The sequence below is a fragment of the Camelus ferus genome, chromosome 3 (genome assembly GCF_009834535.1).
Source record: "Camelus ferus isolate YT-003-E chromosome 3, BCGSAC_Cfer_1.0, whole genome shotgun sequence".
Taxonomy (NCBI): Eukaryota; Metazoa; Chordata; class Mammalia; order Artiodactyla; family Camelidae; genus Camelus; species Camelus ferus.
In genome coordinates this window covers 1,036,860-1,105,480 of record NC_045698.1, presented here as the reverse complement: position 1 = coordinate 1,105,480, position 68,621 = coordinate 1,036,860, and the positions used below count along the sequence as shown (strand labels likewise).

At 59.7% G+C, this 68,621-nt stretch overlaps 2 protein-coding genes and 2 long non-coding RNA genes across 6 annotated transcripts; 1 reads left to right on the top strand and 3 right to left on the bottom strand.

The window, feature by feature from the left end:
* Positions 1 to 10,506: 10,506 nt before the first annotated feature.
* Positions 10,507 to 42,247, bottom strand: LOC116660356. 3 transcript variants are annotated; one of them, XR_004315793.1, is made up of 3 exons: positions 41,831 to 42,247; positions 36,376 to 41,327; positions 10,507 to 12,331 (listed from the first exon to the last, which is right to left on the bottom strand). It is a non-coding gene; the product is annotated as an uncharacterized LOC116660356 (long non-coding RNA). The 3 variants fall into 3 exon arrangements; XR_004315792.1 differs by lacking the exon at positions 41,831 to 42,247 and having other exon boundaries at positions 10,507 to 10,643; positions 10,830 to 12,331; positions 36,376 to 41,819; XR_004315795.1 differs by lacking the exon at positions 41,831 to 42,247 and having other exon boundaries at positions 36,376 to 36,577; positions 36,925 to 41,819.
* Positions 42,248 to 46,154: 3,907 nt separating this feature from the next.
* Positions 46,155 to 53,029, bottom strand: NDUFS6 (NADH:ubiquinone oxidoreductase subunit S6). Its single transcript, XM_032469576.1, has 4 exons — positions 52,861 to 53,029; positions 51,987 to 52,040; positions 47,371 to 47,493; positions 46,155 to 46,620 (listed from the first exon to the last, which is right to left on the bottom strand). Exons 1-4 carry the CDS (start codon positions 52,990 to 52,992, stop codon positions 46,555 to 46,557), a joined length of 375 nt encoding a protein of 124 aa, XP_032325467.1. The 5' UTR covers positions 52,993 to 53,029; the 3' UTR covers positions 46,155 to 46,554.
* A 124-nt stretch (positions 53,030 to 53,153) lies between these two features.
* On the top strand, positions 53,154 to 55,741 carry MRPL36 (mitochondrial ribosomal protein L36). Its single transcript, XM_032469560.1, has 3 exons — positions 53,154 to 53,170; positions 53,478 to 54,011; positions 55,004 to 55,741. Exons 2-3 carry the CDS (start codon positions 53,755 to 53,757, stop codon positions 55,290 to 55,292), a joined length of 546 nt encoding a protein of 181 aa, XP_032325451.1. The 5' UTR covers positions 53,154 to 53,170; positions 53,478 to 53,754; the 3' UTR covers positions 55,293 to 55,741.
* A 3,988-nt stretch (positions 55,742 to 59,729) lies between these two features.
* On the bottom strand, positions 59,730 to 62,579 carry LOC116660355. The gene is made up of 4 exons (XR_004315791.1): positions 61,864 to 62,579; positions 60,787 to 60,892; positions 60,327 to 60,454; positions 59,730 to 59,973 (listed from the first exon to the last, which is right to left on the bottom strand). It is a non-coding gene; the product is annotated as an uncharacterized LOC116660355 (long non-coding RNA).
* Between the last annotated feature and the right edge of the window lie 6,042 nt (positions 62,580 to 68,621).

Genomic DNA, 68,621 nt, shown 5'->3' with positions numbered 1-68,621 from the left:
CGTCCCTGAGGGAGAGCACGGGACCTCGGTGACTGTGCCACACAAGCTGCCTGTGGGCGAGGCCACTGGGCCACAAGTGCAGGTGCGCAGAGCTGCAGCCTGCCACCAGGCAGCCGTGGTGCGGGGGCCAGAGGCAGGGCAGGTCTGCGGGTATGGGCAGGTGTGCGGGTGCGGGCAGGCCAGGAAGTTTTGGGCACGAGGACTGCATAGGAGGCTGGGTGACCCGGTGGACACCTCCCACTGCACACTGCTCCCCACATCTGGATGTCACCCCAAAACCTTACCCAACAACCTACTATCTCCTTCTCTTTCCATGAAGTGACCAGGCCGACAGCCCCCATGCACAGGTACTGGGACGGGTCTCCCAGATGTGGGACCCTCCATGGGGACCCTCCATGGGGACAGGTTTCTCCGCAGGTGACCAGGAAAAAGCCACCACACTCCTCGGCGTTTGACGCTCTCAGCATTGGTGACGCCCACAGTCAGACCCACTGCTTCCCGATGCTCGGCCCTTTCCTGACGCAGGTAATCGGTCTGAACTTGAGGGTTTAGCAGGAAGCAGCACCACCGGGTGCATTTCACTCTCCACATTGACATTCATGTAAATGGGAGGACGGCTAAACGGAGAAGAGGAGGAGGGAAGTGCAGGCAGACAGACAGCGCCTCTCTGGCGATCCAGAAGCCCCATAGGGGAAGAGGGGGCCGCTTCCTCCCAGGCGGGTCCCCAGGCAGGTCCCCCCCACAGGCCAGACTCCTCCCAGGCCGTCTGGGTCACCCCTGCCTCCAGCCGCCCGCCCTGGAGATGCCCGGGCGGTTGGGGAGGTGATGGGGTCAGTGGGCTCCCGTCAGTCCGGCCACCCCCTCTTCCTCACTCGTCGCACCCCCACCCGCACTGACAGCTCGACGGATGGCTCCGGGTCATCCTGCAAACGTCACTGTCCTTTGACCTTGCCCGCCTGACCTCGTCACTACTCTCTGTGCCTGAAAGGGCGAGCATGTAAGTCCCACCCCCACCCGCCCCTGCCGCCCAGGTCCCTCCCGGTTTCTGCGCGGCTCCACCGGTGACAGATGTCCCACCGTAAACGCGTCCTGGGGTGACGGCAACTCCGTCTCTCCTTTCAGATTATTCCCAATTGTTACTACAGACACTTCTGCTGAAAACTGGGGAAGCGCGAAGGAGGCCAAGGAAAACGGAAGTCACGCGTGAGGGCCTCACTCGGCGCAGAGCCTTGACCAGGGTTTCCAATTGTTTCTTTACACACATCTTCGCAATTAGTTCTCCTTGACGCTGACAAACCTTGTCAAGAAAACTGGCTCCAGGAAGGCAGTGGCGATGGACGCTTTCTAGGAACTCGAGGTCAGAACTCGGCAGACACCAGAGCGTGTCCTTGAGGGTGCAGGTCAGTCCTGGCCTCTTCCCACCCGCTCCCCGGGGTCCCAGTGAGCCCACTTCGCAGGCCCTTCTGCATGTCTTCAGGGTCCAGGCCGTGCCAGGCCCGCGTCTACGTGGGACCGTGAGGCCCGGGTACTCGGCGAGGAGAGCAGGGAGCAGGCTCCGCCTGGCAGACCCCGCGTCCCGTGTAGACCGTGGGGTAAAACCAGCTCCCAAATCGTTGGGACCAAGCCAGGCGTGGGCTTCAAAGGGGCTGACCACCGACCCTGCAGAGTTTCCCAGCGACCAGGTCCAGGGCTCACCACCGCCAGTACCGTCTCCCAGGTCCCTGCCTCCACCCAGCCCTCTCGCCTGTCCCGTCCCATCCCCTCCGGGCCACATTGCTCATTCTGGTCCCCGTGGTAAGACTCCAGTGGCCGACAGCCCCCTGCTACACTCTCATCCATACAGAGTCGAACAGCCAGCTGTCTCGGGGCTGCACCCAGAACAGGCAGTAAGACGGACGCTGGCGTTGGGTCAGGGGCCGGCCGGCAGGCACTCAGACCCTGTCCAGGGCGGGGTCCCTGGCCCCAGGCCACAGGGCAGCTGTCACATGCTACTGGCCATGAGCTCAGCGGAAACTGACCTGCAGAGTGGAGACCTACAGGGGCCACGGTGCGTGGTGACACCTCCCGGAGGGCGGGGTCGGACAGGACATCCAGAGCACCGCATTCTCAGCAGGTGCAGTGACTTCACAGAAAGCGTGAGACCCGACTACCCTCCCAGTGGGTCAGAACAGAGTCAGTAGATCAGGGCCGGGCTGCCGCGAGAGGCCAGCCCTCAGAGACCTCTGGGCCGGACTGCAGCCGGGGTTTGAAGTTCCCTCGGCTGCCCCCTGAGGGATCTGGACTCCTCCCTCCAGGGGGGCCAGGGGCCTCAGCCCTGCCCGTCCCGGGGCCCCAGGCACTGCTCAGCCCCCAGCACAGACACAGTGGCAGCCTCAGCCCCGAGGACAAGGTCACCGGGCGGCAGTGCGGGGAGTCCCTGGGCTGTGCTGTGAGCCCACGAGGACTGGGTGGGCGACCTCCTGCAGGACAACACCCCCGGGGCCATGGGAAGAGCCGAGGTGCCCCCAGCTGCTGTGGTCCCACCACCTTCCTGTGTCTGGGGTCCGCAGAGGCCCCACCGGGGCCGCGCGGGGCCCCTTTAAAGGGTGCTGCACGTGGTAACACCTCTGAGCCCCTCTGCGCAGGAGGGTCACGTGTGAGCCAGACCTCCGGGGTTTAGCATTCATTTTGTGGATTGTTGTCAGAATTCCAGCTGAACGCTGCACCGTCAGAGTAAACACGGAGGCACAGAGAATCATCTGTCTTTTTTTTTCACTTTCTGAGTAAGCAGCCTTCCTTTCCAAGAGCTGTTTCACAGGATTCATGTTTACGTGAGAAGAAAGTGAATTCATCTTCCTCGACGCCCAGCTTCTCATCTCTCCTTGGCACCCTGACCTGACCCCCTCCCTTCCTCTCGGTGCAGGCCAGTCCTTCCAGGTGGTTCCAGTCCAAGAACCACCCCAGCTGTCCGTGGGCGCCCCGCCTCAGAACTGTGTTCTCCCAAGACTCCAGCCGAGACCTGAGAAGCTGGCTTTGCCGTCCAGCATTCCTGGTGGGCCCAGAGGAAGTTCATGGGCCAAGCAATATTTCTAGCGCAAACTTCGTTATGTAATTACAGTGTGAAACATATTATTTTCCCTTTATTTTTCCTCTCTTGGTTATGGTCAATTTTACTGCGTAAATAAGCTTCACGCCCGCACTGCACGCCTCGCAGCCTGCGCACCAGCAGAGCTGAGGCTGACGCAGGCCGGGCACGACTGCACGTGATCTGCAGGCTGACGTGGCCGTCGCTTCCTCTGCAGGAACAGCTGCTGCCGTCTGGCCACGAGGGCTGTGAGTCGGGGCGGCGGGCCCCGCAGGCGTTTACGGGCTCCGTGCAGAAGGGCTGGTGGCACATGGCCTCACCTGACAGTGGGCGCGCCACAAACGTGACCTCACAGACCGACCTGACATAGCCGCCCTGAGGGTCCCCTCTGAAGAGCTTTGTGGGGTGGGGAGTAAGTATGCAAGGCAGGGGCAGCCAGCCTCGGTTTCCCCGAAGGAGGGTGACCCGACCCACAGGCTCTGCGGAGAGGGCCCCTTTCACTGGAGCAGCTCATCAGGGTGGTTGCCAGCACGTCCCAGGGAGGGCAGGGGGGCTGCCTGTCCCTCCATCCCCCTTGGCCCCTCTTGAGTGCATCTCCTGGGGGCAGAGAATGTCCACATCCTCCCAGCGCCAACCAGCCCCGGACTCCTTCACCTCCCGGGCACGCCCTGGACCAGCTCACAGGACAGATGAGCAGAGGTTGGGGAAACAGGCAGAGAAACCGTGGAAATAGGAGAAGCAGTGACCAGGGACGACGTTCTGACCAGGTGAACCCACGAGCCTCCCGCAGACGCAACTCTAAGTAAATAACAAGGAAAACTGCTCCAGGGGCAGAGAAGTCAGACCCACAGCTTTACAGGCAGCGCAGGAACGGTCTGTCCATCTGTCCACAGGGCAATGATCAATTGCATCCCGTCGGACACTCCGAGGGCAGTTTCTGAGAAGAAGTCTGCATGTGGCTGCTTGTCCCCCTCAGGCCAAACCCGGTCTCCGCAGTCTCGCGGGACCCCAGGCTCTCAGAGGCCCCGCCCGCTGGGCAGATCAGCACTGCAGGCCCCACATCCCTCGGCAGGACGTCAGTCCTCTCCATGGCCCGTTCCTGAGCCCCGGGCCTCCACTTCCATAGGAAAAAGGCAGACTGCTAAGCATTTCTGGGAGGAGATTACGTGGAGCTGTGGCAAGTGTGTCCAGGTCGCACTGAGGCTGCCCATCCATCTGGGAAATGTTCTCTGCACCCTGGAGGGTGACCAGGTCACCCTTGCCACCACAAAGCTTCACTTTCCTCCAATTGTTCTTCGAAAAAGAGATTCCTGATCATTCCCCTCCTCGGTGTAATCAAAATGCATCCAACAAGTTTGGGGCAGACCCAGGTGGGCAGGGTCCGAGCAGCGCCTGCCTCTGGGCAGACCACCATGGACAGGTCAGCTCTGGGTCCAGGCCAGCAGGAGGCCGGGTGGCCCAGGTTCAGACCCGCCTGAGACGCTGCCCGCCCACCAGCCGCTGCAGGAGCACATCCAGCCTCCGTTCCTCACTGCCCTCTCTCTGCAGGCAGGAAGGCCCCAGGGGTGACCACCGGCCTTCCCACTAAACGGCTGCGGGAACCACCTTTGGTCCCATGGCTCCACTGGCTGAGTTCTGAAATCCAATTTCAGTCAATAATTCAACTTAAAATGTTTGGCTCAGTTGAACATACACCAGTTGCTTCTATAAATCAATCCATTTAACCTTGCCTTGATATTCACGTGCAGGTGCCTGTAAACAAAGGTTCAGTGTCAGTCCTGGCGACAAGCACCATGTCTAGGCCACATAAATCTCCTTGCTTATGAAGAGAACGTGATGTAAGTGGTCCTCACCCCCCACAAAATGCTGCCTTCACGTGGCCACCTGTCCTACGCTGCCCCATGGCTGGCGTGAGAGCCGCACTGCTGGCCCTGCCCTCTGAGCGACTCGTGGAGGCCCACACTTGCCCTCAGGGAGCCCTGTGATGACGTGACAGGAGAGCCACCCACCACACCATCCACCTCCTGGAAGAAGCCCGCTCCCCATGACCCACCACATCAGCAGCAGGGACATGAGCCCCCACCTCCCAGATGGGCTCTGCCACATCCTGCCACAGCCCTGGTCTCTGTTGTCCACCACCAGGAGGGCATGTCCCAGACATGGCCCATGATGAGAAGAAATGCAGTGGCCAGCCTGCTGCCCAGATGGAAGATGAGAATTGCTCTTTGAGATTTGGGGGTGTTTGTTATGCAGCAAAGCTGACTGATACACAGTCAGCTCTGAGCCCAGGTTGGTGCCTGTGCTTCTGTATCACTGGAGCCCCCGGGTCAGTGTCAGGCCTAGAAGGAGCCTTCTTGGTTTTTCTTCCTGGACTCTCAGCCTCCAGCTGCAGCCCCATCCTGGATGGGCAGGCTTCCCCCGTGGGCTCCCCTGCAGGCCCCGCAGGCCCCCAGACCAGAGAACACAGTGCTTCTCTTTCCGCCTCTGCCCAGTAGGCACAGGGGTCTGCACGCTGGGATCAGTGCTGAGAGTGTAAACTTCCCCCACTGGCCACAATGAGGCTGGAGAACAGGCTCTGTTTGCAGGCAGGGCTGGAGGACAAGCTGTTCCCCCTCAAGCCCTGCACACTCCCCCTTCTGAGAGCCGTCCTGATCCTCTGTCCAGCCCAGCCCCATCCCAGCCCTCTGAGCTGCAAGCACGCCCACCCCAGCCCAGGCAGCCACTCTGAATGGGCTCTCCTGACCTGCATCTCCATCTCCCTGGGGAAGGAGCCCCAGCCATCGAGAATCCGGGAGTCGAAGCCATCCAGAGTTAAGTCTTACCTTCTGGCCAGGCTGTGAGTTCAGACTTGAAGCCGGCCATGCTGTGGGACACGCAAGCCACTACCACATGGGAGCCAAGGCCTGGGGGTGGGGACTGGCTGCCCAGCTCCCACCAAGAGCGAGAGAGAAGGGTCATCCCCACGGGTCAGTTCACCCAGGTCCCCAGCTGGTGGCAGCCAAACACACGTGATGCCTGCTTACCTGGGAGGCAGGGGAGGTGGACCATCCTGGAAGGTGCTGGGCGTGGACCCCAGGCCAAGGTCCTGCCACTGAGCCTCCCACCTGGGGCGGTGTGGGGATGGTGGGGAGACGAGGAAACAGACCTGGGCCCACACTGGCTCTGGGTCCCAACCCGACACCGGTTTTCCCAGCCCCCAGGAGAGAGGGACCCCGCCCAGGACAGGGACCCCGGGAAAGAAGAAGATGCCCCTCGGCCTCATGTGAGGGGTCAGGGAGACAGGACAGTGCACACAGTCCCCTCACTGCTCCGACAGCACTCATCTTCCAGACCGACCCCGGCCAGGCTCCCGGGGCGAGGCCCGCCCCCGCCTCCGGAGGTGTCAGCGTGTGTCCCTGTGTGCAGGTGCAGGGCGGGGCCCCCACTCAGCCTGAGTCTCCGAGTCAGCTTCTTCTTGATTGAATTAAAGAGAGAATAAGTGAGCCGCACCCCGTGCCATGAGCCAGAGCTCGACGTGGGAACGCGGGGAACGGAGTTCACGTCCGAGGAACACCTGCAGCCGACACGGCGGAAGGAGACCCGGAGCCACCGGCACCAAGCGGAGGACGGGTGGCCGCTGTCCTGGCCGTGGACGCCGCCCCGGGAAGAGCACGGGGCCCCGTGGGCAGCCAGGGACCCGAGTCAGCCTTGGGCAGCCCTAGAGGCAGGGGATACAGACCAAAGCCATGGAGGAGCTTCCGTGCCCTTCCAGAGCGCACGAGGCCAGCCCTGCCATGCCCAGCAAGGGCGGGACGTGGGAGGCGGCCAAGCTGGGGTCGTCGGGGTTGTGAAGGGCGAGGGCTGATGGGTGGAGCAGGGGGCTTCAGGGCGGGGACAGAACTCTAGATAATCCTGTGGTGGGGACACGTGTCGTTCAGTGTCCAAGCCATAGAATGCGCAGCATGGAAAGTGAACCCTGACGTCAACTCTGGACTCCGGTCACTCGTCACGTCCACTCCCAGGCCACCAGTGGTGACAGGCGTGGCCCGCGGGTGCAGGAGGACCGAGCACGAGAGACGGGGCCTGGCTGGACGCGGGGGCTCGCCCTGCTTCCTGCTCATTTTTCTGTAAGCCTGAAACAGCCCTAAAAAATAGCCCATTCATTTTTGAAAAATAGAAAGAAACCAGGAAATGAGAGTCGGCCCGACAGGATCCAATATCTCGCTCTTCCTAAAGTGAAGCCACCTGAGAGTCATCTTCACCGTCCTTTAGAACGGTTGTTGTTCTGGTAACATCAGGAGGAAACACAGGACTCAGACCACGAGAGCCAGGACGTCCTCAGCCTCCCGCTGACGGACGTCACCCCCCACAGCCCCTTCCCTGGGGGGCGGACGTCAGGGCCCAGCCCCGGCAGGCCGTGAAGAGGTAAGTTCTGGGCTGTTCCAGGGCCTCTGGGCTGGTGGAGACACCTGGACCAGGTGCAGGGGAGGGGAGAGGCCAGCAGGCCCTGACAGGCCGCCTGCCACCGCCGCGGGGGACCTGCATTCCTGTCCCCCGTCGTTGTGGAGAGCCTTGGGCTGCTCCACATTCCACCACCCAGCTGGCTGGTGGGTGAATATTCCGGCCTCAGTCTGGCTCTCCGGGCTCCTGGAGGGGGCAGGGCTGGCGCCTGTCACCTCCAGGTCACCAGAGCCTCTGGAATGCACCAGATGGCTGCTGAGGGCCGCCTCCCGCTCACGGACTACCCCCAGCGCGTGCCTCCTGGGTCAGGCTCCCTCTGGCCGCTGACGTGTGTCACCTGGCAGCCGCCAGCTCACATCCTGCAGCAGGGCTGGTGGCAGCCGGGAGGGCTTCCAAATGCCACAGTGGCAGGGGTCAGACGCGACAGGGAAAGGTGAGGAAAGGTTACTTCGCCAACACTTCCCCAGCCTTCCAGCTGTCACTGCAGGCACGTCGGTGGCGGGGGGTGACCGAGCAAAGAAATGCAGGTCCAGACAGAAGGAGCCTCCTGGGGGCGTCACCTCAGCTCTGCACGGAGCTCGAAAGTCCAGCGGTGCCGAGGAGCTGAAGACCAGGCTCACAGACGACGGGGTGGCGTGCATGTGTGCGTGTGCACCCACACACCTGTGTACGTGTGTGCGTGTGTGCAAGCGTGTGCACACGTGCACCGTGGGAGGCCCCCCTCTAAGGAACCATATGGCAAGTCTCTCTATAAATACTCGAGCAGTCTGGGGCTGGGGCTGGCCGGCCCTGCACACCACTTGATAAACTCGGCATGTGAGGGGCCCGGTGTGGCTGCCCGATTCCCATAGGCAAGAAAGTGCACACACCCCATGTGGACGCCCAGCACACACCTCTGCAAAGAGGACCTCCGGTGCCACATGCAGAGGAGACACGCCCTAAACACGCCAATGGGTACCACCAGTCTGTCAATGGCTCAAGGCCTCCCTACCTCTAGGGACCCGAGGGGGCCATGGTGATGCTGCCCACATCTGACCCCGCTGTCCACTGCCGCTCAGGACGTGTGTGGTCTGCACCTGCGGCCAGTGTGGCCGCTTTACTTTGAGCCTTGTCTGTTTCACTGCTAGGATGGGGCTCCCGGAAAGATCAGGGGAGGGGAGGGGCCTGGCGTCCTGGTGGCCCCTCTGCCACACGCTTCTTGCTGCGGCAGCTCTGACCTGGGTGTGGCTGGAGGTGTCCCCCGGGGCTGATGAGGGCATATCCCCTGTAAGCCCCTCAGCACCGGGCCGCCCTCGAGGTGGACCGGCGGCTCAGGAGGAGTCTGGCGGCCAGGCTGCCCTGGAATCCCAGCTGGGGAAGCAAGGCCTGGGAGCTGTGGCCACAGAGCAGCAGTGGGCGAGGGGGACAGATGTACACAGCATCACCGTGGCCCCCATGTTGCCCAGGAGTTAGGGAGGCCTTGAGACATTGACTGACCAGCCTAAGAGTGGAAATGGTTCACCAGAAGGCCACCGGAACACAGCGATTATTCAGGAAAAATAAACAGTAAAGACGTGCTGTGTCCAGATGCCGTAGGCCAGCAGATGCATGTCAAGTGCTGCCCCCCCCACGCCTGTGCCCACCCCAAAGCCGTTCGTGGAAAACACTCACCTCTGTTCCTGTTTGCTCATGAACCTTCCCAGACCTGCTCCTTTTGCTCTCCAGCACCTTCTTCTAGAACAGACTTGACACCTGCCCTCTGATCCCGCTCCCAGGCCACGAGGGCAGAACACTCAGCTCTGCAGACAGGGCTCGGCCAGGTCCCGCTGAGATGGGGCAGCCCTGGGAGTGCGTGTGCGAGTGAGCACACGTGAGCATGCGTGAGTGTGTGTGCACGCACAGACACTTGGACTGTGGGGCCTGAACACAGGGGACTGTTCCCTGTCCCTTCAGTGCCTGGAGCTCCCTCACAGCCAGCGAGGGAGAAGCCTCCTCACAGGACAGCACCGCAGCCGCGTGCCATGTGACCAGACACGTGATCGCACGTGCGCAGTCGTGTGTGGATAACCGTGCAATGTAAACGTGCGTGTACTTACATACATGCAATCTGTGCAGACACTAACGTGACCCCGTGAGGCGACAGTGTGCTGTAATTACACACGTGATCGTGTGTATGCAGTCATGCTTGTGACATCACACCTGGTGGGATCACAGGTGTCACCACATGCATGTAATTGTGTGCAGATCATCATGCAATGCAATTGCATGTGTGGTCGTGCACATGTAATCACACACATGTGATTGCACACAGTCGTGATCGTGTGGCCTGGTGCATGTAATCACACACTCCACCATTGCCGTGTTCTACAGGTCACGTGTGAGTCCGGATTTCCCCACGCTGAGCAGAGGGGACACCCTCTGGGAGGCGGGCGAGGCAGACCACCCGGGAAGGTGCTGGGCGTGGACCCCCGGCCAAAGTCCTGCTGCTGAGCCTCCTTCCTGGGGTGGGGAATTGGGGGGAGACGAGGGCCAGGGGGCTGCCTTAGCATCCCCCTGCTGCGGGCTCCAGGTCAGCGCAGCACGAGAAGCGGCTCCACGGCCAGGAAACCGACACCCGCCCTGAGCGGAGGAGGAGCCCCAGACCCCCAAGGCCTCTTCCCGGAAGCCACTCCCAGGCCCCCGCGGCCGCACACAGGGCCTCTCCGCAGACTGCCTCTCGGACCCCCGCCCCCTGAGCTGGACAGGCGACCCTAGGCCCAGAGCCCACGACAGAGCCCGCCCTGCCCTCCATCCAGCCCGTAGCCAGCCCTCCAATTGCTAGCCCTCTGCCCCAGCACCCAGACCTCAGCTCAGGGCATTTAAACAGACCCCCCCCATGGGACCAAAAGCCAGAGAAACAGCCCACGGCGTGGCCACAGCCCCGGAACGGGGAACTCGTCACATCAGCTGTAGCACCAAGTCTTATCACGAGGAACTGAACAGACGCAGGTTAAATCCATCAACAGTTTATTCAAAGAGCAAAGGTGGCACAGGGCGGGGTCAGGCAGCCGGGGGCAGGAGAGGGGTGGGGGGGCCTTCCCGGCCAAGCCTGTGGCTCTGCCCTCCGGCTCCCACATCCGACCTCGAATTATCCAGCTGAGTCATTTCTTATTCTGAGTCACTGAGAAAAACAAGACTCTGAATCACGCCATCCAATCCACAGATCCCGAAGTGGACCCTCCAACCCAGAAGCTCCATGGACCCCGTGACAGCTCCTCACTCTCCCCACGCAGCGTGTCCAACCCATGGGACCCAGGTCACAGACAGCATCCCACATCGGGCTGGGCCAAGCCGAAAAGGGCCTTACCGGGGGCACCGGGGAGCCTGGTGTGGTCACTGCGGGCCAGACTGGCCCCGACTCCGCCCTCCAGGACCAGGGACACCCAGGAAAACATCGGAGGGTCTGACGGTCCATCTTCCTGGACACAACGCATTTCGCAAGCGGACTCAGAAGAGAAAGCGGTGCTCTGTGTGAGGGGGTGGCCTTCAGCTGCAATGCGAGCGCAGCCGCTGGGCCCACCCCCTGCCCCTCCTCAGAGCACAGCCACCAGAGTCAGCCCCTCGGACACCGTGGAGGGAGCCCCAGCGTCAGAGGCTGGACCAGTCCAGGCTTAACTCTTAACGCAGCTTCCCGGGGGGCCGGTTTCCACTGCGACCTCACCCTCAAAGCCGGGATGCTCAGGGCACGTGGCTCTGACTGTCCCATGCCGCCTTCGGAGAAGAGAGGCCCAGGGTTCCAGGGTGCTGCGCCCCGGGCTCGGCCGCCGTCCAGTTTGCTTTCACTTGCGGGCGCTTCTGGACCTTCCCTCGCCGGCTTTCGCCGCCGCCTCCCCCCACGCACGTCCTAACAGAAACCACAGGTTTATTTTCAATCTCTCCTGCTCCTCTGACGAAGGGCTCACTTGGAGGCTTCTGTGCAGTCGCGGGGGTTGGTGGGCTCCGCGTTCTCGCACATGCGGCAGACACATTTCTCAGCTCTCTGGAATTCATTTCCTTGAGCAGACTTTACAGAACGTAATTCATGGGTTTATGTTGGTTAAGAATACATTTCCCCTCGCTTGCCTATCTAGATATCAGGGTTTTTATTATTTTGATAAGTTTTTAAGCTAGAATGGAATTTATAATCCAGCAAACCCTCCTTAAAAGATTGTAAATCACACCTCTTCCACCCTGAAAAATTGTTTCACTTTGGCAACACATGTATAAGGCGTGAATAATCAAATGTGCCTTATAAAATCTCGGCAAGGTGCCTTCATAATGATATAAAAACCAGCCATAGTTCCAGGGGGCAGCATTAAGTCACTTTTATTGTTAAGGGGTTTCAAGGATTCGTTGCGCCACACAAGTGCAGGCTGCTTGCTAAAACAGCGCGTTTCAGGTGCTCCAGAGCTGCCTTGGCTGCTAGACAGCAGACACCTCCCCACCCCACGGCGGTCCCTCCGTGCGTCGCTAAGTGTGGACAGCAGTGTGTGGACGTCTCCGCCCACTGGGAAGGGCGCTGCTTAGCGCGGTACACTTGTCCTGAAGCTTCCTCTCAGCTAGTAAACCGACCACAGGGAGCTGGACAGCAGTGACCACTGGGGAACGCCTGCTCTCCGCTCCTTCTCTGCCCCTCACACGACGCCCTCACGTGATGGTTCTGGGATGAGGTGGGGCTGTGTTGCTGTGGGTAAATGGAGAAGCTTTTAAAGTCTTTCATATGCAGGAGGCTGTTTATACACAAATGAGCGCAGAACCTCGGTCCAGTGCCATGCCGTTTTTTTCTAACAAAGAAGCTGCCTTCTGCCTTTCCAGTGTTCTTACTGTTTCCTGGAAAACAGAAGAACACGGATTTAAGCCCAAGGAGGAGCCATCCCTGGGTGGCCTGCAGTGCGGCTTGCCGTCACCACCTTTATTTTGGACACTGATTCCTCCTTGGGCTCCGGCTGTGGCTCCCCACTCCTGTCCCCCCACCCGCCCGTTGGGCTCACTCACTCAGGCACCCGTGTGCGGAGGGCAGCGGGGCTGGGGGGCTGTGGTGGCGCTGACAGCGGGTCAGGGCCCCCTGTGCCCCAGGATGACAACACTTCCCTCTCAGCCTCTCCAGGGGTCAGCAGATAACCCCCGAGTGGCCTTATCTTTGCCCTTCCTGCCCGCTGTCCCCTGAGAAGGGCCAGAGCACAGAGGGGCCCCAGAGGAGAGCAGAGATAGGGGAGCCTCGGGCCACAGCCCCGCTGCTGCCCACAGAGCCCCCCCACCCCTGGTCCACACCGATTCACGCTAAGTCACACGGATTCCTGCATCTCCTGACCCTGCAGAACCAAGCACCAAGGGGTCCCCGGAAAGGACAGTCATGGGCCCCAGAGGACAAGGCACGGCAGGTGCCTGCCCAAGGCGGGGTCTGGCCTCCCCCATGAGGGGCCCGGACGTCACCCGCCCAGCAGGTGAACAGGCAGCTCCTGCCTGTAACCTGTGTGGTCACAGAGGATCTGGAGGAGCCGTGGGGGAGGGGCCGCGGGGGGAGGGGCACTGAAGGGGGTCTTCTCCCCTCATTACCAGGGAGGCAGCCGGGACCCCTCTGCCCTTTGACTCTGTGTTGGTTTCCACAAACCAGGTGGCTTACAGCGACAGCAATGTGATTTCTCCCAGTTCTGGGGGTGGAGCCCAGAAGAAGCCAGAGACCACGGGGCGGCAGGGCTGCCCCTCGGGAGGCTCTGGGGGGGTCCAACCCAGGCCTCTGTCCCGCGGCTCTGGCGTTCCTTGGTGACTGTCAGCTGTGGACCCCTTCCCCAGGCTCTGCCTCTCTCTTCACGTGGCTTCTCCCTGTGTCTTTGCCCAAATGTCCCTTTTATAAGGACACCAGTCCCATTGGATTTAAGGCCCACCCTCGTCCACTACAACCATCCTAACCTGATGACATCTGCCAAGACCCGATTTCCAAACGAGGCCACAGTCACAGGCTCCAGCAGGACATGGCTTTGGGAGCCGCCACTCAGCCCAGCTCAGGCCCCACTGAGCCCAAAGCACTGAGCCCCGGACACCTGAGCTCAGCATCCGTCCCGCCCCCTCCCGAGGCCTCAGGGGGACCGGGGGGGTTCACACCGCCCCGACACGTGGAGCGGGACAGCCTGGCTCCAATCCCCCCCGGCGTCGGTGGGGACAGAGTCTGACGTCTCTGTGTGGTGGGGGCTCGACCAGGGGACCCTCCTGGGTTTGCACACTTCACCTCAGGAGCCCCGTCAGGGTGTATTCAACACCCTCCCAGCCTGAGCTGGCACAGGGTCCACGTCTCTGCACAGGGGAGCGCGGTCTCCGCGGACCCATCCTGACCTCTGCATCCTGCCAGGGACACGCTCCCCGGTACCCACCCAGCTCCCCCGGGAGGCTGGGTCCCCGTCCCCGGCACGCATGGAGGCCAGCCCTCGTCTGCAGAGGGCTCTCCCGTCTCAAATGGTGATGGACCCCAGCGCCCAGCAAGATGACAGATATGAAGTGCCGTCCACGTGACCCTTCAGGGGCTCCGCTCAAACCAACGGCCGGAGGCGCTGGTCCGGCGGCAGAGAACCTGGAGCAAGGAAACCAGACACACGGCGACATCAGAGGGGGAGAGGGTCGTGTATCAGCTGTGAGGAGAGCACCCAGGACAACCCCCGCACGGGAGACGTAGCATCTGGGGGAGAGTCCGCGGGCCGGGGCAAAGGGCGGAGAAGGTCAAGCGAGGCGCTAATAGTCCTGCTTTTCCATTTTCTTATCGATCAATATTACATTTTTTCGAAGCTAAAACGCAACAGCAGAGTTACAGCTGACCTTTCCGTCACCCTTCCGTCGTGAATACAATCACAACAGAAGAACAAATGACTTTATAAGCCCAGCATTTCTCTGGTCCCAGCCCCTGGGTGAGCGAAAAATCTTCGAAGCTGGTTGCGTTTGAAAATGGGAAGAATGAGCTTCTCTACCAATTAGACACCGGAGGACACCCTCACCTCCAAAAACAAACCACGCCGCGGGTTTGTGACGGCCGCCCCGAGCCCGGCCGTCTCGGAGGGCTGGCTGCGCGCTCCGGTGAAGGCCCGGCCCGCCTTCCGGGAGGCGCCCCGGGGCTGCATCGCTGCCGCGGACCAGACCACACCTTCTTCCCCGAGATGGGATGTCGGCCACCTTCAGAAACGCTTCCTACAACCCGCAGAGGAAGGCCCGCCCGGAGGGAAGATCCGCTGTGGGTTCCAAACCTCCTTCAGGGCGGCGTGGGCTCTGAGGGAACTGAACCAAACCAGGCAGGCAGGCGTCCCACCCACGCTTTGCACGAGGTTTTCGCGGGGGCGGCAGGGGGTTTGCCCGATCGTTTGCGGCCTGAGAGTTCCACCAGCTTCCCCGGGAAACAGTGCACTGGACCATCACCTTCGTGAGGTTTCAGGGACAACGGGGCGGCTGAAAGCTGAGACTCAGACGGGTTTGGCGTCAGAATCCCAGAGCAGGCCTTCGCGGCTGCCTGGCCAGCCGGCTGCCGGGCCCCTGCCCGGGGCCTGCCGCCCGGCCTGGCCTGTTCGCACGTGTCCAGCTTCCACGCCTAGATCCGCTCTCCGAGTGGAGAGGTCCTCCGCTGCCCGTCCCGAAGTGTCCCTGCTCAAAACGAGAACATGAATCACGAGAACTGATTCTAACAGGCTTCTGGATTCACAGTAAATAAACAATTTCCCTGAAATTAAGACGTGGATTTTCTTTAAATCTTGTGAGTGACAGCAATTGGCTTAATAAGAGAGCTCTGCGGCCACGCGACCAGGAAACCTGCCTGACGGGACGGGTCGGGTCGGCGTGGCCGCAGTCCCCCGTCAGGCTTCCAGGGACGCAAGTGTGCAGGTGCGAGGCTGCACTGCGGGGGTCGCGTCCTCCACGTTCGCACGTGGTTTTACTCTCACGTGAGTAGAAATTAACTTGACTCTCATATATTAAAATCCGAGTCTCATGAACACAAAGATTGTTTCCGACTGAAATGATTAATATAATATTTTTAGGGAAGGCAGTTTTTTTTATGTCATACTCTACTTGTTTGACTTTTCTTAAAAATAAGGGAGTTCCGGTGCGGCTGATGGTAAATAATTTTTAAACTACGTGCGTGAGGCCACGACTCGCGACGCCGACGCAGCTGCAGCTGAGCTGCCTCTTTCATTTGTCCTTCTAAAGTCAAGATCGGGTTTAGGGGACATTTTCCAAATTAAAGACGGTTAAAACTACTTGTTGCACAGACTCTCAGGGCTGTGGGCTGCTCGGTCCCCCTGCAGAAACGGGAGCGACGACACAGCCGCGGACGGGTTCACGCTGGGCAGCGCGCCAGCCTCCGGCCAGGTCTGGAGAGTTGAAGGGAAGTCAAGAGCAGGGCTCGGGCTTGGGTCAGTCCAGCCAGGACGCAGAAGCCTGGGGTCGCCTGGGGCTGAGCGGCCAGAGGCGTCACTTCCCTCCCCCCCCTTGCCCAGCACCCCCTGAAGGAGGACCCTGGGAAGCGAGGCCAGGCGGAGAAGGAAGAGGCCCAGCTGGCCACGGGGTGGCTGCCTGCTCACGTGGCCCCTCTGCACGTACTGGAAAGGCCACTCTTTCTTCCGGGTGTCAGAGCCCTCAGGCCCCGGTCCGAGGGGCAGAGGCCCCCCGCCCCACGTGGGTCCTGTGAGCTGGGAGCACAGCTGGAGCCTTGCCCTCTGGGCCCCTGCGACCCTGCCGCCTGGGCTCCAGTCTGCACAGGGAAGAGGGGTGCAGGCCGGGAGGGCCAGCGTCCGCGGAGCCTGCCCACAGGTGGGGCTCTCTGACACCCCAGGACGGTGAGTGGGGGTCGTGGGCTCAGGGGTGAAGCCTTGAAGTGACCGTGTCCCCGGGGAGTGTGAGTGACAGGGCGGGGGTCTCCCAGCTGAGGTGGGGCCAGCAGCGTTTGCTAGAATGGAGGCCTGGTCCAGAGCTGTCCCCCGGCCGGGCCACTCAGCTCTCGTGAGAAGCGTGGACCCTCCACACCAAGGGTGGCACAGGGAGGCCTGGGGCCCTGCAGAAGGGCCCCGGGGCTGTAATTACTTGGAACTCAGTGTGGCATTTGTGAGCGTGGAAAACACACACACGTCTATCTTTCTTGGCAAACGATGATTCCAGGACACGTTAAGCTTCGTTTAGCTGAGCATGCGCGACCTTTGTGAAACTTCTCTTTCTTGTGGTTTGAGGCTGAATGCACGGCGGGCGGCAGCTCCCACCACACCCGCATCCCGCGTGGGAGCTGGAGCTGGACAGAGCCCCCCACCCTGGGCCGTGGGGGTCCCTCTGGCTTCCCCGGAACTGCTCCTGGACTCCGGTCCTCTGCCACGCAGAAACGGTCCTGGGGGTCCCCGGACACATTCATCAAAAAGGGAGGGCTTCTGTTGGTCACTTGCTTTTAGGGTAAGAAAAGTGGCTTTCAGGTCTCTACCCCTCCACCAGTGCCTTTGCTCAACGTGGTTGTCAAAGTTCACAGAACACCTGTGATCGGAGGCATCAGCATTCTCAGTGCAGAGTACGTGGGTCAGAGAAGCCAGCGAGCACTTAAAGGCAATGAAATTAGCTGGGAAATTACAGTCCGTTTGTGGGGTCTTTTTAACGACAAAAAAAATCTTTTTGCAGAATTTGCTATCTTCAAATATTTTGGCTAATTTCACCAACAAGTTGAAGAAAACAAATTGCAAACAATAGGAGAAAACTTTAAACGCCTTGTTTCTTATGTTCAGTTAAAAACGCAATTGAATGCTGAAATCCAAATTATGACGGGAAATATACAAGGAAATAACCATAACTTCTCTGGCACAGAATTTTATTTTTACATAAAATTGGGATTTAGTTAATAAGTAGTTTTGTTAAGGCCAAAAAAAAAAATACGTACTTCGGTATTTTTTTAATTTTAAAATCTGGGTGGAAACTAATTGTTACATTTACAAACTGAATGGGTCTCATGAAAAATTGTGTTTACCAAGAGAATACACTACTCAGCCATGAAGGATGAAATAATGCCATCTGCAGCAGCATGGACGGACCTGGCGGCGGTCACACTCAGTAACGTAAACCAGACAGAGGAAGACAGACGCCACACGACATCACGTACATGCGGAATCTTAAAAAATGACACAAATGAACTTACTCACAAAACAGAAGCAGACTCACAGACACAGAGTAGGACAGACATGGTTACCAAGGGGGAAGGGGTGGGAAGGGATGAGCCGGGAGTCCAAGATTTACAGACACACGCTGCTGTGTATAAACTAGATAAACAGCAAGGCCCTACTGTGCAGCTCAGGGGACTGTATTCAACCCCTTGTAGGGAGTACAGTGGAAAAGAGCATGAAAGCAAGTACAGGTCTGTTCACGTCTGGCCGAAGCACCGTGCCGTGCCCCAGAGGCTGGCACGACACCGCAAACTGGCTGCACCTCAACTGAAAAAAGAGAAAGAAAGATCTGGAATATTATGATTTTTCTTCTGTTAAGTAACAAAAACTGTTTCATCAAAAGATGACAATTGGGTTTGCAGGGGGGTTGACGAGGGGCCCCAATCCTGGGCACCAAGAAGTGGGCAGGACCTCGTGTGGCCAGGTCCTCAGGGGACAGAGGCCGTCGAGGCACCAAGGGGCGGCACATGGCGGGTCTGCACGCTGCAGCCAGCGCACTGTGGGGACGTTGAAGGGACGCTGAATTCTGAACAGCAGTTCCCACGCGGCTGAGACTCTGCTTGTCGTCTGCGAAGCCGCCACATCACAGTTTGAACAAAGTGCCCGCTTCCTTCATGTATGTACCGTGCACGTGTGTTTACATGCAGTGTGATGTGCACGTGCGGTCGGACGGTAATAGTTCTGCCTGATAAAACTGGAAAAGGGAAAAAGAAAAGTGCCCGCAAATATTTCACCATTGGGATTGAAATAAAAGAAACAATCACACCAACAAACAGGACTCACAAAACGTGTCTTTCTTTTTAGATGTGATTTCTCACCCCGGTTTCTATACGTGGTGAGATTTCATGATACAGAGGTTTCATCTGATTTTCCGGGGGGCCGTCGTGAGGGTGGAGAGGTGGGGCATCACCTTTTAGTCCTGGGGACGTGGCCAGGCCAGCACCCTGATCCTCAAACTGCCCCCTCACACCACCGCCCTGTGTCTGGGGCCGCCACAGCCGTGCACCACCCTTGCCCGTGGGAGGACGGCCGGGGCCCCAGGAGTCGGACCCCGAGTCTCCTCCACTTGCCTTATAATCGAGTCCACGGATGATCTCTCGTGTAGGAAACGAGGCAGCGCAGGACCGGTTTAGAGCCCGAGTCCGCCCTTTCTCCCCCGGCCCCCCAACACCCCTGGGCCCTGTGGTGCCCCCCAGCCTCCTGACTGCCGCCTCCATCCGAGCAGGTGGGGGGTTCTGGGGACCTGAGAGCTCCATTTATGCCCGCAACGAGGGCCAGGCCTGCCTGGGTACACACTCCCCCTGCGACAACATCACACAGCAGAGAAAACAGCTCGTGTGCCCTCATTTTTAATGATATAATGAAATCTCATTTTTAATTACCTGAACAAAAGGGTTTCAAGTCCATCAGGTTGCCTCTCAGAGGCTGCAGAGGTATTAACGGGCTCCAGAACCAATTACCAGTGTTTCCTCTTTACTTATTGCAAATGTGACCTTTTGTTAGAATTTGATTGCAGGTTTCCTGCTGCGAGTGGGACCCGTCGGGCGTCTGAGGCCCGTCTCCCCTCGTGTCAGGACGACCGTTCATTTTAATTCCCAGTGATGGCTGGGGGACAAGTCAGTGTCTGGGACCCGGCGCTGTCACGCCAGGCACGGGCGGAGGAACCCCTGCCACCTGCCTGGAGGAGGGAGAGCCGTGCTCTGCGTGCGGCGTGGGACTCGAGGCTGCGCTGCGTGCTGGGGCTGGGGCGGCGGTGGGCAACGGGGGGGAGACAGGAGCCCGAGGAGGACGGCCAGGCGGGGGGCAGCAGGCAGCGGCCCAAGAGGCTCACACGCCTGGGCTCCCAGCCAGCGCAGGAGCGCGGCCCTGGGACCCGGGGCCCGCGTGGACAGGCGGCCCCACAACACGGAGGTGCTTACGTGTCCCCCTCCTGCCCGCAGTCATCTCCTCAACTTGCTAAGGCTCCAGGCACCTGCTCGAGGGTCCCTGGGCCCCCCGGCTACTCCCCGCCTGCCTCCCTTTCTCCCGTGGGCCGTGTCAGGCGGGCTCAGGAGGGCCCGGCTTGGCCTTGGCTCCTTAGGGAGACGCATGGAAACTGAAGGCGGGAGCGGCGGCAGGGCTCAGCCAGGAAAGCCTCCTGACCCCACGGGGACCCGCGTGTGGCAAGTCCACCACCACCTGGTCCAGGGCAAGTTGGGCCCGGCCGCCAGGCGAGGCGGGGAAGGGCCTGCAGGAGACCGGTGCTCTCAGCCCGGCTGCAGGACGGGACCCACTTCCCTGAGCCACCTCGCAGCCCAGGTCCCAGGACATGCTCGGATGTCTGCCTCCGCCAGCCCCTCCCCACTGCCCCCGCCCCTGTCCCCCCACCCACCCACCAGAGGACAGTGGAGAGGGCTGTCGGAGGCTAAGACGTGCTGGGGGCCCCTGGGGCTCTGGCTCCAGAGAGGCGTGGGGAGCCGTGGGCTGGGGCTGCCAGGGTCGGGGTGCTGTCACCCCCCAAGGTGGAGGGACAGGCCAGAGCTGCCAGGCTGCCGCCCCTTCACGCGCCAGCCCCCCTCGGGTCTCCAGCTGCTGGTGTCTGGTGGTCAGAGGGGGCTCACCTGTATGCCGGGAGCGCAGGTGGGCCTGGACCCCTGAGGGCCCTTGAGCCCTGGGACCCCCCCACGCTAGGAGGGCCTGGACAGCGGCCCCGTCATCAGTCCTACGCGGGCAGCCCTGGGGCCTCTAGGCCCCCGAGGCCCTGGGCTCCCCCAGGCAGCGAGCCCCAGGGCCCCAGCATCCTCCTCACCTCCAAGGAGGCCTTCTGACCACAGCCGGAGGGACACGGCCCTGGTGAGTCTGGCCCGAGACGCCGGGCAGATCTGGGGGCCTTGGCTTCCTCCCCAGAGCCTCCCTCCCACGGAAACAGCACCAGGAGCTCGGCCCGTGGGGCGCTCCTCGGGGGCAGGCCGCGGGCCCTCGGCTCCCGTGAGCTGCCGGGCTGCCTCTCACAGGCGCCGGGGGGAGAACTCCCGCGGTGGCCCGGCCGCGAGTGGACTGCTTGCGGCAGGCGCGCGAGGCCTTCCAGCTCCAAACAGGGAGCCCCCTGTGCGCAGGCCCGGCGGGTGGCTGGCCCCTCCCCTGCTTGCCGAGCGCTGGGAGGCCGACGGTGCGGTGGGGTGGCTGTGTGTCCCCTGGTCAACACTGACTTGGAGAAAAGTGACCCTGAGGTGTGGCTGCCAGGCTGACACAGGAGGAGGGGCTGGCGGGGCCGAGAGGGTCCCCGAGCCCCTGGAGACCAAGCTGAGGGACCTGAGGTGCCAGCAGGACCCCTGTCACTCCCTCCCTACCGTCCCCTTAGCACCAGCCTCTCGGTGGAGGCAGAAAGCCACCTGGAAGGTGGGGCCTGGACACGCTGAGGGCTGTCTCAGCAGCTGGGGGCTAACGACCCCACAGACAGGGCGGCTCCAACCACAGACGTTCGTGTCTCCCGTCCTTAGGGCCGCAAGTCTGAGACGCAGGTGTCCGCAGGGCTTGCTCCGAGGCCCCTCTCCTGGGAGTGCAGACGGCCGCCTCCGCCCCGTGTCCTCACGAGCGCGGCCCTCTGTGCCCGTCTGCATCCACATCTCCCCTTCTTACAGGGACCCCAGGCCTGTGGGGTTAGGGCCCACCCCGAAGAGCTCATTTTAGCTTAATCTGGAGAGCTGGTCTCCAAACACAGTCCCTTCCTGAGCTTCTGGGAGTTGGGACACCAACATGTGACTTTGGGGGACACAGTTCAGCCACAACAGAGACCAAAGTGGAACCCAGATGAGACCAAAGTGGAACCCAGATGACACCAGCTGCCCCCGTCCGGCGCACCAGCTCCGTGAAGAGACCAGGGCCTCGCTCAGGCTGCACGGCCACCCCGGAGACGGGTGAAGGCCCCATCAGCCCACGTGATTAAGGGACACATGACCTTGAAGGAGAGGCCCTCTGTGGGCCTCAAACATACATGGGTCCTCACAACTGCCTCACCGCAGGCTTCTCGGTCATGTGGGGGAGTTTCACGCCCACCCGCACAGCCCCCGGTGTCACTGAGCCAAACTTGGGTCCACTCGCCTGCGCAGTAACACCCACCTACTGCCCCCAGGTGGTGGTGAGGGGAAGTGCAGCATTTATTGCAGGTGTCCAGCAAGAGGTCCAGGCAGCTCGTGCTCAAAGGGCCTGAACTCCCCACCGCTCTCAGGGGAGGGTTTAAAGACGGGGGCGGGAGGGGCTGTGGGGGGCGTGGTCAGCTCGTGGACGCTGTTCTGAGTGGTCGGTGGGGAGGTCACCGGGCGTCGGCATCATCCCCCTTCTGGTTCCAGCTGATCTGGGTCCACGTGTGGGGGGGCAGCTCGCAGTCAGCCTCTTCCCCCGGGTGGGGGCCTCGGTGTCTGCAGAACAGCTCAAAGGACGAGGCTCAGAGCATTGCCCACAGCCCCTGAGGAGGAGCTGAGAGTCCTTGACTTTGTTTAGCGGCTGAACTATGACTAGTTTGTCTTGCTTGACTGTTTTTTTCCTGTGTTTTCTCACTTCGCCGATTACATTTATTCTTTGGAACTTGGGGAGGTTTAGGAGGCTAAAGTTTTTCTACAGAGAAGAGGCAGGCAGAGGACATGGGGGTCTGTCCCAGGAAGGCCCTGCAGGGTCCAGCTCAGGTACACGAGCTGCAGGGAGGGAAATGTGCCCCAGCCCCCACCTGCCTTCACACACCCTGGACACAGCTGGAGACCCGTGACTCCTGCGTCCAGAATCCTGGGTCTACAGCTCCCAGCAGGAGGGGCGTCCTGATATCACAGCGGGACTGCCCCAAACACAGCTGCCTCTGTGTGGACTGGGCAGGACAGGCCGCCGGCGAGGGTGCCTCTCTTTCCCCATGGGTCTGGCTTTGATTCATGCAAATGGGCCCCAGGGGACACACCCGTCACCTCCTCAGAGCAGGGCCTGGCCTCCAGGCCCCACGCAGAGACCCCCAGAAACCCTCCTGCCGGCCAGCAGAGGGCAGGGACAGGGCCCGGCCAGGCCTCCAGCTGCCGCCTCCTGCGCAGCCATGATGGGGGGGCCGGGCCCTCCTGGGCCTTGGGCTCCACGGGCGTCATTAGGCAGAGATCGGGAGGTGCCACTCCTCGGTCCAGGGGACAGCAGGCCCGGCCCTCCTCCCTGCAGGTCTTCCTCAGGAAGGGTCCAGCCTGGGCCCTGCCTGGCACTCGGCCCTGGGCCTGTGGGTCTGAATGTGTCGTCGCTGTGACGGGCGGTGTCCACACCGACCCCGGGTCTGTGCTGTGTCCTACGGCCCGGTCTTGACCGTGGGCCCGTCTATGTGGTTTCTCCAGCGTCTGCGCTCCTGCGTCCACAGGGCGACTGGGAGGCTTGTGTGAAGACGGAATCAGAGTGGCAGGGGGTGGGGGTGTGGACTTGGTTCGTCCTGAACCGAAACTAGTGAGGCCAGTCTCGTCCTGTGCTGTCTGGTCCTTAGGGATTTAAGTCTTTGTAACCATCGCTTTTTGAAGATTGTGTTTCTCTTTTCATAGAAATCACTGATTTTGTGATTCAGATAATACTGTTTGGTGGAAGCACAGAGGCCTTCACCCTCCGAGCGCAGGTGCCTCGCAGTGAGGATCACCAGCACGGGGACCCCTCCGACGTCCTGCTGGAATCCCAGCTGCCCAGCGACGTGGGAGGCACAAGGTGACATCGCCCAGAGGGAGGCCTGCCCACGGAGTCGCAGCAGGCCAGGCTCAGGACGGCTCTGGGACCCGGACATTTCAGTCTGCTTCCTGACACGGCTCCTCTGAGGGGCCCCAGGCGGCTGGGCTGCTGCTCGGAGTTGAGCAGTGAGGACAGAGGAGGGGACCCCCGACAGCAGGTCCTCTCTGCCCGGCACTGACAGAGGATCCGCCCTTAGAAGGAAGCGACCGGGAGCATCAAGTGCCAGGACGGAGGGAGGTGTGGTCTGTCCCTGGCAGCCCGGTCAGGGTGGGCCTGGGGCCCGCAGCCAGGCTGCAGGGACAGTGGACCACGGGGCACACCTGCTCCATCAGAAGGGGGGCAGGCTGGGAGGCAAAGGCCTCCGAAGGTCTGCCGGCTACACCCTACCCGTCAGGGTGTTTTCCCAGGACCGCGAGGCCCCTTAGGAGGCATCTCAAGAGTAAGGCAGCTGGGAGGCCAAGGGAGGAGAGACAGAGACTGGGGGCCCCTGGGGAGGTCGGGGTCAGAGTGGCCTAGAAAGCGGGCAACTGGGGGGGTAGGCCCCAGAGAGTCTCACCTCTGGCCTTTTTCGAGAGCCACCTGCTTCTGCTGTGTTAGCGTTGCCGGCCCCACAGAGCTCCCCCGGGTCCATGCCTGCCGGCCTTGGCCCCACCAGGGAGCCTGTGGCTCGAGGGAGCAGCGGGCCCACCCACTGCCGGAGCGGCCAGAGGGGAGACGCAGCTCTGGAATCTTCAGCTGGACCCGGGAGTCAGTTTTATGCCAGGAAACCTTTCCCGTGTGGGCTCCACGTGAAGTCACCGAGGCAGCTTCCCCCATCCCTCAGCCGCTCTGCTCCTGTTGGCAGGTCCACACGAGCGCAAACCACTGACGCAGGGAAACGAACTTTCGGAGTCAGCCCCTCCCGGGTCGGGCCGCCCCCAGGGCGCGCGACGGCCATTCTGACCACAGAACAAGCTTCACTTATTAACAGAGGTGCCATCCGTCACCCTGAGTGCGCAGAGCGTGTGTGGAGGGAGGCGCCCGACAGGCCGCCCTGGACCTAAATCAGCGGGAGCGTCAGCGACACCGCTCATGAGGCGCCTCCCGCTGTCGGGGGAGAGGCTGAGCCTGATTGAAACAAACCCCACCACCGCAAATAGGCCATTAGCGCCGACATTGACGTCCACGCGGCCGGGGACCGAAGACGGGATGAGGCTCCCTGAGTTGGCACGGCGATGCTCCTGCAAAGTCCCTTGTTTCCAAGAAAGTACCCAGAGAAGTAAGAAGAGGGGCAGGTGTCGTTTGGGTGTCGTGGAGGACGAGGGGCCGTCTTCTGGGGGCACAGCTTCCCAGGGGCGAGACCCCTCCGCGGAAGGCGGCTGCAGGAAGCAGCCTCGTGGCTGCAAGCGAAGGTGGGGGGCCCGCTCTTCTTTGCGAGGCTGGCTCCGCAGTCAGCCCCGCTCGGCGCACGCTTCAGAAGGGGTCTGCGCACGGGGAGAGGGGGCTAGGCTCTGAACCCCCAGGCACTGGGCGGGGGAGGCGAGGGCTGCTCCCTCACCCTGCCCAGTGCTCCCACCCCCAGGCCAGGGTGCCACTGGGGAGCAGCTCTGCTCATTAAATGCCCTTGCCTTTGGGCCCAGGAGGCCGGGCTCTCCGTCGGCCCAGGAGGCCAGGCTCTCCTTCAGCCCAGCGGCCCGTCCGTCCTCAGACTCCTGCCCCTCCTCTGTCCTGCACCAGCCCCGGGATGGCCTGGCAGCGCTTTCCTACTGGGGTCAGGGAGGGACGAGCAAATAATTTCCCCAGTCCCCACTTCTTCCCAAGTTCCAGCTTCTCCCAGCCCGGCCCAGGCTGGTGGGTGGGGCTGGGCTGTGTCCCCAAGCCTGCTGGGGTGGCTGAAAGGCGCCCCATCAGCTTCTCAGCCCTCCCACCTCCGTGTCATCAATTCCTCACCTTGCGTTTCTCCCTCTGGAATACTTGGGGTGGGTTCAGTGTTTCACTGGACCCTGACTTTACCCCACCTTAGAGTAAAATATTTAAACCAAGCCCCCCTCCTGCCAATCAGCTGGCTAGCCTGCTGGTCCGGGGGGAGAACTTTAATCAGGAAGGGAGCAGAGACTGACACAGGCAGGAAACCCTCAGCATTAGGATCACAGGGCTGGGTACCCCCCCCAGTCCCCCTCAGTCTGCCGCAGAGACCACCCTACATTAAGCCACAGCCAACTGGGGTGCCCCAGACCCAGCCAGGGCCCGGGGGGCTGCCCTCAGAGCCCAGCCTGCTGCAGACAAACACTAATAAACAAATTCACTGCTCGTTGCTCCAAGCTGCTGAGTTCGGGCGTGTTTGTTATGCACCATTATGGTGGGAATCCATAACTGATACACCAGCTCCTTTGCTGGAGAAGACACTGGCTCAGCTCGCACCCCAGCAGGGAAGGAGAATTCTCAGCCTTAGGAAGGCACGTGGCAATGCACACAGGGTGCTGAAGGCCGGGGCTGGTGACACTGGCTTCCCAGCCCTGCGTGGAGGATTCTGAGCGTTTGCCCTTCCCCACACTTCAGCCAGTCTCCCTGCATTCACCTCTGCATCGGTCCTACAGCGAAACACTGTCCACAGTAAGTGTCGCGTGGACATCAGGCAGAGTAATGCAGACCCTCGGGCCAGACCCATCGGCCCAGTGCTGGCGGGAGACATCGGAGCCTCGATCGCGGTAACACTTGCATCAAACACACCCGTGCAGCGCTCACTGCTAACCTTGAGTGCAGCAGTGAGAACGGATGGAACCTAACAGACCGCCTTCGGTCGGAGACGTGGGCCCACGTGAGAACCACAGCACCCGCCCGCGCCCCTCGGATCTGTAAACGCGCCGCCCGGGGTGGCGTCCTCCTGTTTTCTGTCCCAAATGGGACCGTTATCAACGAGCTTCATGTGTCGATTTCTAAAGAGCTTCATGGAGCAAAAAGGCATTTCCTACAGACACAGTGAAACCTCACTATCGCCCTGAGTTCCGGGGACGGCACTGTCAGTCCTCTGGTGAGGAAAGCAGGTCGCGCCAAGTTGTCACCGCTCTGTTTCAGGAAAGGCCTGTCTCCTGTTCAGCGCACAGTGTGCGCTCGCTGCAGCCTGGCCCTCCGCTGACACAACACAGACCTCAGTCCACTTGGGTGATGGAGGGAGGGGGCTCTTCCCAGACGACCAAACAGAAACCCCTGAAGGGCACAGGCGGGTCCTCACGGCAGCAGTTGTCAAATCTTCCGCCCTTTAGCCCTACGTACTCCTGAGGCCCCCAAGGCGCTTTGGTTTCTCTGGGTTATGTCTACTGCTGGTCGCCCTGTTGGAAATTACAACCGATCACTTAAAAATCTTTACTAATTTATTCAGGAATAAAAACAAAACTATTACCTGTTAGCACAAATGGCATATTTTTACTAAAAATAATTTTGCAAGGTACACGGTGACAAGAGTGCGTTGCCTGACATTTTTGCAATCGCTCTGATGTCTGGCGAGAGCCGACTGCTGACCTCTCACGCGCGTCCGCAGTCGGTCCAGCGTCACGTGCTGTTTTAGGTGAAACACGCCAAGAAAACCAGGCCCCAGACAGACACGCAGCTGGGAGAGAGAGGTGTATTTTAATAGTAATTTCAGACCATGTGGACTATTCTTCTTTGATATTATGCTAAACCTTGACAAATTAGCATTTCCTAAAGCCTAGTCACAAAATAAAGCCGGAAACCATAGCAATAAACGTTATGCTGTGACATTAAAACCCATTGGTCAAGCTCGCGGTGCGAATGGGCCTCTTCCCCGTGCTCAGGGCTGTAACAACCTGCACTGACATTAGCAAATTAGTGGTTTGTGTAGCTAAACAGATCTTCCACGTGTCAGCTGATCTCATCAGAAAGGTCTGGCAGTGTCGGCAAGTACCAGGCACACCACGGCCGATACGGCTTTTCCAAAATCCTTGTGCGGGTTGGAAAGCTCAGACTTTTCATGGAAAACAAGCCCTGTTCACTGTTCTCCCTAAAGTGACAGACTTTCTTCATTTGGTTTCCAGGAAATGTTCAAATAACTGTAGCTTTTTCGTTGTTTTTTTCCCAGTGAAAATGGTGTTCCTGGAAAAGACCAGGAGGTCAGCTCGCAATTCAGTCACACGCCTCGAGCCGACCATGCCTTCACGCTCCCCATTCTGTCTCAGGGATTATTAGAAAGATGCAGTCACTGGTCAAGATTCAACACAGCTGACACCACACTCATCAGGGCCAACCCTAAGTGGAGCTGGCGCTCTGTCACTGTGAGTGCCGGGAGATGGAGAGTGCCAGGCCCTCCAGCAAAGCTTGCTTCCCTGCTAAGGTGTCGTGACGTTACCCACCGTGATTAACCCCCCATGACTTGACCCACCACTGACTTGCTCCATCGGTGCAGAGGTCAGCACAGTGAAGAAAGCAAGTAACACCTGTGCTGAGCGAGTAGTGTCCCACGAAGTCACATGCTCCTGGAGCCTGGGGCTGTGACCTTATTTGGAAATAGGATCCTTGCAGACATAGTCAAGAGGAGACCCAAAGCCAAGGACTCTTTATAAGGAGAGGGAGTTTGAGACACAGGGAGGGAGACACGTGTGAAGACGGAGGCAGAGGTCAGGGTGATGTGTCCATAAATCAAGGGACACCATGGATTCCCAGGAACCACCAGCGGGAAGCTGGAGACAGGCCCGGAACAGATTCTCCCTCTGAGCCTCCGGACTGAGAGAGAACAAATCTCTGTCGTTTTAAGCTGTCCAGTCTGTGGAATGTGTCGTAGAAATCACGGGAAACTGACGTAACATCTCAGTATTATGAAGATGTTCTGAGCGCGTGGACCTCTGAACACGTCTCTGGGACACCCACGGCTCTGCGGACCCCAGCCGGAGCAGCACCGCTCTAAGACGGTGCTCCCACCCTCCCCTGACCACCAGGCTGCTGCCCTCCGCGGAGACTCGCTCGCCTTCTGTTATCCACAGGGTGGTTCCTCTGGAGGATGAGGTCTGACCTGGGCCAGCTCTAAGTCCTTGTCACCTCACACGACGGGGCGGGGGGTTAACCTGGAGTCTGATGTGTTTCCGTCACGTTAATGACACACTGGGCGGCTTGAGGGAGAGTCTGGGGAAAGAGTCACACCGGCCAGCCCGTCTCAGATGAGGCACGGCGTGTGGTCACCCGGCGGCAGGTGCGGGGAGGGGCACTCCGGGGGCTGCCCACACAGTCACACCACAGGGGCCAGGGCTGCCCTGTGGCGCCGTCGGGGGGGTGATTTTGGTGAAGGGGTCTGGGAAGCAATTCCTCATTATTTTCTTGTATCACAAAATTACAAGTAAAACTTGCAAAATGCAAATATGTGTGAAGTGAAATGAGTCAGTTCCCTTTCCCCTCCAAGCCCAGCTGCCCCGAAGGATCCGTGTCAGCATCCTTGCCCTCCCCCAAGCTCCTGTGAACCTGAGACCGGGTCTCACGCACCCACCGCGGCGGCCAGGGTGCTGAGCAGCAGCCCCCAGCCCCGCGAGGAAGCGGGGGAGTAAATCCTCCTCATGACGAGGAGGACGGATGTCCCTGGGACCCAGCGCCAGTCTCCGCAGGCGGCCCAGTCCACAGCCCACTTCCTGGGAACTTACCCACCGTCCAGGGCTTTAAAAAGCCATCGCCTCCGGGGCACGGAGCAAACTCAGCCTCACGACAGGGGAACTTCGAAGTCTGCGTCGTTAAATTGACGCCCTGGCCACGATCCCACCCTGACTTCTGTGCAACAGCTCTCTCTCTCCCCCTGTCAACTACCAGTCTATCCACCTCCAAGGCGTTCAACCAGACCTGTCAGAAGGGGGACCCTGCTGCTCCATCCTGTGACAAGGGCAGGGGACCCAGGCGGGCCGACCTCTCTGCTCCTCGCCGGGCCGGGTGCGCAGACCCGCGTGTCTCTCAGTCTTCAAGGCCTTGGTTACAAAACAAACGTACCGCCCAGCTCGCCAGCAAGCATCCCCATGCGGAGCCCACCGTGGCCCTGGCCAGGGAACCCTGGCTCCGTTTTCTTGGTTTTTCCGTCCCCAGCGGCTGATTTCCGCAGGACGCCCAGACTGGGATTCAGACCTGCCGGGAGGGCGGGAGGCGGCTCTGCAGGCCCGTCCCTGGTCCCCTCGCAGAGCACATTCTGAGACAACGCCCCGTTCCCTCTGCAGAGTTTCCGTTGCTCGTGCCTCGGTCTGGGGTTTGGGTGAGATTTCTGATTTCTGGCCAGGGCAGGGCTCGTAGCCCCAGCAAGCTGTGTTTTCCTTTTTAGGAGTTTGGCTTGTGTTCTGACTGAGGCCTCTCAGCTCCCCCGAAGTCGGCGCTCCTCCTGGGGCCCCACCACACTCTCTGCAGGAGGGAACACGTCACGCTGTGTCCCCATCACCCTGAGTGACAAGTGGAAGCTCCAGGCGACCAGAGCAAGGGCCGCCTCCCCTCAGAATGCGGGGAATCGAAGGAGAAACCCCACGTTTGCTGAACAGCGCTCAGCTTCATCTTCATTTGTCCTCTCACGAGAGTGAAGAGGCGCCAGAGGAGGTGGGTTCCATCCTCCCCGCGAGGACTTCTGGGAGCAAAGCTGTTTTCTCAGGCGTTTTCTGGCAGCATTTGAAAATGAAGCCTCAGGACAGGACGCGGGCAGGCGGCGCCCACGGCGATGCGGCTCAAAGATGGGCCTGGTTGGAACTGTCATCTTCACTGCTGTGAATCCTCCTGCCCCTTGGAGCACTTTCCGTGGTGCGGGCACCGTGGTGCTCAGGGCACCGTGGAGGGCAGGACGTCATGGTGCGCAGGGCGCCGTGGCGGGCAGGACGCCGTGGAGGGTAGGATGTCATGGTGCGTAGGACACCGCCGGCCTCTGGGAGCCCCTGGGCTGGTGCAAGGGGTCCGGGACCCAGCGAGGAGTGACATCCACGCTGCCTGGGCCCCAGGGAGGCACGTTTCTCCCCACTTGTCACCGGCCCCCAGGCTCCTCCTGGGCCCTTTGAGGCTGCAGAGGAGCCCCCTTCTCCCAGTCTCATAGAGGAAGCTCTGGGGGGCCACAGATCCTCAGCCTGGCAGGCCACTTCTGGCCACATTTCCCAAAAGAACATCTCCAACCCCGGGGGCTGTCCCCCCACTGCTCACCCCCCGCACTAGGCACCATACTGAGAGCCGCGGGCCCCGCCACGTGGAGCTTTGTCCTCGGGGAAGGAGCTGAAGATAAAACAGCTCTGGAAATCGTGGTGATGGTCGCCCACCCACCTTTGTGGACGTGCTTAATGCCACAAGTGTACACTTAAAAATGGGTAAGATGGTAAATTTTGTGTTAATATTATACCATAATTAAACAAATAATGTAATATACCAAAGACCACTGAATTGTACATCTTAAGTGGATGGATTGTAATGTTTTGTGAATTCTCTCTCAATGAAGCTGTTAAAACACGCACAGGCACGTATGTGTGCACACACACACACAGTCTCGAGGGCGGCCTGGAAGAGAGGAGGAAGCCTCGTTCCTGCTTCTGGACAAGGGGCCACGTCCTCACTGGCACATGTTCTGCAGCCGGAGGCTGGGCTTCCTGGCCCCAAGCCTCCTCCCTGAGCTCTGCCCAGGGCGGGGGGCTCACACCCCCAGCCCCTAGACGTGGCCCTGGGGCCGCCCTCCCTGGTCCCAGCCCACACGGGGTCCTGGCACCCCCATCCCCCCACCTGGCCGTCGGGGACCCTGGCCCAGGGGGTCAAAGGAGGAACAGCCGCACAGGTGGAGGCGCTGGGAGGTGGGAGGACAGACAGGTGCAGACAGGTGGAGAGCAAAGGGCTTTAGGACCAGGGACGAGTTCTGCTTGTTTGGCTCATTTCTGGTTCCAACGGCGTCGTAAGCGGATGTGAAGTCATCTGTCAAAGGCGTTTTTCTTCTATCTTGAGTGGCTTATTTCGTTCTCTCCTGGTCTTAATGCCACACCAGATGGAATTCCAAGAGTGCACATCACTCGCTGAGCCACCTGGGGAAACACTGGCTCTCACCGCAGAGACTTGGCACCTGGGCGTGGGGCAGGAGGGAGTCTGGGGTCTGTGCGAGGTGAGAGCCCGCTGGTGTGATGAACAAACGTCCCTCAAGCTCGCGTCTTTGGAGAGACCTGGAGCCAGAACCAGAGGAAACCACCCACATGACCGCGGACGCCCAGGCGCCGCTGGGGCCTGCGAATCTTCCCACGTCCTCCGTGCTGCCTCCCTGAGCTCTGCTAACCGCTTGGGGCAGCCCCTCAGGCTCCAGCGCCCTCTGCCGGGGCTGCCCTTCAGCCCCTGGCCAGCGGCCAGCAAGGCCAGCCAGGGGGAGAAATTCCAAGAGAACCTTCTGGAAGATTTCGGGGGTGGGGGGCTGTCAGCTCTGGTTGCAAAGGCATTTATGGTGTTGGCCAAGGAAGGTGATGCCAAGCACAAAACCGCGGCTCGGGGACTGCTGAGGAGTGTGTGCGCGCAAATGCGTGTGTGCATGTGACTGCGCGTGACTGCGTGTGTGCGTGTGGCTCTGTGTGTGCAACAGAATGACAGAGAGAAAAATTGGAAATGAGCCCGTCAAGCTGGTGAGGACTATTCTAAATAAAATATTTACCACATTTACACTCTGGCCGCTCATGCGTGAGCACCACACACTCGGGCAAACGAGGCCGCCCAGGACTCAGTGGGCTGCGCGGTGCGGGGCTCGCCGGCGGAAGGAGCGTCGCTGAGACTGGTGGCCGGGGACACCTGTGCCCAGCGAGGCCGGGAGGAGCCCGGGTGGGGCCCCGCCAGCGGGGCGTCGGACACCTCGCTCTGCAGCCCCGGGCGCAGCAGTGATTCTTTCCGAGCTGCACTTCCCTCCCGTGTAAAATTTAGAGACTCAGCTGAGTGCTGTCCATGGTCAAGCAAGATCGTTAGAAAAGTCACACTTGCATGGGGACCTGAGAAACAGACAGATAATGAAAATGAGAAGGGACACATGGCTTTTTTTAAAGTCAGTGGCTATGATGGAAAGTGTTTGCTTCTTTTGTTTCTCGTGAAACTCAGTAAAATAAGAAGTTGCAAATTAGCGGCCGCCCAGATTGTCTGCTGAACCCCATGGCTAAGATGTGTGTTTTGTGTAAGTGGAATTCGCATTCGAGGTCGCAGAACAACACGTGTCTGCCGGAGCCTGAGGCAGCGCACCCCCACATAAAGGCCTTCCGTGAACCCCAAGGAAGCTCAGTCCCTTGGAAAAGGGGGTGGAGACACAGGCTCGGGCCAGGTGCTCCAGGGGCAGGACAGGTCGGGGGGACTCCTGAGGCCAGGCCGCAGTGGGTCAGGATGGAGAGGGAGTGGGAATCCGGCAGATGGACAGTGGTGTGTGTTTGCCGCTGGGGAACCGGCGAGGACACACCAGCACCCTCGGGATCAGTGCCCACACCAGGGCAAAATAACACAGATACGTGTAGGTCGCTCCTGTAAAGGTTTCGGTACCAGGTAAACAGCAAGGCTGTCATGACGGGGCTCACTGAACAACGGGCACAGGAGGGTCAGTGCGACCAGGATGCTGGGCTGAAAGAACCCCATTTAAATCAAAACGCATCACCCCAAGCCGAGGGCTGCACCTGCCCGGGACACTTCCCAGAAGGGCTCCAGCGTTACTCAGTCCAGCAAGTAAGATGCACGCACTTCCGGGACGCTTGGCTTGCTTCCACCTCCTGGCCTTCGGAAATGGCTCTCAGAACTGGCAGCTTAAACTCTCACTCCTCTTCAGGTGGACCCCAAGACAGGCGGACAGCAGAAAGTCACAAATCCTGCAGGAAGGCGCTCCACATTCCGGAGGGAAAGTCTCGTCCCACCTCCCTGTTGCCCACATCAGGCATCCTCCTCTGTGTGTCTCCAGGACCGTGCGCGGTACCTGGGGTGAGTCTGGGTGAGCGGTGACACTGGGGAGGGCTCTGGAGGTCATGGGGGTGAGCCTGAGCCTGAGCCCCTCGGGGAGGGTGGGAGACGCAGGTAAGCCCACTTCCCGCAGACCACCCCCACCCCGGCCTCAGCTGGCAGGAAGCACTTAGACCAGGGTGGACACCCCTACCCCGAGGGCGACTTGGTCTCAGCAAGAACCTGTGCGTGGATACAGGATCAGATTGATTGGTGGTGGGAAAAAATGAAAAAATCCTCTGATCCAGAGAAAGAAGATCTTGCTTTTTGCCAATCAGCTTGGAAAAGATTGAAACGTGTCGGCCAGGCGGAGGCAAAAGCTGAATCTCGCGCACCGAGAGGCCTGTCAGTTTCCAGAACAGCCCTGGGGACCCTGGCGACGCCCACGACGTCCTCACAGCACATGCGCCTCCGTCAGCACCATGACCCCCGTCTGTTCTAAAGGAGCGACTACGGGTCCAGCAGGACGAGCAGGTACCGGGTTTGTCCCAATGCTGCGAACCACCGCAAAGGCGCACGGCCCGTAGGAGCAGGCGCCTGCGGGGAGGAGGCAGCCCCCGCAGGGCCACACGCTCCCGGAGGAAGAGGGATGACACCCGAAGGCGTGGGGCCAGCAGACGCCAGAGCGGCTCCTTTAAAGCACCGAGGAGCAGGCCTGCTGCCCAGACTTCGGCACCAGTGGGGGCATCTCACAGAAACCAGGGCAGATAAAACCTGGGACACTCACCACCCTGAGAAACACTACAGGACATTCTTTACGATGAAGGGAGATGGCCCCTGACGGAAGCGCAGACGTTCCGGAAGAAGTGACCTGCTCTGAAAGGGGGAGACAAGGCCTGACCACGGAGACGATGAACGCAACAGCCTGTGCGTTTGTAACAAGTGGAAGAGACGTGTGGGCAACAAGGAGGCGGGAGTGGCCAGACTCAGTCAGCTGCTGTCTGTCCTTGCAGCCTTCGAGGGCTGGCGAAGGACTAATCTAATGCTGTAAAAATTAGGCGAGCCTCATGGAACTCCCAGGGGAGCCGTTAAAAAGACCCCCCAGTATAGAGCCAAATGGCTGACAGAGGAGAAGGGGGGATTTTTCAAACCCTTGCTTACACCTAACAGGCAGCAAGACTGCGCGGCGATCAGACCGGTCAGCAGACAGGCCATGACGGCCAGGCCCAGGCCGGTCAGAAAGCGGCGCCTCTGCCTGGGACCCAGACGGGCCGGGCCGTGTGGGTGACGGACTCCAAGCAGCCCCGCGGGACTCAGGACGGGGCAGCGGGCCCCAGGCAGCGAGCAGGCGGTGCTGTGGGTGAGGGTGGGGTGCGGGGGGAGCCCCAGGCACCACGCAGCCGGGAGGGCTTGCCCTGGTCCACACACAGGACCCTTTACAAACTCGCAGGGGCTGGTCTGGCAGCCCCACCGGCTCAAGACCTGCATGGTTAGAGTCGGGGCTGGACGCCCAGGGCCAGCCCCCCGCCCCTCCCTCGGCAGACCCTCTCACAGTCTCCCCCAAACAGCCCAGGCCCCAGTCACCCCAGGCTCCAGAGCCGGTTCTCAGCCCCTCGAGTCCAGCATCGGTGGGCAGGTGAGCAAGCTAGCCAGGAGACAGTACAGTCAGAAAACGAAGAAAAGTGACCGCCGCCTGTATGACAAGAGATGCAGGGGAAGTGAACCGGCCACTTCTGAGGTGGGGAGCATGCAAGTCTTTAAAGTGGCTTTGGGGGGACAGGTAGCCCTGAGGCCCCCCCATGGACAGTCCTGGGGCCTGAAGGACAGACGGGCTCCCTGGCCCACGAGAGCCCGAGTCCCCAGTGGGGGCTAGCTGTTTCCCGTCCCTCCAGGCTTCAAAGACCAACGCAGACAATTGGAGGCTACGAAATACTTCACTCGCCTGGGACCCAAGCTGCGTCCCTCAATCCACGCTGGGCCCCTCAATCCACGCTGGGCTGACCTACCCTCAGGGCTGACCCCTGTCGCCACAGGGTGTCCAAGCAGCCAGGGAGGCGCACAAGGTGAGGAGGGGCCCCAGGTTGAGGTGGGGGGTGCTAAGTTCAGGTGGGGGAGCCGGAGAGCAACGAGCAAGCAGGCCGCCAGGTGGGTGGCCCCCCGTCGGGTCAGAGACGGAGAGGAGCCTGTCCGTCCTGGGCTGGGGGCTGGGGGCTGGGAGGAGGGCACACGGGCTCACTGGAGCAGGCGTTGCACACCCACATCTGCCAGGCTCTGCCTGAGTCGCGGGTGCAGCTGAGGCACCGAGATGCTCCCGAGGAGCTGACGAACCCAGGGCTGTTCTGGGCATCGGGCTCCCCTGCCCTGGCCCCCCACCACCGTGTCTGCGTCTGAAAGTCCAGGGCTCATCAGGTCTCAGCTCCACGCACTCAGGGTGGCCCCGCAGGACCCAGTCACCCTCTGACCACCTCGCTGGCCGCAGGCTGCACCGCACGGCAGGGGCCCCCCACGTCTGCAGGCCCTGACGGCACGGCGGGTCCAGGCCTCTGCCGACTTAGTTCCATGTGACCAGTTGCTCAGGCCACGCCATGTCCACAGAGACCCGCCCGAGACCCCGTCCGTCCGTTTTCCTCGCACGGCCGTTTCCTTGGTCGGCTGAGTGCTGGGCTCCCGACCTGTGCTGGTCCTCACTCGTCGCAACAATTTCTCTGTATTTGTATAAACAGTAAAAGCAAACGAAACGCGAGACGCAGCTTTCCAGCTTCCCCTCAGCAGAGGGACTGTTTCCTCGAGCTGGCTCTCACCCCAGGATCTGATCTCTTCAGGAGCCAAATGAAGGGGCTCCAGCCCAAGCTGGGTGACACGCCCAGATCCCTGCTTTTGTGCCCCCTGGGGCAGTTGCCAAGGGGGTGGCCACAGGGCACCAGGGCTCCAGCGCAGAGACAGGCACGTCTCGGGCCGCTGCGTGCTGCTGGTCCCGGGGCCACACCCTGGGACCCAGGTGCCCACCTGGAGAGGAGACTGGCCTGGCAGGGAGCCGTGTCCGAGAGCACGGCCGCTCCAGTGAGCTCCCAGCACCCGGCCAGCCTGCACTGGGCCTCAGAGCTCCAGCCCAACCCCACCACGCACCACCGACATACCTACCAAGTCAGGGGACACGGAGCATCACAGCGAAGTTAAACGCCAGTCACGTGTCTCCTCGACTGCTCCTCGATTCTCCAGACAAGCGCTGCGGAGCCGGGCGGGGCCCCCGTGGCCTCGCCTGCGGTGGGGACATCCCGAGCACAGCTGATTCCCAGGCCTTTTGTTGGCAGCAAGGTTCCTCTGTGTTTGAATCGATCATCACCTGGAGAGGGTGGCCGGACTCCCGGCTCTGTCATGTCAACTTTCTAGTTGAGGTGACCCCCCCTGTTCCACTGGGCAGTCTGACCTCCCTGGCTCCCACACCTGGGCCCAGCCTGGTCCCTGCCACCTGTGGGCGAGCGAGCGAGCGAAGGCTCTGGAGCCCGGGTCCCCTGTCCACACCCGCTGGGGGCACTGGCTCCGAGCTTCCAGACGACTTACTGCCAAGGCCACTCTACCGGGAGGGCCTCCCATAATCTCACATTGCAGGCGAGGGGGCGGGCGCCCACGAGAGGCCCCTGCCCCAGCTGGTCCCTAGCAAGCCGGGATTTGAGTTCCGCGTGGACCAACCCCAGGAGCCAGGCTCTGCCCAGCATCTCATCGAGGGTCCAGCGGGGGTCCTGCTGACTTCCCGGCCTGGTGGGACCCGGTGGATTTCCAGGCCCTCGGGCAGGGCCACCCGTGCTGTGTGTTCCTGGAAAGGGAAGTTCACTGTCGGAGGCTGGCAGGCTCTACACACGCGAACCAGTTGGGAGGCAGGGCTGCGGGATGACAGGGTGGGGTCGCGCCCCCCCATGGTCCCCCTGCTGACGCTGTGCGAGGCTGAAAACAGGCTGTCTCCACTGGAGCCTCTAAATTATGAAAATGCCAGAAATCCCCCAAGAGAAAGGTCAAATAAAAAAGCATAATTATTACAAAACAGGAGAAGAAATTGTACGTGCGTGAAATGGTCCTGGAACTTTGAGTCTGATGGGTGAGAATCCTCAGAATTGGATCGGCCTGCTCTCTGTCTCTTTCTCTGCTTCCTGAGGTCCGCACTGTGACAGGAGGGCCCCAGAGCAGATCACCGACGTGGAGATTAAGTTGTTATCAAGAGTTCCTAAGGCTCCTGATTCATATTTTATAAGACTGTGCATTTGGAGAGCGATCAGCTGAAATTTAATTGGGTTAGACGTTATCATTTTAAATTTTAAATAACTGCACAAGAATGAAATTTAAAATCTCCCCACGTCTAATAAATTAGTACTGTAATACTGATCCCAGCCTCCGAGGAAGCCAGCGCGGTTTGGAACAAGGAAAGAGCGTCTCCCAGACGGGAGGGTCCAGCCGCTAGTCATGCAGGGACGCAGGGACCCGGGCCCCCGCCCACAGCCCCCCTCCAAGCAAGACGCCCCGATGGTTGGGAGCCTCGGCGGCTCCGTTTTACGAGAAGCGCGCAGAGAACACGCTGAGCAGCCAGCGAGGCAGGAGCCCAGCCAGCAGGAGGTCCGGCCCGCCGTGGGGGTCCTGGCTGGCAAGGTCGCTTCTAGGCCCGGCCAATCATCCCCCTGGGAAGGAGGTGCCTCCTGGCTGAGACACCAGGCAGGAGGTGGTGTCCACCTGGAAGCCCAGCCCTGCTACGGCCGCAGAGCCCGTGGGCCTCATGACAGGAGCTGCAGCCCAGCAGCCCTCCCTCCACAGTCGCCTCCCAGTGCCCACCCGCGGGACTGGACGTGCCACTGGGCTGGCCAGAGGAAGCCTCCCGGGGTCAGCACGTCCTGCCAGACGGCTCCGGCGGGTCGCTGGAGCTGAAGGACACGCTGGGGAGGGGACCAGGGGACCCAGCACCGGCCCTAGGGTCAAGGCCAGGACCAGCCTCCTGCGGGGCCTCCGCGGCTTTGTCTGCAGAATGGAGCTGAGACTCCTCAGGATGTGGGCCCGTGCATCCGTGCCTCTTCCCCGCAGGTCTGAGAGGCTGCATCATTCCCGAAGGGTCTCAGCCTTTCTGCTGTGGACCTGCCGGGTGTCAGCAGCTTAAAGGGCTGCTGGGCTCTGTGGTCACGGCCCAGGGGCCGACCCTCCGGGACCGGCGGCCACGATTATGCACCACTGCCCCCTGGTGGATAGGCCGGGGCTGGCAGGGCCCACACCCAGACCCCGTCCAGCGGCCTGTCCTCAGGCTGGGCCGACGGTGTCCATACCCAGTGGGTCTAGAGCAGGCAAGGTCCCCCAGGTGAGCAGGTGGGTCCCTGAGCATCTCACTTTAAGCGAAGTGTTTCCTCAGATCAGGTCGCAGCAGAAAGTCGACCGCCGTAGCCAGAGGCCGCCCGGTTCCGAGCTGTCCCGTCCGGCCGGGGCGGCTGCAGAGCAGGTAACCGATGTGAGCGCCGCGCGCCCTCCGCCCGGGAGAGACGGACTTGGCTGTGGCTTTGGGGCCTTTCTTCATCCTCTCTAGAAGCCCCTAAACTGCAGACGGTTTGCCTTTTTTTTAAGTTTATTACAGGAGAATTAATACTTGTTCCAGATGAAACCTCAAGGGTTTCAGGACAAAGCGGAGGGTTCAAGGCCACAGACTTTCAGGGACTGGAAGGTAAGCGCGGATCCAGGCGAAAACCTGAAATCCAGCAGGCCCCCACGTACCCAGCCGAGTCTGAGGAAGTGGTGTTCGTTTCCGTTGTCCTCACTCCTGAGCCGCAGAGCCAGCAGACACAGAGGGGGGCGCTTTGTCGGGGGGATGGGGAGGCGGGGGCCCAGGGGGCAGCTCTGGGGCAGATGCTCTGGGGCAGGTGCACCCCCCCGCCCTGCCGCTCCAGGTCTGCCTGGGAGAGGAACCCCCAGTGCAGTGACCAGCCCCCTCGGCCACCCCGGCCCCTGCAGCACCGCCCACCTCCTGACATGGAGATGTCTCCTCGGAGGGGACAGGCCTTCCGTCCCCGTCACTCCAACAGCCCTCCTCACGAGGCGCCCTTCCTCTCTCTCCTGCCCCCGTCTCTGTGTCTGTCCTGGAAACACGTTTGGTGGCCTTTGTCCATCTCTCCTGGACTCGAGGGTGCCCCTGGCACCCCCACGGTGGGGCCGGTCCTGCAGCTCCACACAGGTGAGCAGGTGGTGGATCCCCCGGGGACGGGTCTGACCTCAAAGCCTGCGCCCTCCATCCCCTAAGGAGAAATGAGAGGCAGTGTGGCCCCCAAGAGGTCGGGGTGCACCGTCCCCCAAGGACAGGCTCCCGGCCAAGGCTGGCAGTCCCTGTCTTCATGTCCCGTGGGCACGGGGGCCCCAGCTCCCTCAGAGCCCCTGGCAGACACAGCCGCCCCGGGGTGCTGACCTTTGCCCCCCAGTCTGTCCTGCTCCCCGCATGCTGCTGTGTCCACCCTGAAGACAACATCTGCCCTGAAACAACGTGTCTGGGGGCTGGAGTCCAGTGAGCCTGTTTCACCTACGTCGCAGCCCGTCCACGAGGCTCCAGATCTCAGGAGGGGGCAGCCACGCACGCTCCACCCTCCATTCACAGGGCCTCAAAGTCCTCACGTCTGAAAGCCTCTCACGCCCACGTCTGGACACGAGGTGGAGAAGGATGAGTGTAGTTCTGGCAGGTAATTCTCTCTGCAGTGGCAGCGCCTACCTCTGCACCTCTGCCCAGCAGACGGCACTGACACATCGGAGAAAATTTAAAGTAGGTGGGTAGAGAGTCATTTTGCTAAAAGAACTCAGCCTAAAAAATGACACTTGGACACGATCGATCAGGCCTTCACGTTCCATACTCTGTGTGGGTTTAAGTGGCAGTGGCCACCTCGTCCGAGGGCCGCCATTTGTACAGACGGCCCCATGTTTCCCAGCTGCTCCCTGCAGAGCAGGGTCCCGTGAGCTCCTCACCCTAAAGTGCCATCTCACCTGGCGTCCAGCTCGGTGTCTCCCTTCCGTCAGGTTGGATGTTGGGGTGAGAGCCTGGTGAGATGTGGTGCTGGGGTCACATGAAGCCCAGCAGTGCAGACACCGGTTCACGGGCGAGACTCCTTTAGGGACCGGGAGGGAGTGCCGCTCCCAGTGGGAAGGAATCCCCACTCCAGAGTGGAGGGGGCCTGATGGAACCGGCTCACCGAGGCCCTGGCTGGCCCGTGAGGGAAGGTGGCACAGCCAGCGCCCAGCGTTGGTCTCTGAGCTGGGGAGACGAGCCTCTGCCAGGCCTGGTGGGAGGGAGGGGCCCCCGAGAGGCCCTCGCACAGCTTGGTCCCTCCCCCATGGCAGGTTCTGGGCCCGCGGTGCCAGCACTGGGCAGGGTATACACACACGGTGTTGAGACCCCCACACAGCCGACAGCCACCTGCCCGAGGCCATGCTGGTGCTGATCCCCCCGGCCTATCCTTTAGCCAATGCTTTGTCCCGGGTCATCCAGTTCCACCTCTTCCAGGCCTGACCCACAGCCAGGTCAATGTCATTTCCAAAGGTCCAGGAGTGGCCAGTCCTAACTCCGCGTGCCCCTCCTTTCCAGGTGAACTGTGTGGCCTGCTGCTCCTGGGAAGGCGGGTTGGGCATCCGTTCCCGGTCCTTCTGCTCAGTGCAGCTGTCCCGGGCGTCTCCTCAGACCCGCCTTCCACAGTCCAGGAAAAGCCATCTCCTCCCCAGTTCCCAGTCACTCCGCAGACGGGCCGCCGTGCCCTTGGGAAGGACCATGTATTGATCGCATCACGCAGGTGGGGGTCCCTCCACACCCAGCCTCGCCCTCTGTCCAGGCTCCATAGACCTGGAGATGGAGACAGAGTCAGTTTTGGTTTTGTTTTTGCCGTGCAAGTCAGGTAACTTCTGAGCTTCTGTCCATCTTTCTTGTCCTCGTGTGAAGAATTGTCCCACAGCTCTGACCACAGCCTCGGAGAGCAGCGGGTGGATACTGGTCACTCGGAACCACACCCTGGGTCCTGAAGGTCTCCACTGTCCTGGAGTCCTGTCACCTGCTGGCACGGGGCCCGGTGGCAGGACAGCACCTCCCGATGTCAGTCCTGGTGCATGGAGGGCAGTTCTCAGCGAGGGGTGCTGTGGCCCCTCGAGTGGTGGATGGAGTCCCGCAAGACCCCTTCCTCAGCATCCCCGCCTCATTCCTGTGGACACCGTCACGTCCACCTGTCTGCACAGCTGCCGTCCCTCCCGCGGCCGGAGCCAGATCCTGGGTGCCCGGTGCGGCCTCCCACCTGCCCTCCGAGCCACCCCGCCTGTGCAGCAGGGGTCAGGAGGGCCCTGACACCTGGAGGAGGAGGGTGTGTCTAAGGGGCTCCCAGGGGCAGGTAGTGTATTTTTCCTCTGGGCTGTGCTGAGAATTGACCGTAGTTTCAGCCTGGAGGCCACGGGGCTGGGGGGCCTGTTTCCAGGAAGCCAAGGGCACTTACAAGACCAGACCTCAGTGAGGCCCCTGAACCTGCTGATAAATCGCTGCTTCCACAGCAGGCGAGCGCCCTGGGGTCTGCATGGGGTCCCGTCTCCATGGACTCGCTGCATAAAACCTCACCTTCCATCCAGGTGACACGGTTCCTCTCGGCAAAAGTCAACCGGTTGCATTTGGACTTTTGCTTTCAGTGACCCCAGGAGAGGAAGGCGAGTCAACCCGGTCCGGTGCAGATCCAGCTCCAGGGCCGAGGACCAGCCCCTCTGCGGTCCTGGGGGTGCTGGACGGTCTGGGCCGTTCACAGACGTTCCGGAGCTGCACCCTCTTCTGGCTTACTTTCCTCACCTGCACGGCGGGGCGGGGCCGGGCGGGACCGTGCGGGGAGGGGCAGGGCGGGCAGGCTCCCGGGGAGGTGGGCACAGGGACACGGGCACACACGCACCTGCCGTGCACTGAACTGGAGACACCGATGCCCCCGAGCTGCAGGGTCACAAACCACGTGATGTCTGACCCTCGGTGGGAGCGGCCCCTCCCCGGGGCAGCTGGACCCCCGATGAAACCCTGCTCACCAGCACTCCCGGTGAATGGGTTTGCCTTTCTTCCATTTCACCTCAGAAACAATTCTTGCCGTTTTTTTTGTCTCGAGGTGAACTGGCAGGCGGCCATGCCACTTACTTACTTTCTTCCGCAAATACTCCAGTGTGTGTGTTTATTCCGAAGATTGTTTCACAGAGAGAAAGAAAACATCCCTACTTTTGTCTCCTCGCCTGGGGAAGCCGCTCCCCGGCACCACTCTGCTGAGCCCCGGGGGGGCGCTGGGCAGTGACGCCCACCTCAGTGTCAGCGGGCTGGTCCCCGGGTGTGGAGCCTGCGCTGCGCACCCGGCGGGCATCCGAGCACAAGCCCCGCCACCCCTCCCGGGCAGTGGCCGCAGAACCCAGCCTTCCTCCCGCCTGCTTTCCCAGCGCTGTCCTGGGAGAGCAGTGAGAGCACACCCTGTTCCCTGTCCTGGGGGTGAGCGTCCCCCAGACTCACGCCCCCCTAGAACCTCTGACTGGACCTTATCTGGAAATCAGTCTTTGCAGGTGTAATTAACTAAGACAAGGCCATTCTAAACCCAAGAACAGGTGTCCTTACAAGGTGGCCACGTGGAGACAAAGACGTGGGGAGGGGCGGCAGAGACGGGGGACCACCAGCCCAGGAGCTCCAAGGACTGTGGGCACCTCCAGAAGCTGGGGGGGCTGGAAACACCACTGGCTTGGCCCTCGGGGGGATCGAGGCCCCGAGAGGCCCTGGGACCCCATGACTCAGGCTTCCGGCCTCCCTGAGAGTGAGTGAAGCACCAGCCACAGGAAACAGCACGTTTCTGCCTGGATACCCAGACTCACTGGCCCCCCCTCACCCGCAGATACTTTCCAAGACGCCCAGAGGAGGCCTGAAGCCACAGACGGTGCCCCGCCCCACGTCTGCTGTGTTTTCCCACACATACGCTTACATGCCGGGGCCACTGCTAGGCAAAACCAGGGTCACCTGAACACAAGCACCGCCGTACCGAGACACCAGAGCTGCCGACCGAGAAGCGGCAAGTGATTCCGGGTGGACACGCGGGCACAGGGCCGATTCTCTCGTGGGCAGGACGGGACGGGGCAAGAGACAGGAGACCGCATCGCACTGCTCAGGATGCCTAGAAATGTGTCACTTACGAATTACCTCTGAAAGTACCCATTTAGTACTGTCAGAAGGAAGTTGGCAGCAGGTGACTGAAGCCGGGACAAGGGGCCCTGCACCCATGACAGCCACCCGAGGGCTGACGTGAGTCACCAGCTCACTGCAGGATGGGGAACCAGATCAAACATCCGCCATAAAACCAGGGAACCGCTGCGCACGTACAGGTGAAGCCCTCCCAGGAGCCCCCGCCCCTCGTTCTGGCCCAGTGGGACCCAGCATGGCCAGGCAGAGGGGGCGGCCTGGGCCCCCCAGGACAGCACTGAGCTCACCCCCATGTCAGTGACCTCAGCGCCCCGGGCGAGGCCCTGACCCACCTGGCCTCGCACAGGTGCCGTGGGTGTGCACACCTGGACTGGCCGGGGCAGACTCTGGTCATCACCCATCTGCACACTTGGGGCTGAGGTTGGGGTGGATCCCTGACCTCACACCCCTCACACGGCAGAGCCCGCTGCAACTCCTTCGTACCTGCAGTCCAAACACGACGTGGGGGGCAAGCCCAGCCTGGCTCATGGGAAAGTGCACTTGACTCCTGACAGCCCGCTGCCTGCCTGCCATCCCTGCTCACTCACCCCCTAGAGCGGCCCTGCAGGTGGATCCAACTGGGTGGGCAGAAGCAGGGCCGGGAAGCGCAGGGACTGTGCAAGGGGGACGTCAAGCGGACCCACTCCTGCTCATTGCTGGGGATGGGGGGAGCAGCAGAAGCAATCAGGTCCCCAGCCCTGGGTGCAGCGGCTGACCCCTCCCACCCACATGGGACCCATGGGGGAATGGAGGACCTTCCCAGAGGGTTCTAAGGGAGTAGGGTAGGTGGTGAAGCCCGGTGGTCCTCACGTGCAAAGGCAGCCGCTGACACCGACTGCAACTGGTGTGTTAAGAATTTTTTAATCTAATGAGCTGCCATCATGTTTCCCAGTGTTCACCTGACTTTTCTGTTTTGAAGAAAAATCAACTTGTATTACAGGGAAAAGAGAATGAAAACACAAATTCTTTCAAGCAAAGGAGAAAGAGAAGCACAAAAGTGCTGGGACAGACGGGACAGAACGAAGCGGTGGATTTGAACCTCAACACGTCAGCCGTTACATGACGTAAAAATGGACTGAACTCTCCAGCTGGGAGACAGGATTTTAAACTGTATAAAAACCAGGTGTATTTAGTGTACAATATACCAAGTATATTGTATGTTGGAGACAAAAACATAAACATACATTAATGTTGAGAAGGACTGAAAAAAAAAAAAACCATGAAAATACTTAATGTAGTCGGTGCAGCCAAACGACACACCAGCAGAGGAGACTCAAGGCAGGATGTCTTGTTCGAGACGAAAACGACTCACACTCGTGAGAGGCTCGTGCCGGGCACGGGTGAGTCACAGAACCAAGAGCACAGCCTCTGTCACGGACGGGAGCGTAGACACCCCGCAGCTTCATGCCAGCAACGTTGAAAACTTAGGTAAAACAGTGAAATTCCAGGGGAAAAAGCCACCAGCTACCAAAACCAGCTCGAGAAGAAAGCGGAGCCCTGAACCACCACGGGAGTCAGAGCTGCGGCCGGTCTGCCCACAGCTGGCCAGGCCAGGCCCAGAGGACTTCCTGGGGTTCTTGATCAGAAAATGGGGGCCCCCCAACTGCAGGTGAGCACGACCCTGGTGCCAAGACCTCAGGACAGACAGAGGGGACAGCACAGGGAAGGGTCTGGGCTCCCCCGGGAAAACAGAGGTTCACTTTAGAGCCATCAGTGCAGTTCACTGCGTCAGGCGCTTACAGGAAAAAGCACCGAGTTCCAGAGGTGAAGGGAAAGCACCGGGCAAAAGCCGACACCCACGTGAGCCTAGACCCTCGGCAGGTCACAGGCAGAAGGACCCCTGCAGCCCGGGGCTCGGCCCGGCCCTCCCACCGGCCGCTGCGCCGTCTGGCCCAGGTTCCGAGGCCTCCCTGTGTGCGGGACCTGTCACCCCAACCCCATGCACTCTCTGCACCCATTTCCAGCCGCGCCCCCTCAGCGGCCCCTTCCCACTCAGGCATGTTCTCAGTGCTTGAAATCATCGTGCACCCACTGCCCTGGTCAGGCTGACGGGCTCTCACCTACTCCAGGCTCCCCCTAGCACCACCCCCCCCCGGCCCCACCGAGACCCCAGGACGCCCATCCCCACCTCCTCTCCGAGCCTCCACCTCCCAGACCACTCGCAGGGCCAGCCCAGGCCCACCGCCGGACCGCCCAGCCCGGCAGCTCCCACCCGAGGAGCTGGGGCTGTACCCACTGCCCACACCAGCCCACGGAGCTGCGCGGCCCCACTCACCACCCCCCCCAGGGACTGCCTGGAGCCAGGAGCAGCCCCCTAATCCTCCCTGTCCACAGAGATGCCCCTCCCTGACGGGTGAACACCACTGTAGCCACGCCCAGGACCCCTGACGGTGGGCACTGTCGTCCGGCTCCCAGGTCTGACCATGGAGCACCGGGCGCCCCTCTGGTAGCTCCCATTATGGTTCTGTTCTTCATCCAGAAGCTTAAATGGGTTTCTCTTCTCTAAAGTTTAGTTTCACCGCCTCATTTACAATAATCAGAACTCACCACGTGTCCCCTCTCACCAGGTGAATGTGCTCTCTCACTCACTGTGCCCCTGTGACCCACCCACAGGCTCTCCTCAACCCAGGCCTCTGCTCTGGGGAGACCCCTCGGCCTGTCATCACCTTCCCCCCCGATTCCCAGCCAAGCCTCCTCCTTCTTTCTTCAGTCTTATTTTTATTTTTGTTTTACAATACATCATAATTACGACTCTTTAAAATATTCAGACTGTACTTAACCCGGCCCACGTGTGACTACCATCACCTTCAAATGGATATTGAACTTCCTGGGACTGAAGACGCTGGACCACCCATCAGACGGAAGGAAAGTGTGACCGCAGGTCGGAGACGGGCCAGGAGCTCCAGCCTCGCGTGGCCATGGCACCCTCCCCGCAGCCCAGAAGCACCCGGCAGGACCCCAGAGGGGACAGGACCACAGAGGGGACCTTCTCCGAGCCCCCCTCCTAGGTGAATGTGCGACTTCCGAGCCGTCGGGGAGAGCTGAGCCGTGCGCGGCCGTCCAGGAGAGCGCCCCCTTCGCTGGCCCGCCGCGCCGCCCTAGTGGTGGTGCTGTCTGAACTGCAGGCCACAGTAGCCGCACGTCCCTGTCTTTGTTTCTTTGTCCTAAAAAATTCAAAAGGAAAGAGTTCCTGTTTAAGTTCCATTTCAAATCTAGACAGGTGTAGACTTCAGACCCCAGAAGTACACACCGCCACCGAGGGGTGCTGGGGCAGTTCTGAGCTCACTGCCAAATGCCGGGCGTGCGTGGCTGTGCCAGGGGTCCCGGGCTCCACCCGACTTGCTGGGGCACAGGCTCCTCGCCCTGGAACATGCAGTCACCTCCAGCAATGCCGCAAGGACAGAAAAGTGTCAGCACGCAGCCACTGCCGGCCCCACGGCTGAGTCCTTGTCCACCCTCCCAGCCCACGAGGCAGGCTGCACCCTGGAAGGACTGGAGGGCAGGGTGCCGAGCAGAGGCCCACCCGCAGGGCTGGTGTCCAGCCTGGACTCAGCAGAAGGGGCGGCGGTGGGTCCTGCCGACAGCCTCCCCTCCCCCGCCCGCACGCGGGCGTTACTGCGTGGGGCCTCCTCGGCCCCTGCCCTGCGTGCGGCTCTCCAAGGCTCCATGTGTGCATCCCTCAGGGACATAAACACAGGCGCCGAGGCAAGGGTTACTGGGGAAAGACACACCCCACGTGTTTGGGAGGAAGGTGGCGCAGCGCTGGTGACACTAAGGGCATCACACATGGGTCAGACAAGAGGTGCCCTGGACACCGTGGCTCAGTCCCTATCGTTCGTGCGGTCTGCGCCAAGGCCAGGCGGGAGAGTGCCGTGGGGGGTGGGCAGGACAGGACAGGTCGGGCGGTGCATTACCAGGTTTATGTAGACTCGCGGGTGGCCCAGGGCGCCCCCGCCGCCGTCACACGATATGACTCGACTCCCGACTTCGCTCACAGGCTGCTCTGCTATCAGATCGATGGCAAAGTTCTCATTTACCTGGAGCAAGAGAGACAGAAAAGCCTGTACAGACAAGTGCAGAAACTAGACACGTGCACGGAGTTTAAAGTCACGCAGGCAGCGCCCACGGATGTTCGCGCACTCCCAGGAAGGGCGCAGACCGCTCCACTCGACTGAAGTATCATCACCGTGCATCTCCCAGGCACACAGCAACTTAACACACGTGCGCAGTTGCTTTTCAGTTGGCTATAATTTCAAACTCACAGAAAAGTTGCAAGAACTGCAAGAACAGGAAATTCTCACCTGCCTTTGACTGGATTCGCGGATACTAACATCCCACCCCACCGGCCTGTCGCCTGTTCCCCACCCCTCACCTGCTGGAAAAGACTAGAGGCAGCGACTAGCCCCAGGGCAGGGAGCCCCGCCTCTCCCACTCACTCTGACAGGACAGGGTTCTGAAAACTCAGCTGGTTCTGGGCCCCAGGCAGGACACGTGACAGGTGAGCCTGAGCCACGCTGTGCTGGGGGAGGAAGCCCCAGACCCCGACGGCTGCTCCACAAGGGGTGACAGACGAGGCACCTGAGAAGCGAGGGTCCTGGGGGCGAGGGCACCTGGATGCGAGGGCACCTGGGCCCGAGGGCTCCTGGGGGACGAGGGCACCATGACTGCAAAGGCCCGAAACACAACAATACGATTACATCCATGGTCCCCAGAGAGGTTTTTAAACCATTTGCTTCCTTACTGCAGGGAATCAACGCATTATTTTCAAGGTGGTAAATGAAGGGAAAGAAGGGAGCTCTCGGCCGCCTTCGGCGGGGAGCCGGTCCCGCCCCGCACCAGCGCTCACACTAAGAGCAGGGAGCGCATCGACCCTCCTGCCAGAGCTGCAGACCCGGAGACGGTCGCCCACAGCAGAGGAACCGGAACCAGAGCCAGGAGTGCCCAGGCAAGGGCCCACGGGCCTGCCGCCACCGCAGCAGCTCCCCGCTAGGGTCAGATCTGCTGCCGCTGCTGCCTCCTAGCCGGCTGCCCCCTCCAGAGGGCAGGGCCGCCGGGAGAGACGGCCGCGGCCAGGCCACTGTGGGCCCTGGACGACAGGGGCCCCCCAGGCGGGGGGAGGGACGTGTGGGCGCCTGCAGGTTAAGAGAAACTGAGCACTTTGACAACCACAATGCACAGAACTCATTTGGATTCGGAGTCCAACAAGCTGCAAAATCATTAAAAATATGACACGATTGGGACTATTTATCACCACCAAGATACTTAATTTCAAAGAACCACGGTTAAGTTCAGGTGTGGCGCTGCCGCTGCAGACGTGACACCTTCTGGGGGTGTGCCCTGGCGGGTTTCGGACCCGAGGACACCACGTCCCAGCCCGGCTTCAGGACAGGCAGCAGGGGTGCCCGGGAGCACCCTGGCCGTGAGCACTGGGACTGACCAGGCACCTGGGGGGAGGCCACTGCACAATTCCCCCCACTGCACGCAGCTTCACTTTTGCAAAAGTTGCAAAGCAGCCATTCGCGCATCCTGGCTTGGCAAACAGTTCATCTCACGACCCCCTACCGCGGCCAACGTGAAAAGCTGGACAGGGGACACGCCTGGAGTCGGCCTCGGTGGGCACGGGGGAGACAGCACTAACATGGTGTCCTGAGCACCTGGGGCACAGGACAGAGCTGACGGGCCCACACGGTCCCAGATGTGCCTCGGAGCCCCAGTCAGGAGCCTGCCCCCACGCCCAGCTGGCCCTGCACCCCAGGTGCTCCACAGTCCCGTGAGGAAAACCCGGCACCCCTCCCTGCCCCGGCCTCTCCCTTTGAAAGTGCCTGCGGTGGCCGCCGGGTCAGCAGCCGAGGTCTGTGTCCCACAGCTGGGCTCCAAGGGTTACCCACCCGCCGGCACCTCTGAAACCTCAGTGTCTCCTCCACACCATCAACCCACCCAGGATGGAAAACAGCACGACCACATCTTGAAGGTCACACATCTCTGGTGGCCAGAGGGCCATGGGATTGGGACACAGTGACAGAGGACAAATCCAGTCAGGGTGGGACCCCCGTCCCCTTGCAGACGCCCCTGGAGACAACACAGCGACGGGAGAGATGGCTGGACGCAGAGGAGACGCTCGCGAGTAAACGCCATCTGAGGTGAATGATCTTAGTATCTGTCCATCACACAGGTGAGAAGGGCTGTGCCAGGTGGGTCCTGGAGGGTCAGGGCCACCCACCCTGCAGGCCCAGAATCCCACCTGCAGAGAGAGGCCAAACGCTGCAGCGAAGAGGAGGAAACAAGAGAGTCAGCACAGACCAATCTCTGTAAATAAGGGGGGGGCAGGGGGAGACCATGCAGTTTTAATAACATTTGAAACGAGGACGAGCAGTCAGTCTGGCAGCTGTTTCCCAGGGGCCTGCCGGCTCCGTCCGTCCAGGAGCACGGTCCCGAGCAGAGTCCCTCACTCACAAGGAGATGCGGGGCCCCCACCCTCTCCCAGCTGACGTCTTGAGCCCACAGAACGTGGGCAACACCCTTGTTTTCAGAAAGCCTTGCCAACCACAGATGACACTTCTGTAAGGCTTCTCCTTAGATTTCTATTTGCAGAGGGAGCAGGGAGCTACCCGAAGTGCAGCTCCGCCAGGTCACACCGGCCACGCGGCCGGGCGCTGTTTAGTTTACCAGCCCCGAACCAGCCCTGCGATGACGGCTCTGGACGGGTGATGTCCTCCCCGCCTCTGCCACACGAAGCCATGTGCCACTCCAATGAAGCCTCAGCATAAATGATACACAGTCTCCCCGAGTGACAAATGTGTCACAAAGGTCACACTAACCAGCTCCCAGGCCCATCACAGGTGTCTGACACCTTCAACTGACGCAGGACAGCCCATCTCTCACAGTGGCAGCTCCCTTGCGACCTGACCCCAAACCCATGATTAACATCTGTTCCTGAAACGGTGGGGATGCAAAGAGCCCCAGGCCCCTGAAAAGGCAGCTCAACCGTCCAGCTTCCTGCTCTCTTGTTCCTCAGACCACGGGCAGGAGCACGCGTTTCTAAAACTACACGGAACTGTAGGGGCAGTAAGATCAGCGGCTGTCAGGGACAGGCAGGCGGAGGCGGAGCACAGGGGAAGACCCTGTGTGACGCCACAACATCAGATACAAGGCACTGTGCATTTGGCCAAATCCACAGAACGTGCAACACAGAGAGGGACCCGAGTCCGGGTAAACCATGGACTCGAGTTAGTCGTAAAGTATCAATAGTCTGCAAGCGTTCAAAGCTGTCAGTTCTAACAAAGGCAGCACATTCTGGCAAGATGTGCATGACAGGGGAACTGCGGGGGGAAGGGGGGCACGTGGGAACACTACACACTCTGTGCAACTTGTCAGTATACCTAAAGGTCTTTTAAAACAATGCTCTCTTGGAAAACAAAAACAATTTTAAATACTACGAAACACCACTTTCTGTTGTAAAAACAAGGGCCAGAGCAGGGTGCCTAGTCATCGTGACAGACCCGCTGCAAGATTTACAACACGGACAAGTGTCCCCCAACACTCATGATCTGCCACAGGAAAAGGTCCCAGAAACCCCGGGTGGGGATGGGGTCAAGGGTCGCAGCAGTTCAGGACCGGAGTGAGCAGATGGTCACAGCAAGGGGACACCACCAGCATTGCCTCCTCCATTCAGCTGTCACTGGCCTCACTAGCTCTGATCTTAGATGTTTGGTTTGGTTGGTTTGGTTTGAAGTTGCTCCCCCATTGTCCCCTGCAAGGACAATCAGAAGCCAGAAGCCAAAGGGAGAGCTCCCAGCAGAGAGGAGTTTGTGACAGGCTGAGCTGGGAGCTGGGGGCCAGGCCGCAAGGCTGGCCCCAGGGCTTCAGGACCCCATCTGCCGGAAGTGCTCCATCCAGAGCACCAGACTCCTTCCCGCCACCCACCCCGCCCCAGACCACAGCCAGAGTGGGCCTGGAAGTAGTAACCAGACACGGGAATGGACGATGTAACCAAGGTCAGAGGGGAGACGCAATTCAGGGACAGTTGAGAAGGGCGGTGGAGGGGGTGCAGACTCCGGAGCTGGCAGGCACGAGGGGAGGAAGCAGGAAGAGAGCAGGCTCCTGAGGCAGAAGGACCCCAGCGCCCAGCAGTCGCACTGGTGTTTCAGGGAAGACCCACCCCGTGCCGTCTTCAGCTTGACCATTCAAGTCCCTGAAAGAGCCAGTCTAATCTATGGGGTGTGAACCACAGAAAACATACCTCCAAAAGTGACTGGAAGAGCAATTTTTAAAAGGAGTGTAACACAGAAATGGAAAAAAGGTCACTCCCATTTATACACAACCCACAACTATCCTTGCAGGGCGTCACGCTGCGTATTTTAGGGGAAAAAAAACAGAAACAGACATGTTTAACGTTTAGAAGAAACACAGAATTCCAGAGCTCCTGAACTGCTCACAACCTGAATTTACTTAAAGTCCACATATTAGTTTTCATGTCTTGTTGGTTACATAAGTTTTATGAGCTCACCTCTCTTTTACATCTTTTACGTACCTCTTTCTGGCGACCTACAAATCGAACTTTTCTGTAGTCTTCATCCTCATAAACCTGCAAAGAAAAAGACAGTGTGTGACTTTTACTGCCCAGTTCTGTATCTTACATCAATCATAAACCTCACAGGAAAAGTGTTTTCTTAATGGTTAGGCCGTTCAGGATCACACACGTGGGGCGTGAGTGTAGCATTTTACAGCAGGATTCCTAAGAGGACAACAGGCAGTAATGCGAACCGGAAGGAGCGGGGGAGGGGGGGGAGTAGAGGAGAGAGCAGCTCAGGGGAGGGGGGCACCCCAACCTCCAAGCAGGCAGGGCCCAGAGCTTCCTTCTCTCTGAACCTGCCTGGTGATGTCTTGACAACGTAGGAACCCACTGTCTCATCTTTCAGGTTATAATTATCGTCTACCTCTGTTTTTGTAGTTTAGGGTACAGCAGACCCCGAGTTGTAAAAATGTGGTATTTAATACTGTACAAACATTATAAGACTTGACCCTTACAATCGGCACTTTCTGACTCCGGCGGCAGCCTGCCCACAGTAACCAAGGAGCTACCCCGGGGAACAGCCTTGTTTTACAGTCGCAGAAGCTCTAGGACCAGACCCTACAGTAGCTGCGAACACGCCGTGCACGCCTGAGCCCCTCGGTACCCCTGCGGGGGCTGGGCCGGGAGCAATGCGGGGCGGGACACCGGAGACTGGACCGCGGGCGCTGGGCCTGGGGCGTCAGGGGCACTGGGGGAAGGGACTGTGGGGCCTGGGGCCCCGGGAAGCTGGACCGCGGGGGAACACGGGGGACCAGGGGGACCAGGGACACAGGGTACTGGACCGCGGGATCTGGGGGCCCACCTGGGCGCCCCTCCGCGCCGCGGCGGTTACCTGGCCGGTATGCGTGACCTTCTCCCCGGACGGTGAGGTCCGCACCCCGAAGCACCGGGCGCCCCTGGGCAGGCTCCGCGCCGCCGCGCCACCCCGGCCCAGCAGCCGGAGAAAGGTCACCGCCGCCGCCATATTGCCGGCTGACCTTCGACCCCGCGCGCCGACGCTCCGAGCGCCGACGCATGCGCACGGCTTCCGCAGGGCCGGCTTGGTCGGGACTTATCTCGCCCTTGGGAGGAGCGCAGGCGCAGTGCGGTCAGGCAGGTGCGGCGGACAGGTGCAGCGGCGGGCGGGGGCTCAGCCCGGCGGGGTAAGGCGGGAAGCTGCGTGCAACGTTAGCACTTAGTGACTGCTCCACTTACCAGGGGCAGGCGAGGGAACATGGATACGGAAGATGCAGTGCTTACATTCGATGGTAATCGATAATCATGTGGGGGTTACATAGCGAATGTTGGTGAATATTGAAGAAGGGTCCTTGCTTAGAGAGGAAGTTGGAAGTACATCATGTTACGCGGTGCGCTTTTCTGTGTGGCCGCGGGGATGACCTGTTTTGGGGTTTCTGCAGCAGAGCCCAGTGCAACTACCAGTAAGGCACAGTCAATGGTATCCCCATGCAGGTCAGCCCCGAAAGGCCTGCTGCTCTGGAGCACGAACAGGCAGGACCTCGGCTCAGGGTTCCGGCCTTGCTTCTCTCCTGCTTCTCATGGCCTCCTCCAAACCGCCTGTGCACAGACTCGTCGGGAGGGTCAGCTTACACGGCCAGGCCCACCAAGGGCGAGGATGATGGGCGCAGGGGACAGTCCTAGAGCTGGGGTAGGGTCACGCACCCCACCCCTCAGAAGCTGAGGGCATCCACAGCTTGGACTCTGGGGAGGTGGAGAAGCCGACGAGGCGATGAGAGGCTACAGTGCACAGAATACCTCCCGGAACGGAAAGGTATCCCCAGATCGGTGCTCAGAGGCAGGCCCGAGCTCACCACCTGGGCAGGTGCCACAGCGCTCTGCCAAGTCAGCAGTGCGCCTTGCAGTGCCACGGAGCCGCGCAGGTGAACTCCGTCTGCAGCTCACCTTCGTGTGCATGGAGAGTAGATGTGTCCACGCGGACCCATCGCGGAAAGGCACGTGCGGCAGTATCATCATGGAATCTGGGCAGTGAGTACCTGGGTGTTCGCCATAAATGTCCTTCAACTTTTCTCTATGTTGGACAGTTTTCATAAAATGTTGGAGGAAAAAAATTTAATTGCAACCGGTTCGGATCAGGGCCTATTTCCACGTGTTTTCCTGAGCGTCGCCACATTTCTCCCAGGATGTCCACTTAATACAAGCATGTGGTTTTTCTAGACTTTGTTCTGACGTTGCTATTTATCAGTTTTTAAAACGTCTACTTGGTTGTGACTTCTTTTTCATTCTAGATACCTACTTTAATTCTCATTTTTGCACCCCTCCCCCCCTCCCAGGAACACCCCCAAACCTAAAATTCCCGGTGGTCCACAGGGCTGGGGGCGTCTGGGGCGGAGGGCTTGGGGGCCTGGGAAGGGAATGCAGTCTGCGGAGGAGAAACTCAGAGCCTTCGGGCCCGAGCATCCCGCGGCTCCGCCTCTGCGCCCAGCCCGGCGGGGACCGCCACGTGACCCTGCCGCCATCTTGCTTCCTGGCAACAGTCCGGGCGGCAGCGTCGCCGCCCCACTGCGCAGGCCCGGGCGAGGGCGCAGGCGCAGGGGCTGGCGAGGCGCTCTGCCGGCGGGCGCGGGTGCGTTCTTTCCAGGTGGGGCTGTCCCTGGGGTCCCCAGGGCTGGGGGCAGGGCAGGCTGGGGTTCGGGGCTCCGGGAGGGGGCGTCCCGGGGATCCCTGGCTTCGGTTTCCCGGGTGGGCTCTGGGCCGAGGTCGCCGCAGTGGGCAGCGGCCTCACTGGTGGTGACTCTGCAGGCCCGGCCCCGGCCCGGACCGCGTGCCCCCTGCCCCCTGCCCCCTACCCCGCGGACTGGCCGCCCCGGGGTCGCGTGGACGGGGGCAGGGCCGGGGCGCGCTGGACCCCGAGCGCGGCGCCGGAGCCCGTGATCCCGAGCGCAGGGACGCGGGGAAAGGACGTCTGAACGGGACGCAGGAGGCGCTGGAAGCCGTACAAGCCTTCCCCTCTCCCCCAGGTCCAGCCACAGCATGGCAGCTGCTCTCCTAAGGAAAGTGGTTTCCTCCGCTGGCCCCCTGCTCCGTCTCTGCGGTCGCCCCCTCTCGCTCTCGCTGGGGCCCCTGCGCGCCGCACCTGCGGCCCCGCTCCTGTCCGCCCGCCTCGTGCTGGGCCTGCAGCCCGCTCTGGGCTTCAAGACCAAGGGCGTCCTCAAGAAGCGCTGCAGGGACTGCTACCTGGTGAAGAGGCGCGGGCGCTGGTTCGTCTACTGCAAGACCAACCCGAAGCACAAGCAGAGACAGATGTAGGCCCCCGGACTGCCAAGCCCCGTGCAGAGTCGTGCCCCTGCCTTAGGAGGTGGTGTCGCCTCATGGAAAGGAAAAGTGTAAACCTCCTGTGGACTCAGATCTGCTGGCCTGCCGCTGGCACCTCACCTCTTGCAGCCCCAGGGCCAGTCAGGCCAGAGCCCCACCTGGGGGGCGCGCCTTTTGCCTCCTGTAGGAGCTGTGTTTGCTGGGGTAGAGGGCATAACAGGATGGAGAGAAACCTGGCCTGATCCCGCCGCGTCAGAGCAGGCTCCGCACAGAGACCTTCCTCGTGGTGCTTTCAGTCCTGTCTCTGCGTTCAGCCACACCGCTGCTTCCCCGGGATTCGAACGCTATTCCCAACAATTGTCCCAAGGCCCTTAGAAATCTTTAAGTCACGGGAAGTTTAACTTGTTTATACATACATAAAGGTATTTTGGGTATCAGTTAAACATGTTGTCATCCTTGGTCTGAGACTTGAAAAGAGTTTGTGCACGTGTGTCTGTGTATGCATGGGTGGTGTGTGTGTGTACACACGTGTGTGCAGTGGGTGTGAACTGAGGCAGTGGAACTGCTGTCAGGGACTCTGCAGACTGACCTGGAGCCAGTGACATGCAGGGCCCTGATGTCCCCTGTCACAGGGTTGCCTCTGAGCTTTGAGTCATTCTCTGCTGGAATGATCAGTCTCAATTTGGTCTGAGGTCTGAGCACATGTTCTGACACATTCTGTCCATCTCGCGACCTTCTGCTTGGGGCCTCAGCCAGCTCCTCAGGCCAAGGGGAGACTCACATTCTACAGAGCAAGACAGGCGGGGAAACCCATGCACAGACAGCCCGCACAAAACGGTGAAGATCTCAGGTACAAAAGGCACTGCATATCCGTAAGAAAGATCAAAGGAGCCAACAAAAATGGGGCAAAGACAGGGACAGGCGGTGTCCGAGCAAACACGTGAACTACAGTTGATCTCGCTAGTAATCAGGAAATGAGAATAAAATTAAATGAAGTGAGTGTTTGCCATTAGATGTGCCCCAGGTGGAAAGCTGGCTGTGAACAGAAGTTCCTGTAGCCCGCTGGTAGTGGTGCCTCCAGAGGCCAGACGGGCGACTTCTACATGTAAACACGAGTCCTTCCCGACCCCACTCTGGGCCTTATCAGCAAAATACTTGCCCACAAAGAAGAATCCAGAAGGCTGCTCTCAGCAGCAGCATTTGTCTTGACAGATGAATGGAAACTAGTCAAAGCCAGAGGGGGTGAAGGTTAAGTCAAAGATGACATGATCCCGGGAGGGGAGGGCACTTGGCCTCAGACAAACGCCAGGGCTCTCAGCTGTCACAGATGCCAGCCGGTCATATTTCTTAGTGTTAAATGTAAAAAAATCGGACATCAGTGTGCAAAGCATGTTTTCATTTATGTAAAAAACTTTTGAATCTAACCACATGTTTTTCCAAGTAAAAATATTTAAGTAACAGTGTAAGGAAAGTTCTGGGACAACAAACACCAAAACAGCAATTATTTGTGCCCCTGGAGGGGAGAGCAGGAGGGGGCGGGAATGGAGCGAAAGGCTTCATTTTTTGCTGTAGGTTTTTGGGTTTTTTTCTTGAGGAATTATGTTTATATTTTACTTTTATAATTGATACCTAGGAGGAAAACGTAAAAATTTGTGAACAATCTGCTTGTTGAAAAGAATTTGAGTGTGTAAGAGTGTGAGAGGGAAAGAGACACCCAGCCCGGGCAGGCCCCCATCCCGTCCCCAGTTCTCTCCCTTGCAGGGGGCGTGGCCCCTTCCTTAGCAGGCGTGGTTGCCAACACTGTGGGCTCTGTCCAGTCAGGGTCCATGTGTGCGGGGCCCAACCCAGGTGCCCACGCCAGGACCACCCCCACGGTTGGAGCAGCTCCCAGGTCTCGTTGAAGAGAGACTGACCCAGGCCCTGCTCTGCACTCAGACCCTGCAGCTCCCTGCCCCACCAGGACCCTCTCCCCTTTCTGGTTTAAGCTGGCTTAGTGAGCCACTTCCTGCCTGCACCTGGCTGCAGGCACCTGCCCGCATCTGCACGGTTCCCTTCCTCCTTTCTTTTTGGGGGCTGCAGGGTCACTGGACCATGAGCCACAGAACTCGCTAGATGTTTGAACCCAGTATAATCCATTCTTAAACGCTTCTGTCTTTTTTCCTGAGGTGTAATTGATGTATATAACAGTGTATCAGCTTCAGGTGTACAACACCGATTCAGTGTCTGTGTGTTACAGGATGGTCACCACAGTAAGTCTAGTCCGCATCCGTCACTGCCCACAGTTACAGCATTTTTTTTCTTACCATCAGAACTTCTAAGATTTACTCTAGCAATTTTCAATTACGCACTATGGTGTTACTAACTTCTGTCACCACGTGGTGAATGACATCCCCAGGACGTGCATTTATTTTGTAATTAAAAGTTTGTATCTTATCTTCTGACCCCTCCTATACCCACTTCGCCCGCCCCCACCTCCACCTCTGGCCGCCGCCTGCTCACTCTCTCCTATCAGTTTGGGGTGTTTTTTTCCCCTAGATTCCACATATAACAGAGTTTTTTTGGTATTTTTGTTTTCTTTGGGTAAACACCCAGGAGTGAGGGGCACTGCTGGGTCACATGGTAGCTCCTCTTCTCCCCTCCTGCCCTGCTCTGACCGTGCAACGTGCGGTGGAGAAGACAGCTGCCTCTCGCTTGTCTAGCCAGAGGTGGGCAGCCCTGGCCACAGCCTGTCTTGTCTTGTCAATAAAGTTTTACTGGGACACGCTCCTGGTGGGCGCTCCCCCTGCAAGGCACGCTGAGCAGCCGTCTCGGAGGACCTACAATTCTGCTCTCTGGCCTTTTCCAGAAGACGTTCGCCCACCCTGTTCTGGAACACTCTCTACGGCAAGTGGTCTCTGACCCCCAGCCCACGTCGTGTGTGAGTGGACGTCGTGGTGTCAGCTTAGCAAGCAGCCTGCCGAGGCCTTAGGGTTTTCATTTCTGCTCTAAAGACCTTTGAACACATATTCATTAAAAAGAAGAATGTAAATAAACACAAAGAAGATTTAAAGAGAACCTCACACCCCCGCCTCACCCCCCAGCAGGCACTTCCCTCCCCACCCGACTGAACACGCTTTCGAATCAGATCGCACCAGGCAGGCTGTTTGAGACCTTCCTCCGACCTCTGGATGCTTTCCTGAGAAGGACCCCATCCTTCCTCCCCCCGTCACCCAGGCCGTTCTTGACTTCTGGTTGTTGCTGCAAAATTTAGATCTTGAAAAGATGAACTTTCCCTAAATTTAACATTTAAAGCCTTAAGAACTCATTGAATCAGTTTTCTCATCGTAAGGAAGAATTTATTCTTTGGGAAGAATGAGAGAGAAACATCAGGGTTGTGTTTTCAGTGAGAAATCCTTGCTCTGACACAGCAGCTCCGGGTGGCTGTGCGCCTTCCTCCTGCGTGGCAGGGTGGACAGGAGTAGAATCGTATTTTATTCTCTTGCGTTACGTGCCGACTGGCTTTAGAAAGAGCCCTCCCTCGTGCACGCCAAGTGGGTACACGTTTAAGATGGAAAATAAGGAAGAAGTTAACGTATTTCACTAACTGCTCTTACGGGAGGGCGAGACCACTCCCCTGGCGCTGCTGTAACAAGTGATCAGACTTGGCAAGTGAAAGCATTGGAAAGCGGGATGACCTCACCTCAAGATCCCTAATCACATCCGCAGAGACCCTGCTTCTAGAAGAGGTCACGTTCTCAGAGTCTGAGTAGACATACACTTGGGGGGGAGGTGCTGTTCAATGCACTGCAAGTGGTATCGAATTTTTTTAAACAAATTTCATTTAAATTCTCGTTCATAGATGATATATTTGAATTGTTCAAAACGCACGCCGCCCGAGGCTGCGGTGTTGTCTGTCTCTCGGACCCCAGAGCCAGTTTCTCTCCTAGGAATCGGGCACGACCCTCAGCTCCTGAACCACCCTTTGGTTTCGTCCTTGAATCTACAAGCAAGGCCCTGTAGCTCCCGTGCCTGCCCTGGTTTTGTGCACCGTCCTAACTTGAGGCTGCGTCTGGATGGTGGCTCCTGTTGGCAAACGCGGGGCACCCCCATTCTGTCCCCACGCGGTCCTGCCCCGATTTCCTCAGCAAGTTGGTATAAGCTATTGCAAGCGTTACTTTTGATTTAGGGCATTTTTTTGCATCTATATGAATATTTTTCTTTCCCTTTTTCATTCATGAGGCGTTTTGTCCCATTTTGTAATCAGTGGTTATGACTTCCAATTAGAGGTCAGGTTTTTGTTTTTTTTTTTCCTCCAAGTTCCTACTTGTCATTTTTCTGTTTTAAAAAACACAGGGAAAAAAAATGAGACATTTACAGAACAAAGGGAGCTGTTTTGCATTGCATGAGAAATTGACTTTGGCTGTGTGGATACGCAGGAAGAGCTGTCAGGAAGCTGGCCCCGGCGCGCCTCAGGGGTCCAGCCAGGCAGCCCCCACGTGCGGGGCTCAGGCAGATTCCTCACCTGGCTGGCATCATGAAAGATTCATCGCCTTCTCCTCAGAAAGTGATGCGTGCTTTTCCTGACACCGGGGTGCGGTTTTACCCAACATAATAGGGGTTACTGTGCAGAAGCCCTGGCAGCCCGTCCGCTGGCTCTCGGGACGTCTAGAGCGTGGCTTTCTCCTCCGATTTCTGCCTGAAGACACAATGGTTCTTTCTGTAGTAATAATAATAATGTGTAATCACCTATCCTAAAACGAAGCCACAGTTTTTCACTTAGCACTTCTATTGGTTTAATCACCTAACATGACATTCGCGATAGAAGAAAGGGGTCTTCTCTGGTCAGTGAGTCAGGCTTTGGACTCCACTGATTTATCCGTTTTGCATCACACGCTCTGCTAAACACTTGGTAGGTGTGTGAGTTCCTGCAGCAAAATAGTCCCGCCGGGTCACCTGAAGCCACGTGTTCAGCTCTACACTGTGTCCACGGCAAGACCCAGGGGGCTGGGAGCAGCAGCGGTGTGAGCCAGACGCTCAGTGGTGGCGCACCTGTGTGGGCAGGGCTGTCGGGGGCCCTGCGGGCTGCTGCGGCGGCTCTCCGTGCCCAGGTTTCCCGGTCGTTCTCTGTCCTCTCAGCACCTGGATTCGTGGTGCCTGGTTGCCATTTTAACAGCAACCTCAGGGCACAAGGTGGTGGCAGTAAGAAATAAAAAATAAAATAAAATGAAAATTTTAAAACTAAATAAATAAAATAAAATACATTCCTGAGATAACACTAAAAATAAATACATACATAAATAAATAAAAAGTGGAATCTCAGAACCTCCCATGACAGAGGGACAGAGAACTTGGGAGAGACGCCGGCGTCTGAGCCGGCCTTTCGCCCCCTTAAGAATGCAGAGGTGACTTCAGCCAGGAGCACAGCCCTGAGTCACCCAATCACGAGTGCCATCGAGTCACGGGGCGTCTGAATCTGAGACAGCAGACGGAGCCCAGGCTCTGTGCTCACCTCACTGTGCAGGGCCGCGTCCTCGGTCCAGGGCCGCCGCAGGAAGGAGCTCTGGTCCTCAACATCCTCCCTGCCCCCGCGGCTGCGGCCCCACACTGATCTGGTCCTGCGTGGGGGACACGGGTTGATGGGGGGGCAGGGAGCTGCTAGGGGAGGGCGTGTGGCCTTGATCCTCCATCCTGCCCGGCCACAGCCTTTGACAGTTTGTGGACTGAGCCCTTTGCCTGTTACCATGAATTTGTGACAGGTTATTTTTTTTTTGCATATTCTCAATATTAGCTGTAATCTTTCTAGAGCTGAATTCTATTTCAGGTGCCAGAAACTAGAATCCAAGCCCAAGGTGGAAGATGGCCACCTCTGAGGTCCAAGGCCCGATACACTGGGTGGCCAAGTGGGGCTCCGTTGCCCCTGCACGTCCTTTGCAACCAGGCCCACACACAGGGGCACCCATGCCCCACGAGGTTGGGGGCTTCACCCCCAGACCAAGGCTGCTGCCGGGTCGCCCCTCGCCCTCACATCCCGCTGGGTCCAGTGGTCACTGCAGGGGCCCCTCACATACATGGTGCCCGGAGCCTGCTGGACCCCACAGCTCAAAGCCAGCCCCTGCCAGGAATGGCCTGGCCCCTCCAGCTCTGATCAGACCCCTGCTTCCTTGAGGAGCAAATGCAGACCCAGGAACCCAGGCGGCTTGCCTGTCCCCAGCCACTGCCTCCTCCAGGTCCTCCGGGACTTGCCAGGAGCAGCTCCAGGCTAGGGCGGGCTTGGCCCGCTTCCTTTGCCATCACACCCTCGGTGTTCCTGCCGCAGAGCACGACCCTGTCTCACGCGTGTGTTTACCCCGCGGCCTGGCACCTGAGGCACGTGGATGGGGCTCTGGAGGATGCCTTTTGGGGCCTGCATGGGGAGACGGCCACCCCCAAGCCCAGGGTGAGGGGGCAGCTCTCCCAGGACAGGGGTGAGGGATCACTGGAAACCAGCCCTGGGGGAGGCCAGGAGAGTGGGGAGAGAGGTTGGAGAGACTGAGGCGCAGCTCCTCTGGGGGGCGGGGACGCGGTCAGCGGCACTGCTGTTTCGTACCGTTTACTGTGTTTGTAGTTCCGACACGGGCAGCAGCCGGCCGGCCGTCTGCAGATCTGGAAGGAGCGCTTGCCAGAGATGGAGTCCACCCGCACCATGGTCTCCGATGTCCAGCCTCAGGACATCTTGTTGTTTAAGCCACCCCTCTGAAGTCTGTTGTTAAGGCTGCCTGAGCTGGAAACACAGAGAGGTGACCCCAAGTCGTCGGGTGAACTCCAACACCCCTGGGTGCCGGCTGTGGTCCCCGCCCCTCATCGGATTCTGCCCGGAGCCCCTCTGCACACAGACTGGCCCCTGGAGGGTCAGCGAGTGGCTCCACGCTTACTCCCTGCGGGGTGCCGAAGCCCCCCTGCCCCGCCCTCCCCGGAGCACACGTCCACCCACGGAGAGGCGGGGGCCTCCGCCCTGCCCAGCTTTCCTCCCCTTTTGTCCTTGCCTGCGCCCCGGGCCCCAGCCCGCAGACTTCTCCCCAGGCCAGCCTTGGAGGTTTCAGAGAAGACACTTGGAGATTTGTTATGGAATCCACCCCAGTTCTAAGGCCAAAGCACCCCTCTTCCTCCTTGGAACACAGCAACAAAGCAAATTGGGAAATACTCCCCCAGGGCACGAAGGCAGGTGGCTTAGTCACCCAGGGGGGCTCAGTGTGCGGGAGAACTCCGGACGCGGTTTCGTTTCTCCCCCTTTGAAAGTTCTGGGGAGGGTTCGTTGTGCACGTTGCAGACAAGATTTCGCCAGACTCCCCAGTCTCACTCTCTTTTCTAATAAACTGGCGTAAAGTAGAATTTATTTACATAACGCAATGATCCATGAAGGTTACCATAGCACTGAGGGACCATATTAGCCGCTTGAGTGGAATTCATTAGAAATAAACTACCACTTAAATTAATTTTCCCACAGTCACAGGCTGTAATGGCGGGGAAGGGACCGTCCATCAGCGGTGCTGACAGGGGACCTGCCACCACTGTTATTTACAGGTGAGAGCCGGGGCCCGCGGAGCAGGCGCACTAGCCAGACTCCCAGCCCCGATTCCCCGCATTAATAAGAATCTGGCCTCACTAGCCCACCCTTTCCAACACAGAGCCTGGGGCGACATGGAGTGACTCTGGTCCTTGTGACCTGCAAACAGAGGGGTGACACATTGTTTTAAAAACCACATCCTGGGACACGTTCCTCCAAGCACACCTGGCCTTTCCCAGAACCTTTAGTAACACTGGGTGCAGAGCCCAGGTTCAGATTAGCACTCAGGACCATCCCACAGGGCCTTCCAGGGACACGGTCACCCCAGGGGGCACGGCCGACCTTCAAAGAAGGGACCCCTTCAGAAAGGCAGAACGTGTGTGTGCGCACACGTGAGTGGTACACGTGTGCACGTGTGTGCACATGTGTGTGTGCATATATGCACATGCACATATGTGATGCCTTCACGCGCTGTGTGGCATATGCTCACGGGTGGGTGTGCACTGTGTGGTGTGCTTGTGGGGGGGAGGTGTACGTGTGTGTTCGCATGTTGGTGTCTGCATGCATGTGGTATGAGCACATGTGTGTGCGTGTGTGCGTTCACATGGTATATGTGCTTGTGGACATGTTTGTACATGAGTGTGCCCATCTGAATTGCACAGCAGAGGAAAACTGCTTTGACCGAGCTGCAGATTTTGGAGCATGGAGGGTAGGGGAGTGGAGTGGCCAGATCCTGCACTGAGGACGCCACAGGCTTGTCCCAAGGGTTTGCTGTCCAGCTGGACCCTAGTTGGGCTGCCTTCAGGGTCCCCATGACATTCCTGAGACAAGGATCAGACGCTCCACTTGGTCAGGGTTGAGTGTGACTCTCCCAGGGCTGAGGTCAGGGCACCTCCAGGCCAGAAAGCTGAGTGTGGCCCAGCCTGGAGGAGGAAGGGACCACAAGGCCATATCCCGGCTGGACCCGTAGTCATGTGCACACACATTGTGCGCGTGTGTGAGTGCAGGAGAGGCAGGGTGAGAGGGGGACATCCCTGCAGGAACCGGGGTACTGGGCAGGGGCCGGGGGAGGGGCCGGCTGAGGGGCCTGGGGAAGAAGAGGGGAGGGGGAGGGCAGAGATCTAGAATGTTTCTGCGGGAATTCCTGGGCTGCATTTTCCGGCTCCTCGACTCACAACCCCAGGCACCGTCACCCTAACCCACAGGCACCGTCCTGGGGGCCCAGAGCTGGCACTCAGGAGGCCGTGGGCAGGAGGACACATGTGCCCCAGCCTGGACCAGTCAGCTTCTGACGTCCCCCAGGCGATGCTGTCGGGGTCCCCCCCCCAACAAGGTCCAGGGGACTGTCTGCCCTGTGAGCTGGGCCCTCCCAGACTGTTCTGGGGGTGAGGAGGGTGGCTGGAGGCCAGTGACGAAGGCCCCCGGGAGTCTGGGCTGAGAGGCCAGGACCCTGGCCCCAGGGCAGGCGGATGGAGACACAGTCCTCAGGAAAAGTGAGGGCACCTCCAAGTTTAAACCCCAGCCAGGACTCCTGCTTGCCGCGGCAGCAGCTGCGCACCCACCTTGGCCCCTCTTGGGCACCCCCACCCCCAGCTTCTCCCAGAAAGTGCAGGTGTGGGCGTGGCTGCAAGCCAGAGCCGCAGCGTGGAAACATCCCAAGGCCAGTTTGGAGAGGAGACACCCGGGGTTGAGCTAACCCACCCCGTGGGGCCTGTGGCCTTGGGAGGGGAGCTGCCCCAGGACAGACACTGCCCTCCTCTGAAGGGTGCCTCCCCCGAGGAGCCGGGCTCTGTGGCCCCTGAACCTGTGTGCAGCATTTGCTCCCTGTGCTCTTTCCCAGGGGAGTGCAGCTGGCTTTCCCCAGATGTGCAGAAGAGGCTGTGAGCGGACGGTGGCGGGTGCCCCAGCCGTAAGGAGCCCCGCTCTGGTGGCGCTGTTTGCCTCTCTGGATCCGGGAGTGAGCCCTCCAGTGAACACGGCCGCCACCCGCCGTTTCAGGCCCGTCCATCGTGTGCTGCCTCCGGCCTCTCCCCCCGGCTCCGGGCGCCGGGCCCCGTGCCTCTGCTGGCAGGTGACTTCCACGAGGCGACGATTAGCTGGCACTCCGCGTTCCTCTTAATGCGGAGCTGTTTTCTTTGCCTCCAATTCCGCAAACTGGAAAACAGCACATAGCCTGAGGCCACCCGGAATAATGCCGGTGTCGCGCATTAAAAAACGTATTTGTTCCGTGCCCTCCAAGGACAAATGATCGACATGTAGAAACGTTTGCCGCTTTCCTTTCAGGGAACACTTAGTTTAGAATTAACTTCTGTCAAGGCAGCACCGTGGCGGCACCCGCCCCGTGTTATTTCCCAGGGCTTCTGCCTTCCAGGGAAAGCGCGGCGCGGTGTTTGACACGTGTGATTACAAGTCTGCAGAATCTCCTTACGGTTCCCCGCTGTTATTGTTTCTCTTTAGGAAAAGCCACTCATTAGAACCAAACAGCAGCTCGTGTTCAGGAGAAACAAGTCAGTTCAGGGAACTGGTTACCCCCGGTGGAGCCAGCCTGATCTATCTGGCTGTCTGGGGAAAACGGGCCTGGGGCTTAGGGGACAGAAACCCAGCCCCTGGCCCATGGGGATGAGGGTGAGACCTGGAACTGCCACTCCTCCTGGGAAAGGGCACCCGGACAGCACCCCAGCGTGCAACACGGATGCACACACACATGGATGTGGGTGTCCACATGCACTCACATGTACACACACACCTACCCTTATGTGCACATGCCATATACTGGATACACATGCACACGCATACACACATGCACGCACACACCATGTGCACACACATGCCCACACACACCCGTGTGTGCACCACAGGTGCAAACATGTACACATGCACAGACATCACACGTCTAGCCACACATGTGTGCACACGCCCACACACATGCACCATGTGCATACACTCACATGTGTATGCACACACACACACCCTGCCCTCTCCAGGACAGAGGGCTGGCTTGGGACAGACAGCAGTGGACAGATGTCAGTCTTCAGCGCAGCCTGTGGTCACCCCGCAAGAGCAGCATTCTGGCTGGAGGGCGGGGGAGTCCCGGGGTGGCTCAGGAAGGCCCAGCCCAGCCTCCACACCTGCACGTCTGGAGCCGGGGAGACGCCTGACGCTTTGCCGCCCCTCGGAGCCAGCTTACCACTGCGTGGGGCCCCCTTGCCTCTACAGCGGCTCCGGGCTAGCAGGCATGGCCTCGCACCAGCCGGTGTTTCATGGCGCTCACTTTCGGCGATGGCAGAAGCAGAGGCAGGGCCGTGTCCTTCAGTGTCCACCACTGAGACAAAGAATCGGACACCGACAGCAGCAGACTCACTCCACGCCACCTGGCCGGGTGAGGAGCTGGGTCTCCTGACGTCCCCAAGATCCCACCCACTCCCCGAGCCACTGTCCTCCTTGGTCATCACCCAGCTTGGTCAGCTGGGGCTGCGAGGACAGAAAACCGCATGCTGGGCGGCTCATGCGTCACACATTTCTGTTCCCACGTCCTGGAGCCTGGAGCCCGAGACCGAGGCTCCAGCGGGACTGGCTTCTGCAGCGGCCCCTCTCCTTGGAGCGTCCTCAGCGGTCCTCCCTCCCTGTGTGTCCGTGTGCTGGTCGCTGCTTCTTTTAAGGACAGGGTCCTGTGGGATTGGGGCCCCCACGCCCGCCCCCTCTAACTCCAGTGGCCTCCTTACAGCCCATCTCCAGCACGGCTGCAGTGGGGCCAGGGGTCACCTGTGGAATTTTTGTGGGGCGGGGGGCACACTGCTCAGCCCGCGGCACATGCCCTCTGTCTCATTAAGCACAGCGGCCGCTCGCTGCTGCAGCCACGCGGGGACTCGCAGGGGCTCTCTGGGTGAAACAGGGGTGCACGTCCTCCGGGCTGAGCGCACACCCCCAACTAACACACGTCCAGCCAGGCTCCTGAGGTCCCTCGTCTCCGCCTGGCAAGGTCTGTGCTCACAGTGGGCTCCCTGCCCACTGTCTCTGGGAGGTCCTGGAGGAGGCGATTCCATGTGCTCTGAGGCTCGGGGAGTCCTTACAGACACTGCCGCCCACCCTGTCCTGCCCCGACCGTCCAGGTGGGGGTCTGGGGGAGAGGGCCAGAGGGAAGTGGAGACAGAGTGATCTGTCCCAGGAAAAGAGCTGGGTCCCCCTCAGGGTTTCAGGGGTGGAGGCCATGGGACTGAGCCTGCCCCTCCCCGCCCCCACCGTGGCCAGGGTGGGCGGGCGCTGGGGGAGAAACCAAAAGAGTGTGTGGGTGTGGCAGCCACCGGAGGTGGACCAACTGCGAGGTCCCGGAAGCCCCATGTGCCCAAACCAGGGCGCACCCACGACAGCTTGAGGACTGCGTCCTAGAGAGACCCCGTGAGGACCCTGCACCGCAGAAGAAAGGACAGCACGCGGCCCTCGCCTCCAGGGTCTGATGCGAGGAGCTCCAACTAGCACCTCCCCCCCGGCGCTGGGGGTCCAGTTTCTGACCAACTCGATGGCCGTCGGAGCCCAGCACCCCCACCCCCCACCCCACCTCCCCCCTCACCCCAGTGCGTTCTGAGACATTGCTCTTCTAGAAAGAGCCCCCCAAGCAGCTCGGAAGACGGGCGGCCTTCACATCGCTCCTCTGCAGGAGGAGATCTAAGAATCTGCAGGATGAGATCACTGCAGATCATAGTCTGACTTCTGGGACTGCACTGGGTCATTTGATATTTTGAATTACAAGCACAATTCATAGTTGCTTCTGGAAACTCGGAGATCACATACAGGGTTAAAAGGAAACTATTATATATTACCCCAGCCTTCTGAGAAAACAGACATGGGCTCTGTAGGAACGGGGACTGACCTCCGCACGGCGGGCGCTCCCGGCAGCCCCCCACTGCCCCAGCCGCCTGCCCGAGGTCTGGGCTCACCAGCACGGCTTGGCCAAGGATCTCACATAAGGGGAAATCACTTAGTGTAGACCAGCTGGTGTTCAGCGCCTTCCCTCATTCGTTCGAATCTGACTTCTTGCGTCTTGTTCTTGTCTGATTGCACGGGCAAGACCTCTGTGCAGCACTGATGAGCTGCCCTGAGAGCCCTCGATCCAGTTGGAAAAACTGCTTTTCCTCGTTTGCTAAGATTTTTTTAAGATTATAAACAGCGGTTGCATTTTGTCAAGTGGCTTATTGCATCTGCTGAAATAGCTGATAGCTGCTCTCCCTCGACCTCTGACCGTGGTGAGGTGCCTTGATTGCTCTTCTTATGCTAGACCAGCCTTCCATGCCCAGGACACAGCCAGCTGGATCTTGGTGTATTAATCTTGTTACGTGTTACAGGATTTGACATACTCATGTTTTGCTAATGACTTTTACATTTATATTCACAGAAGATACTGCTCCATAAACTTGCGATGTCTTTGGCTTTGGAATCTTGGTTATAGTAACCTCATAAAACACGCGTGGAAGTGACACCTCCCCTGATTTCTGAACGCGTTTCCGTAGGATTGATGTCGCCCCCTCATGTGCTTGATAGGATTCACCAGTGAGGGATTTGGGGCCTGGCGTTTTCTTTGTAAAAACTTGTTTATTTCCTTTGTAAGAAGCTATTTAATTATTAACCCACTGTCTTGAACAAACACAAGGCTGCACATTTTCTAGTTTTCCTGGAGTTTGCTTTGGAAGCTTGTGCCTTTTGGAAGGTGCCAGCTCACCCAGGTTGTCAGGTGCTCGAGCACAGGACCGCTCCCATGCCCGCAGTGCCCTCGGTGCCCGCTGGGTCTGGGGTGGTGCCGCCTCTGC

What these genes read in the sequence shown, in the direction of transcription:
- NDUFS6 (XM_032469576.1), bottom strand. Translation starts at nt 52,992, where the DNA reads ATGGCGGCGGCGGTGACCTTTCTCCGGCTGCTGGGCCGGGGTGGCGCG. An exon ending in AGGTCACGCATACCGGCCAG is followed by an intron (nt 52,041 to 52,860) that starts GTAACCGCCGCG and finishes TTTTCTTTGCAG; the next exon opens with GTTTATGAGGATGAAGACTA. An exon ending in CGCGAGTCTACATAAACCTG is followed by an intron (nt 46,621 to 47,370) that starts GTAATGCACCGC and finishes TGAATTTTTTAG; the next exon opens with GACAAAGAAACAAAGACAGG.
- MRPL36 (XM_032469560.1), top strand. Translation starts at nt 53,755, where the DNA reads ATGAGAGGCTACAGTGCACAGAATACCTCCCGGAACGGAAAGGTATCC. An exon ending in ATCATCATGGAATCTGGGCA is followed by an intron (nt 54,012 to 55,003) that starts GTGAGTACCTGG and finishes CCTCTCCCCCAG; the next exon opens with GTCCAGCCACAGCATGGCAG.